Consider the following 58,690-nt stretch of genomic DNA (forward strand, 5'->3'; position numbering starts at 1 on the left):
ATATATATTTATGCCATATATATGACACTAACGATATGTGCAAATATATACAGTTTAAATCCAGGTTTTGGCTTTGATGGATTGACGATCCATACTTTTTCGCTTGCTACTCTATATTCTTGTGGAGATTCCTGTTGTAGCTGATATTGTACCTCACTGGTTCAAATGTCTGACGGATATAGACACGAGTTAAATGATGTAAAACTACATTTGCAGTTTTGGATCCTGGTTCTGTGCAGTTAATCCAGATGTAACTGTTTTATTTTGAAAGTTCTTACCGGAAACCATGCTCATAGCTCCTGGAAGGTGAAAGCCGCTATTCAGTTAATTTAGTGAAAACGTAAATGTGGACGTTTCAACGCAGTTTCTTGGTACTAAGTCATGTTGTGACGCGTGTCGACCGAAGCGGAAGAGCTCGAAATGTAGAATCATCCTTCGGGGACCAGCGACGACAATCCCCGCTTCCTCCCCACGGCTGCTTTTGTTTTGGTAACGGGCAGGTTGAGGGACGGACCCCGGCGTTTTCAACTTCACGCTAGCTCCGCAGCTAACTAGCTCACACGGGCTGTGGCGCAGTCAGTCGACGGGTCGAGCCCCTAGCATGGCCGGTGGAAGTTAGCAATTATATGTGGAGGAGAACAACACGAGGTTGAGCTAGTTAGCAAACACGCTGCTTTTATTTATTTGTATCCATCTGTTGCCAGTCGTGGCGGAGTCTTGAGCGTGATTTGAGGCGTAGCCAGCGGGACGCCGTCAGAGCCGGAACAGCCTATCCCGGAGGATCAGCCGTCACACACTCGAAATGCTTCCTCCGCGGAACTTGTAGCTAACGACTGGCTGTGAGAAAAAACAGACCCACGATGGGTTATGTGGGCAGCTAGCTTGTTCTGCCTCAACCCACCATGCGAGCCGAGTTGTCAAGGAAAGCGGTTGACTCGTGACTGATCGTTGGAGGACGGCACGGGAGGAGCCCGCGAGTGCCCTCCGGACAACGACCGGAGCAGACACACCGACTACCAGGGTACAGCCGAGCACCTCCCCTCTTCCCTCCGTGCTCCCACTCCTGCTGCCTGGAGCTTCTTTTTATTTTATTTTATTCAAAACCCATTTGACGCCCCCATATGTCCGAGCCCTCGCCCGTGTCAACATCCTCAGGGCGCTGAGAGGTTGGAGGGAGGGAGGCGACACCAGCTCCGGGGGTCCCCGACACTCAGCCGAGGAGAGGCATCGCTGAAATGAGATGAGGCTCAGAAATGGAACTGTGGCCACTGCGATTATTTTCTTCACGTCTTTCCTCAGCCTGTCCTGGTACACAGCGTGGCAGAATGGCAAAGGTACATGGAGGGTCACCCACGCAAACACACACACACACACACACACACACACACACACACACACACACACACACACACACATATACGCAAAGATGTGGGGTTAGATGAGGGTCTGGTTAACGCATATGAAGCATGACGTGGGTCCAACACATCAGCAGCATGTCGCAGGACAGCAGGTGTTGCCTGTTGTTCACCGATCACCCATTCCGGGTTGTGTTGGCTAATGTTGCATTCCTCACATAGTAGTGCTGCAAGGGATTACATGTTGTAATATTTGGCTTCGCTGATCTTTATTTACTACCTTTTATTTGTGCTCGAAAATCATTGAGGGTTGATCCTCATTTATGATATGGAATTAAGGTACAGAGACAGAATGGAGAAGAAATTTATCAAAAAGAACAACCAAACAATAAATACATTTAGAGATAATCCTTTATTAGTCCCACAATGGGGACATTTGCAGTATTACAGCAGCAGGAGTCAAAAAGGCATCAGCAATACTTAAGTGAGAGGAATATATGAAAAAGAAAAGTAAACTATTTTGATGTGGGGTATCTGCTTGTTTGTATCGGGTGTTTGTCCTTATACAGTTACTTTGGATGTTATGTACAATGCACATGAATAGATTATTAATATACAGTTGTGTTTACATAAGATAAGTAATTGTATTTGATTTCAGGGTGCCCTGTAAAACTGGGTAGGGACAACAAAAGAAGGAGCACTGCCCAAATCAAATGAATAAACAAATTAAAGTGAAAAAACACGACTTTGCAACCTTAAAATGCAAATAAAAATACAGTCATATTAACCACATTAGAGCTAAAATAACTAGAACCAAATTGATCACATAAATATTTAGTTATATAAAAAAATGTATATCGTATTGTTTTATTTAACATGTTACTCCAAGCTCTGGCTTTTTCATGTCGTTACTTATTTTTGAGTTTATCAGCTTGTGAAGTGTGTTCCTCTATATATATTGTCCACTGAGTGCCACAACTAGAGCAAGAAGCAAACATAGGCTGGTCCACTGTGTGATAAGCAAAGGTCAAGAGAAAATGCCCTCTGCTCTGACTGTGAACCCGTTGATACAATCTGGTACATTAAATGATAATCTATTAACCATATTTACAGCACACATTTTGACATGTCATAACAGGAAAACCACAGGTGAAGCCATCACAGTTAGAGATGTCTTCTTTGTGTGACAGTGGGCCGTCACACACAAAACCAGAACCTTGAAACCTTGACAAAAATCATGAGGATCTCAAAAATAAATATATGCAAAACACAATCATATTTATTTTGCTTGAAGGCCAATTTTCCAGCATGACCACATATGCACGGAATAAAGTGTTGATGCAAAACGTCAGTATTACAGTATTAGCCAAATATCTCCCAAAATCAATCATTTTGAACAAATTGACAAGTGGTATTTGTCTATTTCTTGTGTTTACCACACATTTTTTGTGTTGTGATAGTGTTGCAATATTTTTTGTATTTGCTCGTGAATAACCCCAAGGAGGTTATGTTAACATTACTGTTTGTCTGAAGGCAGGATTACACAAGAACTACTGAACCAGTTTTCTTGAAACTTGGTAGAAGGATGCAGTATGAGTAACTTTTGGAGTGGATTTAATTAAGGGGGCGGACCTAGGATTTGTTCTAATTCTCTCTAACAGATATAGCATTAGCCTTGGTGGAGTAGTGCCCTTCTCGTTACTGTTATGCAACTAGTTTCTTTGATGAATGGATTTTGTGTGGAAATAATGGTCACTATGCTTCTTAATGTGTTACTCTTTTTTTCAGCATTGCTCTATAATGCTGCTTTGTATTTTAAATATTCTTTAATCTGTTTATTGTTTGTATATTTACTATAGTTTGTTTTATTAAGCTGCAGTGCATTGGGCAACATATTATTGAAAACCGAAATACTATTTGTTCAATCGAAGGTTGACTTCAGTTCACAGAGTGTGACAAATATTTATTTTCTTGGGGCAAACCAGGTGTGAGCTGTAACAAAGAGCTCTCCTTGTTTTATATAAAGCTGGAGTATTGACTGGTGCCACATCCTCTGGGCTGCATTAATTACATTGGACTGTCTTATTTTGTATTTGTTATCCTTGATGGGGTAAGGGGGGGACACAAAACAGATACAGTGAGATAATACTGAACTAAAATCTGTTCTGTCTCCTTTCATTTTTTGTTGCAAATGCTTTCGAAGAATTTCTTAAATTTCCCTTCAGCCGAATATTTATTACAGTATCAGTTAAATCCTCAGCATGTATTTTCATGCATTATTCTTAGTGAACATAAAACTGTAATCGTTGTATTGCCTTCATCTGTGGGGCTTTAAATGCATCAAAACATTACAAGTTTTATTCATATAATTCAGCGTTTACTGCACCAACTCTCTGGCTCCCTGCCTCTGGCTTGTGTTGTTTCTTGTCCTAACTTGAGATGTTTTTATGCACTTTTCTAATTTTTTATAACATATGAGGCTGTTTTACATCCTCTAAAGTTTCTCCCTGCAGTTGTAGATGGCTTCTCCTGTCTATGCTGCCTAGTGTGGGTGTTTGGTGTTTACTTGGCCTCCGGCATTGAGACTTCCAGGATAAGGAAACATTTAATTCAAGTTTGAGTAGTTGTACACAGGAAATTAATTTGCATTAAAGGAATAGTTTACCCCAACATTTTAATTCCCCATTATCTACTCACCACTATGCCGATGGAAGGTGGGTGAAGTATTTGAGTCCACAAAACGCTTTTGGATTTCCAGCGTTAAACAGCGTTGCAGCCAAATTCAAAACAATTGAAGTAACTGGGGACTACTTTCTCAAATGTAAAAATATTTAAAATGCCTCCATACTGCTTCTGTGGCGTGATCCGAGTGTCCATAATCCCTCGACATTCAAATCGAACTCGAAACGGTGTAATTTATATGATGTTTTTAGCCTAAATATCCACTGTTATCCTAAGCCCGGAGCTGTGTTCAAGGGGCACATGACAACATAAGCGACAAGTTGCGAACATATTGCGAGATCAGAGAGAACTCGCTTTAGGGTGAACTATCCCTTTAAGATCATGACTATGTTAGGACACCATTGCTTTTAGGTTTTCATGGGGTAGAGAGGTAATCCTGAGCAAAGTTATTTTTTATGTTTTTTCAACTCATTGCTTTCGATAGTCTGTCTTGTCCCCAGTCACTTGACTGCTGTGAATGAGAGCTGTGCCAGTCAGCTGTCTAAACACTCAATGTTGAATGACTCTCCAGAGTGTGTACTTCTCTGTCAGAGTCTGCCCTATCCCCAAGCATGAGGCTTCTCTCTGGTATCTCCCTCGTTGTGACTCAAGTAGACCCCAACAATGCTAACATAATATCAATAATAACGCTGGGGCTTTAGTTTAGAATGGGACAAAATATTGATGTAGCAATATTTTTGGAATATATTATCAATACACTTAGCCTTAACTGAGCATTGCTTCTTGATGAAGTTCTGTGTTTGTATTTGTGATATTAATGATTGTAGAGTAGGTGGAAAGAAGTGCATGTGGTTCACAATAGGAACTGATTAGTTACATTACACAGACACACATTTAAAACATAAGATGGATGCAAAACTGAAAAAAGAAAACAAAAAGAATACAAATATCTGGTGCCACACATTTAAAAGACTCCAAAGATGTGATGCGATTCAATTCTATATGTCTCTGAATTCCCAGCAACACTAGCACTGACTTCAATCACACAATATGGAACGACATCGTCTTTTTCAAGTGTTGCTGCTGCCTTTGCAAAGATTGTCAACTCCACAGGCCAATTGCTGCTTTGCTTTGGCATTGATACTTGAAAATATTCAATCTTCTTTGCAGACTATTCAGGACACAAGCCGTAATTATTTGCCTGGTTGGTCTTGTTGGTTAACAATCTAGTGCCCAGCATAAGTGGTTCCTTGTTCTAGAGTCAGCGATTTGTTGGTGCCAGAGTCAAACCAGTTTTTTGTGGAAGAAAGGCAGTTCTATGGCTGTTGAAATACAAAGAACTGGTTCTAGATCAAGCACTGGCTTGCACTTGTGGAAGAAGGGTAAGAGTTAACAGTTACAGAGCGCAAAAAAATCCCACTCTTCCCTTTTGCAAATGTGGCTTCCTCATTGCCTTCCTTGAGCCCATGCATCTCCCTTCCGCTGGTTTTAAGGCTGTGGTTTTCTTCCATGATGACATAATTTCCAACACAAAGGACTAAAAATAGCAAAAGTGATTTCAGTGAAGGGGATAAATAGGCAGACAGACAGATAGATGCTGGTAGGCCACATATACGGTTTATTAGTAAGAATGTAGCTCGGACATTCTGTGTGTGTGTGTGCGCGCCCATTCATTTAGTTTGTGTGTACTGCGAGGTAGGGCAGTCTGCCAAACAAATCCTAAGTGGTTTGTAAAGAAGAAGTGAGTAGAAAGGCCAAATCTGTAGAACCGAGGCTGAGAAGAGCCTGAGGTAAGCTGTATGATATGAGAGAAAAGAGTGCTGACACACACACACACCCCTTTATCCCAGACAGTCCTTGCTTTGCCGAACAGGCGTCCTCATCTGTTAACGAGTTAGCAATCATCGTAGGTCCCTTTCTCGTGCTTCTGTGAACTTCCTTAATCCCAGGGCACCATTTATTCCTTCATTCATTCAATCATTCATTCATCGATCTATTCAGTCATCTATTCACTCATATGCAATTGTTGCCTCTTTACTTCTGGACAAAATTCCCAGATAGCTCACAATTCCTCCTCAGTGTCAGGGAGGAGAGATGGTGATTGTTTGGCTCTAATGGTTCCCTGTTGATTAATCTGTGGCATACGCTCCCTGAATATACTGGGACATCTCTGTACCCATTAGTTTGTCTCTGCGAAAGTGGACATGCATACTTATAAGCATTGTCACAGTTTACAAATTCAGGGCCAGATATTATCGACCGGAATTTGTGAATACTTTGGCAGTTGACACAAACCCGTGCTGATATGGGGAGATGATGTTTTCATTAGGGATGGGCATAATTAATCGACGATCGATTAATTGATCATTAAGAATTTCGTCGATGAAATAATTTTTTCATCGAGAAATTCGCTAATTACACATTTGACCACGGGGGGCAGTGTTTGAAAAAAATGCCACAGTCCTACTCAGTTACCTGCGACTGGCTGCGAGTTACCGTGTAGTTCCATTTCCAAAGTAAACATGAAGAGGTCACGGCGAAGTGTTGCGTGGGACCATTTTGAGTTAAAAAATGACTTGGTTCACTTCCAACACTGCGAAGCTATCCCAGAGACTGGAGGAGACAAGGAGCCTGCGTTGTCTGACACGGACGAGGGGTAGTGCAAACACCGGAGCCGCGGCCAGGCTAGCCAAGTTAGCACGGAGCTACCTGTGTATCACGGCGACGTCAGTCCCCTCAGAGCGGGTTTTTCGGCGGCTGGACTGACGGTCACCAGGCTGCGTTCGCGTTCGCGTCTGACCCCAGAGCAGTTTAACATGCTCATCTGTCTCAACACAAATCCGTAGGCTGGTGCTGAAGTTGTATGTGAGTTACTGGTTATTTTTATGAAGCTTTCTCGACTCGGTACCTTGTTTGATAGTTTTGAATTACATTTGGCAAAACCTGTCAGACCTAAGTATTATATATTTGCAGTTGTTGTTAACATTATGTTTTTTTAAATTATTATTATTTTATTTTGGAGAGAAAAAAAACGAGGGTCAGTTGTGTTTAGTAGCACCGGCTTCTAGCTGTCGGCTCCGCTGCTTAAGATTACGGCAGCGCATATTTTGTTCATCTTGTAATAAAGATCTCAATGAGGAAACACACATTGTTTTTCACTGCATTTTAATGTAGCTTATAAATAGTGAATTTTTTAACTTGAAAATATTAATGATTAATCGAAAATTCGTCATTAACTCTCCCGACGATCGACGAAGACAATTTAATCGAACGCCCATCCCTAGTTTTCATTATGTTAATCTTTTGGGCAATGTAGATTTGTGGGGTTTAGAATTTAGTTTAAAGGCAGATTGAATAATTAATTTTATACTGAAACCAGTGCCAAGTAACCTTATTGGGCAGCTGGATGTTTCACAAGTGAGAATCCATCTTGCTAGGCTCCTGTCTATTCACTTGTGGCCCAACCACATGGTTTTGGACCAATCAGCGTCTTATGAAGGAGGAATAACTAGCAGTTATGGATGTGCCTTAAGCGTACCAACAGCAGGACATGATTATTTGGCAACAATGGTGGCTCCTAAAGAGGATAGCATAGGGGCTGCTATGGCATCAGCTATATCAGAAGCAGAGAGTATGTATTCTTCAAAAGAAGAGCAAAGAATGGTACTGCAGGCTTTCATCGATGAACATATGTTTTTTTGTTTTACTACTCTCACAACTGGCATGAGCGACCTTGACAGACAGAACCTTGTCAGCTTCATCCAATCACCTGACATGTATTTTTTCAAAGCACCTGCCTCTTTCCAAACAGTTTCCAACAAAGCTTTCTCAGAAGTTTCTGTGTTATAAACCCTCACGTCTGTGGATTATCTGGAAGGAAACAGAACAATACTCTGTCTGGGTGGACATCTGCCTTGACCGGTTGGGGTGAGCTGACAAAAATGAGGATGAGAGGAGAGATGGGTGGCAAAGACGGGAGAAGAGAGAGAGAGAGATGGACCCAGAGTGTCAGACCCCATTGGATATCTTAAACAATTGATGGTGACATTCCTCAAAGTGGAGAATTCCAAACAAAGAGTGATAGTTCTGGCTAATCAAAGCCTTTCAGTAGCCAAGTGAAGGCAGATGAGTGGAAGTGAGCAGAGTGGGGCCATGCCTTCAGCTGATTGCTGTCAGACAGCAGGCTGCAGGATTTTTTCAGGACTTACAGCCAAAGTATAGGAAGAAGAGTAGGTGGAAGGCAGGGGAAAAACAAAGCACCCATAGTGATGAAGCTAAATTAAGAAACTGGGTTGGATCTCTGCGAAGGGTGCAAAGGTGCAAAAAGGGTAAGTCTGGAGGATTTTGATACAGTTAAACTGCAACTATTTTAAAGGTGAAGAGAAAGGGTTGGGGGGTGTTTCAAAGAGAAAAAAGGACAGTATAGGATAAAGGTGTATATTTTCTCTTTTTGCAAACTACAGAAAACTCTTCAGGGAGTATCACTATCCTACTCTTAGATCGACTTGCTCTGCTCTTTATGGAAAAAAAACAAAAAATCAATACTACTACTAAGTTTGTGTGTGCAGTGATATTTTGTTATTTACGTGTGTTATGCTTTCTTTGTTTTCACAAGTGGTTATGCCTACCGTTGAACCAGAAATGTTTAACTTTTGTGAACGCGATTGATCTCTTTTGTCCAGTGGATATCGAGTGAAACAGCACAGTGTTGTTGACCTCGGTAACTTGCAGTTTGTAATTTTAACGTGACTGATGGACCTAATGTCGTATGTGAACTTTTGAATCCCCCACCACCACTGCCAAAACACAAACGTACTATATCCATTTCTGGGTTTTGTCCTATTAATGTCAAGTTCATGTGTTGCACCATTTGTCCTACTTAAGAGATAACAGCCTGGTTAAATTCGTTGGGTTGCACACAGCAGCTGCAGTGTAGATCCATGAATGAAGCAGGTGCACTGCTTGAGGGCATCATACATGCATAATACATAATATGGACATGTTTTGCATGCATGTGCATCTTCTTTCTAGGTCTCAAAAGTGGAAATCTGTCCACTAGAAAAGGTAAAATGATGATGCACCTTTTTTAGGAACTCAAACTGGTCAAAGGACTTTCGAATCTGATAAGGTTTTAACACTTTTTTCAAAGTCTATAAATGACTCGCTGAGAAATGCTCAAAAAATTCGAAAAACGTCCATGTTTAAGAAATTGAGAAAAATACCTAATCTGGATTCCTCGCAAAAATGTAATGGGTTCTTTCCTGACTCATACCACGTCCTTCCACCTAGTTTCATGGTAATCCGCCCTGTAGATTTTGCATAATTTGCAAACTGACAAACCTCCAAAAACAACTAACACGGACAAAGACATGACCTTATTGAGGTAATAATGGTATATGTGCTTTTGAGATACATTGCTGCATTGTAATGTAGACATTATGGAGAGATTGAAATTTATAAAATTTTACTTATTGTTAAATTCTTGATTCCCAGTTTAAATAAAGAGCATTTAATAATAGACTGGAATTTTAAGTTAACTTGGGCCAAAATAGTTTATCACATAAATAGAAAATTCATTTAGCTGTTTTCAAAGAAAAATTGTAAAATCTAAATGTTCAAGAAAACTGAATATGATAGATTATAGTCACAGTTACAAGCTTCACAAATGCAAGGCTTGTGGTTGGAAGGTCACATGACAAACCTCAGCTATTCTGAAATTCTTTGTTCTGCTTTGACAGTTTTATACAGTTCATGTCAGGGTTTGTACCCTGATGAGCAGAATAGTAGTTGATCTAGTTTGAATTCTGCTTCCTAGAAACTGGATGATTTGAAATAATGTCGACCAGGGAATGGGGGATTTACGTGTGCTGGTAAAAGTAGAACTTTCTTCCAAAAAGCACATCTTCATATTATGTTGTGTTGTTTTCTCACTCATGCGAACATAAACTGCACCAGCCCCTCATCAGCACTCATGAAGCCACAGTCAGCATCCTGCATCAGCGAACTAGAGTGAGGTCAAGGACAAGATCCCAACGAGGGCTTTAATGAGCGGATGGATTGACTGATACAAATCTTTAAAAAATCTGAATTTTTAAGCACCAATATCATCCTTGTCCTCTCTTAAACTGTGTGAGAGTTTGGAGAGGTACATGTCCAAGCCAGAATTTTCTGTCAGCCCCAGATCGAGTCTTGAGATATTTACGTTTTACGACTGAGGTCAAAGTGAATAAGCACAATGACAGAACAAATACGTAGACTGTATATAAAGATTGACATATAACTGCTTGTCATAAGTGAAGCCAAAGTGTCTTGATTTCCATCTATGGCTGCCTGTTTCATGTCAATGAATGGGCCATGCACCAAACTAAAAAGTCAAAAGAGAAGTCACAAATATTTTTCTCACACACAATGTACCAAAAACTGTGCTGATACCACATAAGGAAAAAATTTTTGACCAGTTGGGTGAGACGTTTTGAAGAATATGCAGAAGGCAGGACATGACGTATATATTTCCCTGAGGAAATCACAGCATTTAGTTCTCATCACCAAAAGCTCTTCAATCTTGTTGTCTTTTCAATTTTGTCATCGTCTTTTGCATACATATAACACCACTTTTTCATCCTGAGATATTTGTATTCTTCAAGCTCACAGCAGTTGCGTGTTGCAAACATCAACACTTGTTTGCTGTGAATTTAGTGGACATTTTCCTGCTGGATTCTCACATTGGCATTCTCACTCAGGCATTCTCTGGACATTATACTAGGGGGCTGGCACAAAAAAAAGAATCTCAGGAGCAACTGGCTCAGGCATTTAAATTTTTACCAGCAGCTCCTCACGAAACTTTTAGGAAAATGTCCAGATGTCTGAAAGCAGTTTAAGCGAATGTGTGCTATTTATTGAGTGTCCAATATATATTCAACTCCTCAGCCCTCCTATGTACCTCCATTACTAATCAAATTAAATGAGATGAGGAATCAAGGATGGCACGTCAAGGCAAAATATCACAGGAGAGTGGGAGGATATGGGTGTATGGAAACCAGGGGACAAGCAGAGAAAGGCAAATGCCAGAATGGAAGAGCAGAAAGTTATACACATATAAGACACAAAAAATATTTTAAATGGTATGAAATAAGAAAGGAAGAATAAGACAATGTTAAAAAAAAAAAGCGAGTGGATGCAGATGGAAGGAGAGGAGAGGTTTTCAAGCCCAGAGGAAGAGGATAACCACTTAGCCCTTCCCCCATTACTCATGGTTCTCGAGAGCAGAGAAGAATAATGACATTGAATGGATGTACACCAGACCTCAGGTAGGTTTAATTGTTTAATGCATTCGTGCAACCATGCAGTCGAGTAGCTTGTACACCAGCAGAGTAAATTCACCATATAAACCTGTCTGGAAATTGAGCATTCATGTGAGGTCATGGTTCTATTGTTTTGAACGGTTATGAAAAATTGTGACAGAGAGTAAAGTTACATTTACCTTTAAATGCTAAGAGACTTATGGATACACTGACCAACACGCATGAGCTTTTACACAGTGCTCAGGTCACGGGAGTGGAACTTCCCTGGAAGACAATGTGTCACGCAATGTGACATACAAGTTTCATCACCTAATGTTCATGCATCTTAGAAACTGAGCTAACCAGAAACCTTATCTATTTCCTGTTTCTCTTCTCTGGTGCTCTGTGTCTCTAGTTTCTTTTACACAGTAGGATTACAGGCTTGGTTTCATCTCAACAGGACTGGAGTTTCAACAATCAAAGTGACTGTCATGATAATGAAAGTCTTGGTTTTGGTTTAAGTTGCCCTATTTTCAAGGTTTGAACCAAAGGACAGCATCTGTCTGTGTGTCTCAGGGATCAGCATTCATGAAGGACAACATGGTTCTGGGAAAAAGGGGAGCAGGGGCAGGGGTTGATGGACAATAAGCTCAGTCAGAGGAAGTGATGGAAGGGGAAGATAAAGGGGAGTCTGGGATTTGTTATCGTTAACAGCTCTCTGTAAGGGCACAATACATCTACCAGAAGTGGAAGATCAGACACTGGCCAAACCCACAACCCCATCTAACTCATTCTCGCTCTCTCTCTCACACACACATTTGTACAGCTATTTTAGTAAGGACCCTCATTGGCATATTAAACTAAATGCCTAACCCTCACCCTAAAGGTCATGTCTTTGTTACAGGATCTACAGTTGATCCGGTTAGTCTTGTTTTCACATTGCAGACTAGGAGGCATACAAAATAACTTAGTATGACATGTTTGTCCTGTTGTCATCACCGACAAGGGCTTAGTCAACCTTCTCTTGACATTGATTCTTGCTTGATTGGTTTGTAGACGGTTGTGCTTGGCGTTGGTGCTTTGTCAATTTGACCAAAGGAAGGTCGGTGAGAAAGATCAAAGACATTAATCAATGCCTCATTTTTTCTTGGCTTTAGTTAACTATCATCTCCATGTCTCATCATCTCCAAAAATATTACTGTCCGTAAACTTTATTCAAACAGCACTTTTCAAAAGCTTTCACAAAGCACCAAAACAGTCAGGCAGGGGACATTCCTTTAAAATAAGAGAAAACCGACACAAGGAGAATGTAGCGTAAAAGCCTCAGCAAATTAGATAGTGAGTAAGATTGACTCAGTGTGACGTTTATAGCTTATGTAGAACATCTGATCTTGGCCCTCCAACAAACCACAGCTACTCTCCTTTTCAAAGAATTTCCCGGCCACTACTTTCAAACTCATACATCAACCGCTCAACTTCTGTTTCCTGATAAAGATCTTCTCAACCTCAAAAGTTTTCGTGTAGAATCCCGGAAATCCTTTTTGGGGCGATTTAAAAAGTATCTGTCTCTGTTTCCTTTGCAGCTTCACTTGCTCTATACATCCAGACTACTTCATTTCAAACTGTAGTACACGTTTTACTGTCTTTACAGCTCGCATGTGTGAATGTGTGCTTATTCAACATTACTACAACACTGACTTCCAAAAGACTAACTCAATAATAACAATAAAAAAGTGTTCAACCAAAGTCATGCTTCTGTTTCGAATCTACGCTGTAACTCCAACGTAGCAGAACCCTACGCTGTACCCTAATGTGTGCCTCCCCAGAAATGTAACCACGCATCGAGGCGACGCAGACCGCAAGAGCTATGGTTGGTCCGCTTGGTAGAATCACATTTCTGGCAGTATTTCCGGAATCTCCTGCTTAGCCTCTTTCGGTTTAATGGTCATACAGACAATCTCCTCCGACGTCCTTCTTTTATTCTTTGCAGTTCTTTCAGAAAAAGTAATTGCTCTTGTACATCTATCTGCTTCAACTCAAACACGATAACGCTTGCCATTGTTCTGAAGTAACTTGAGAAGCCAGAGAAACTCAACACAGTGACATAGAAACTCTATGGTCACGAGCGTTTTGGCTCCACGGCCACTAGCATTTCGGTGGTGTAATTGAAGAGCGATGCACAAACACCAATGCACAACTACGAATGCTCACAACGGCGTAGGCCCCATGCGTAGGCTACGTGCGTACCTATGAGGTAGCTTTCACGCAGAACCATGAATCTGCCTTTTAAGGTGCAAAATTGTGCAAATTTGATCCAACAGAACGGATAACTAGGCCGTTGTCCAGGCACAAAGTGATTCGTTTTTGGATAGGTTGCAAAAAAGATCATTGTGAAATTGAGCACTTTGTAACCTAACTTCTCCTGCTAATGCTACCAACTTTCCTTTTATTCCTCTTACAGAAAAGCTGACAGCATATCAGCGGGAGTTCCATGCTCTGAAAGAGCGCCTTCGTGTGGCAGAGCACAGGACGCTGCAGCGCTCGTCTGAGCTCAACAACATTCTTGAGCAGTTCAGACGCGCAATCGCCGAGACTAACAGCAGCAAAGATGCTCTCACAAACTTTTCAGGTAACAAACACATACAAAAACATCTGACTCATTAACTCTAACCAAGGTTTTACACTGTTGAGTTAACATCAGAGCTGATTCAGTAATTTGTGTCCATCATATACTGAAGCGGAATTGGTCCTTGGATGACCTGTTGTAAAATCCAAAACATATACAGTACATGTATACCGTTATATCGGAACTAATGAAGAAATAACAAAAATAACTCTTCTACGAGTCCCTCAGTGAATAATAAATATTGGATTCATTCTGTAGTTATAGCATCAATGTCCTACCTGTGCACATTAGTGTCAACAGGTGGTAATTTAAAAACTCAGCAGCACCGCTGAACTCATGTTTCTGTGACCTATTTCTGGGTGGATTTGGTTGACGGGTAGAGTGGTCGTCCTCCAACCTGAAGGTCGGCAGTTCGATCCCCAGTCCGACCCATCTGCATGCCGAAGTGTCCTTGGGCAAGATGCTGAACCCTGAATGTCCCCCTATAGAATAACAAAGTGCTGCGAATAGATGCACTGTATGAATGTGTTTGTGAATGGGTGAATGTAGAACTGTACTGTAAAACGCTTTGAGTGGTCATCAAGACTAGAAAAGCGCTATATAAATACAAAGCCATTTACCATTTCAGATGAGACGCAGAAACTACTGAAGGAGCTCTCAAATAGGAAACAGCTCCAGGTGCCAAATATCTACCACCACATGCCTCACCTTCTCAACAATGAGGGGAGCCTGCACCCAGCCGTGCAGGTTGGTCTTGGCCGCACGGGAGGTGAGAAGCTTATACATACACTGCAAGTTGTGTAGAACAGGAAGGCCCCTGGTTTATGAGAGGCCTTCTTTCCTGAATATGCATGCTCTTCCTACACAAACGCACTCAGACCCCCAGAGATCCTTATTACTCATTAAGGATAAGAATCTAGTCTCAACAAGTTTGCACTCAGGGAACTAGTTAACAGCATTCATCCCCCCTGGACTGAGGTTTCCAACACTATCTTACTGATGAACACTGGCAGAGTTGAAGATGAACTGTAGTGCATGTACAGTATGATCCCCTATTTAATTAGCAAATTATTTATTAAATAATGTTTATATCTTGTATCTGTTTCTCTATCCTACTATATTTTTGCTTACATGGTCTTGCTCTTGTTTTAAATGCCTTTCTCTTGTTTTTTCTTCTCTTTTAATTTGATTGAAAATACTCTTTAAAAACAAAAAAACAGTCACACAAAGTTTACTAAAGTAAAACCAGAAATTCCCCATGATAACTTCACAGCAACCACATTTTTAATAAGTGCAATGCGTCCTGTCGAAGTTGTTTTATATGGATTATTTCACTCCTGTTTCCCTCTTCTCTATTCGCCCCCATTTTTAAGAGGATTATTTATCTGGCATTGTTGGTGTGATACATGGAGTGGATCTGGGACGTGAGGGAGGTGACTTTAATGGTGGCAACGGCTCGAATGGTGTATCCAGCTCATTCCTAATGACAGCGACAGAGGGGGGAAACCGTCTAGACAAGTTGGAGGAAAAAACTGAGGGACAAGTTGGGCACAAATAGGAGTTTTTTGTCCCTGGCCCGTGGCCTGTTTGACTAATGAGTGCAAGGTATTCCCACGGGAAACCAGAAAAATGCAGGGGCCATTGTTGCCTTCTTTCCAAGTCACTGCTGTCGAGCTTTCAGGAGACTTTTTGGCTTCCTTTTAGAAATCAAAGAAAAAAAGTCTAGCCACTGATAAAAGTCTGTTGTTCTCACCTACTTACCGCCCTTGGGTTCTGTAAGTTGTGCTGATTGCATTCACAGTTATACTGGGTGTACAAGCAGGAAGTGGTAGCACAACCAGCACAGAGGCTATTTTAGCCCTGTCATCCGTGTGGATGCCACATGACATACTTGACAGGCCACTGGCAACTTTCGGCTCGAGGCCCAAACAGTGACTTTAATCTTTCCCTGTTTTCCGCTGCTAATTGTTTTTCATAGTCTCTTGTTTTTTTCCTCTGCTGGTCTAAGCATATCTGACATTCTCCTGATTTTATAGCTGAGCAAATTAGGCCATGATCCAACTTTAAAAATTAACAAGTATTATGAGGAAAAACAGCTCAGACACTCTACTTTCAAACTGTAGTACCGCGTGCTCAAAAATCATCAGAGAGACTGTTTTACTGACATGGTTGGAGTTGGGCCTGGATAAATCCCAAGTCAATACGAGTATAATTGCGAGCGCAGCCCTGCTAGTTTCAATCAGACAGTCTTCAGGAAGTCGTCTATCTACCAACTTATGCCCCTTTGCACTGTCAATACTCTGGTTACTAAATAACTTCAATTACACACAAGCATTTGTTTGTTTTGACCAGCATGCCACAAGCTTTAATATATCTCTACTCATGCCCTTCTCTCTCCAGTTTCGAATTCCCTTTAACAGTCATGATTGACTCTTCTGTTGGCCTAAGTGTGGAGAGTGTTGTTTCTGCTCAAGTGGTGCAAGCAGCTTCTTTTTCTTCTTATTGCAAAGGCCTGACACGTGAAGTTTCATGAAATCCCTCAGGTTTCTCTGCTCTCCAGTAGATGTGGCCTGTGCAGTGACAAGAATATCATCCCTCAGGAGCGTCCCACTCACTGCTGTTAATCACGCTGCCAACATTTTCTTTATAAGCAATACGGATTTACAGAGAGAAATATTTTGTGCATCTGTGTGAGATTATGTCTGTAAATCAGTATTGCTTAACAGATACACTATCAATTGAAAGTACTTAAACCTTATATCTGCTTTGTTATTGTTCTTTGAGCGAAGTGTTCAACATGGCAACCTTTTGATTCTACTGAAAACTTAGTCAGTTCGAATGGCCGATGTTGTGATCTCATTCAACAAGATCAGTCTAGCACTTGATTTGCTTTTATTTTTATGAAATTGTTAAATGTATAAAGAAAGAAAGAGAAAGAAAATTGTTGTATTTGCCCCTTTATCCACATCTGCACCAACATTTGATAGGGTCTTCCCAGGCGCAGGCTTCAACCCTCACCCAAGTTTGGTAGGAATTAGTTTTGTAGTGTTTGTGTAATCCTGTTAATAGACATGATGAGAATTGGCTAATGACAGCGAGGAATCATCTGAATGCTCTAAAAAGATTTTCTATGTCATTGAATTAATTATGTTTATTGAATTTAATTCAACCTTGTTTAGATTGTAATTTACAAAAATGTATCTAGTGATGTCAGTTCCTGTCTTGACACTAGATTAGATTAGATTAGATTAGAAAACTTTATTTATCCCAAAATGGGCAATTTCGTTCACAGTTTCCAGTCTCACATAATAGATTACTTAATAAATACAATAAATAGCAATAGGAGGTAGACAAAAACATATATCAAAGGCAGTCCAACACACACATTTAACTCACAATTCATTTCAGCGCGTCAGTAACAACCACCCTGCCCCCGGAAACCCCCAGCAACACTGGTGTGCTCTCCACCTACTCCTTACTTTTGTCATCATTTAGTAACCTGATGGTTGCAGGGATAAAAGAGTGGGAGTACCTCATTGTTCTTGTCCTGATTGAACAGTAGCGCCGCCCTGAAGGCATTAGTTTAAATTCTTTACTGAGGACATGGTCAGGCTGACTGATAATGCATTTGGCTTTCTGGACTGCTTGTTTGTTCCACAATGAACTTATGCTCTTGAGCTGGATGCCAGTGATCTTAGAGCAGATCTTCACAATTTTATTTAAACTATTCATGTCTTTAACTGACAGACTGTTAGTCCAGCATATAAAGGAAAAAGTTAAAAGACTCTCAATGAAAGATTGGTAAAAAATTCTCAAAATAACTTTAGAGACACTGAAAGAGTTCAGCATTCTCAACAGGTGAACTCTTTGTTGTCCCTTTTTAACAATTACCTCTGTATTTGTATGGAATTTAAGCTGGTTATCAAATACTGTGCCTAGATATTTGTAGGTGTCCACAAGTTGGACTTCCTCCCCATGGATGATACTTGGTTTGAGCGCTCCCTTCACTTTCCTAAAATCTATGACTAGCTCCTTTGTTTTTTCTATATTTAGATCTAAGAAGTTGTTATCACACCAATTAACAAACGATGTCAAAGCAAGGCCATGGCTGCAATGTGGACCTTGGAAAAGGGACAGCAACGCAGTGTCGTCCGAGAATTTAGCTAGATAACTTCCCTGTTGAGAGGACCTACAGCTATCTGTGTACAAAATGAACAACAGGGGTGAGAGTACGCACCCTTGAGGTGAACCAGTATTCGAGGTAATGGCCTGGGACAAGTGTCCATTCACAGAGACCCTCTGAGTTCTGTCTGTTAAGAAGTTTAAAAGCAACAACAGTATCTGATGGGGTAACTCAAACTCAGCAGCTAGTCTCTCAATTAAAATATGTGGCTGCATCTTATTGAAAGCAGAAGAAAAGTCTGCAAATAACAATCTAGCATGAGATCCAGGCTTTTCTAAATGTTTATACATTGTGTCTAAAAGGAAGAGTTTTGCATCATCTACACCTTTCCCAGTTTGATAAGCAAACTGCAATGGGTCAAGTTTACCACTGACCAGGGACATGATGTCATCCTTAATAATTTTCTCAAAATCTTCATCGCTAAGGATGTAAGTGCTACTGGTCTGAAGTCTTTTAGCTCTTGGGGATTTTTTGATTTCGCTAGTGGTATTATAGTGGACCTCTTCCATATCTGAGGTATCTGTCCTTGCTTAGCACACATATTAAAGAGTGGAGTGAATACCACACTGAGCTGGTCAGCACAGTAACGCAGTGTGCGTCCGCAAACAGCATCAGGGCCTGCAGCTTTCATAATATTAACTCTCTTAAACAGAGTTGTTACTACTTCCTGGGCTATCACAATGTCATTGTGAGGGACAAGAGAGTCCCTCCACATAGAAATGTTCTCAGAGAAATCAGATGATTCAAAACGTGAGTAAAACATATTAAAAGCATTTGACAAATCAGGGACATCAATACCTTTAACAGTTATTGGCTGCCAGGATTCACTAGAACACTGATTTATGGATGCCATTGACTTAATTCCCCTCCATGCAGCTCTAAGATCCCCCCCACTATACCGTTCTTCAACCTTCTCTCTATATTTCATTTTGGCCTTCCTAATCTCTTTTTTCACTTCCTTGGAGACAGCTTTTTTCTCCCAAGGGTCCCCAGTGTAAAATGTCCTCTTTTTCTTATTTATCACTGATTTAAGTTCTTTAGTAACCCATGGTTTATTATTTGGGTAATGGACAGAGATCCTGGTTGGGATGACTGAGTCGACACAGAATGTAATATATGATGAAACAGTATCTGCTAGTTCGTCAATATTATCTGTGCTATCCTGGAAACAGTCCCAGTCAGTGCACTCAAAACATGCTTGGAGAGAGGAAATACTGTCCTCCGACCACATTTTCACCGTTCTCTCCTTGTGTTCTAAGCGCAAGAAGGACGGTTTATACACTGGCATGAGGTAAAAACTGTTGTGATAAGAGGCCCCTAGGGCAGGCATGGGTATGGAACGGTAAGCTCCACCTATTGACCCATAGCAAAGGTCAATAGTGGTGTTTTTCTGTGTTGTGCTGCAAGTTACATATTGTTCATATGTTCTCAAAGTTCTACCCAAGTCACATTTATTAAAATCCCCCAGGATGAATTTGGGTGCGTCGGGGCAAATTTCGTCCAGTTTGTGTGTTGTGTCAGCGATCAGCTGGGCAGCAGCTGACGCGTTGGCTCGCGGGTGAATGTAGACAACCGTGTAGAATAGTTGTTGAAACTCCCGAGGGAGATAGAACGGGCGGAGTGAGATCGAAAGCAGTACTAAGTCAGCGGTACATATCCTCTCCCTGATTTTAACGGTGTTGCAGTACCTCTTGTTGACGTAGAAACACACTCCTCCTCCACGGCTTTTCCCAGTTGTCTCCGGTGACCTGTCTAGACGAATTGGGCTTCCAAACCCAGTTAGTGTCAAGTCCTCGTCCCGGTCTGAGTCGTTGAGCCATGTTTCCGTGAAAGCAAGTAGACACGATTCTCCAATTTCCCGTTCGAACTTTGCCCATGATTCCAGTTCGTCTATTTTGTTACGGATAGATTGTGCGTTTGAGAGCAGTATGGTAGGGAGCGGTGACCTAGACCTAATCTTAAATAATGCAACAAGTCGAGCTGGAAATATTCGGCTGCCCATTGAAAGCATAAAGACCCAGTCGAACACTTGCTTCTTTTATATGGAATGCCATGCCAAATCACTTCTTTCATTGATTGAGCGAAGCGGGCAGACTGATCTATGGACACGGGGAGGGGCAGTCCGGCTCCAGCTGCGCATACATGCGTTATCACTCACTCACTGTCTTGCACCGTCCCTTACTCTGTCACTCTCGGTCTCTTTTCCTTCCTCCGACATTCTCCTTTCATCCTCGACCTACTTTCTTGGTGGTGGTGGTGGTGGGTGTCGCTATACAACACGGAGCTCAGTGTGAGAAACACAAAGCAAAACTGGGACGGATTCTCCACGCTGCACAGATCACTCCGGAGGATTGCACCCTTTTCTCATGTCCACTGCACAGCACCCTCATTCTGCACCTCAAGTTTTTGTTTTGTGCCTTTGTTGAGGCCCCTTGCACCCTCGCAACCCCCTCAATTAGCAGCTTTTCCCTTTTTAAACCGTACACACACACCAACACGCACACATTAGCCTCGGTTTGTGTGTTTCATAATCATAACAATCCCCCATAGAGCCAAATATAAGCTGCTTCCATTAGACAAAACTTGAACTTGCTTTAATTTCTCTGGTATGAAAACAAGCATTACCCAAAGCTTCCTTCTGTAGATTTTGGCACAAGGATATGAATTCAGTTAAGAGCAAATGTATAGCAGAGAAAGCTCAATATGAAAAATACAGTACACAAATTATTAAGCAATTGCATGCTGCTGTCTTGACTTATTTTCTTTTAAACGCTGACGGATGGTCAAACAAGTTGCTCCTTGTCACATTTGCATCTCCACCCCTGTTTATGCTGTCTGTTATCTCATCCTCTCACTCTCTCTTTACCCTGGTGAAAGTGATCCTTGTAGTCTTCTGAGCACAATGAACTGGATTTGTGTTGGTAACAGTCCATTGTACTTCTCCTAGTCTCGTGTAGCTTCGGGGGAAGTCTCTCCATCATAAAGAAGAGGCCGTCTGTGTTGCCGCTCCAAGCCTCACACAATAGGGGCAATAAGAAGATGACAATAGACTCTCTTTTCCTCTTTCCATGTCTCGCCGCTGTGTCACCCGACTAGTCTGCTCTCTGCTCCGTCTCTCTCCTTTAGCTCAGACGTGGGGATTACTTCCTTGGTGGACGTTATACATTTTCATATACAGTTTGTTGGCTGATTTATTTGCAAGCAAGATGCTGCAAAAACTACAGTTTTTCACATAGGTTGTTGGAAGGATGCAGTATAGGTTAGGGAAGAACCAATTAATTATTGGGGGGGGATCTTGATCAACTTTCTCTGACATTGCGCGATTGGGTGTTTTCAATTTCGATTTATGCATTTGTCAGGTGCTAAAATTGGTGAACAAACTGTACCTTTGGGAGTTGGTACAACATTTAACCAGTTTTGGTTCTGGACACTTTTATATATATTTTTTTAATCAATAATATCGTATCGTTTTCAAATTATAGGGGTCTGATGTTCTCTGTTCATCGCTCTCTGTTGCTTTAGTCTGTCCAACTTCCTTTAGCTCACACACATTTAACAACATGTCGCTGATCTCAGAGTAAAGGATAATCTTCTGTTAATGCCTGTTATTAAACAATAACCCTATAATAAAAATTGTTGATTCTTTTATTAATTACAATTATAAGATTGTGTAAGATTCAACTAAAGAACATGCAGCATATTAGTGCAGCTGCGTTACAGACTAATGGCCAAAACTTCTGCTCTTGATCTAGGCTGGTGTAATCTGTTGGTGTCCGACAAAAAGATAATTTGGTTTCGGATCCACTTGATTAAAATAGCCATCCATTCCTGATTCTCATCACATGCTTATCTCTCTTTTTCTCAGTTACCATGGTGATGGGGATTCCCACAGTGAAGCGGAAGGTGAAGTCTTATCTGTCAGAGACGCTGCGTTCGCTAATAGACAAGCTGTCACCAGAGGAGAAACTTGACTGTGTTATTATTGTCTTTGTTGGGGAGGTGAGATCCCATAATCCAAACTGTATGTGTCATTACATGATTCTTTTACACAGTGAACTAAATTGATAATAAGGGGTCAACGTGTCTAAACTACTCCTGGTTGATCTCTGCAGACTGACGTGGACTACGTTCACAGCGTAGTTGCTGTCCTGGAGAAAGAGTGAGTACATTTCTCTGCCTTCTGCCAGACCCACAAAAAGATGGAATTGTTTTGAATGAGTGAAAAAGACCCTGATTTAGAGAAAAGTGTGTATCTCTGTTCGACATGTTGAAATCACCAGTGACTCTCTTTCCTCAGGTTTTCTACAGAGCTGAGTTCAGGCTTGCTGGAGGTGATTTCCCCTCCGGCCACCTATTACCCTGAGCTTACCAACCTCAAGGAGACATTTGGAGACTCCAGAGAGAGAGTCAAGTAAGCAGTTCACTTCGCCAAGACGTCTGTGTTATCAGTGTGTTCAGTGCTGACATTTAATTATGCTAAATGTGATAGAAATCATTATCGAAATCTAGAGCAACCAGCCCTGGGAGAAATGAAATGCAGGAGAGCTGTAGAAAAATAAGTAGAAGATGAGTCAGGGGGATGTGGGAGTGAACGAGCGAGCGAGAGATTTTTACAGAGGCTGCTCGGGTACTTGGTATTCCACAGGCATTTTTCAAAGTCGGATCAAGGTCATCAGCAGCAGCACCCTCTATCTCTTTCTCTCTGTAGTGCTCGCTCTCGTTATCTTCTGCGCTTACCTTCTCTTTATAGTGTGCTAACTGCGGGCTTCATTAGGAGTCTGCTTATGGTGCAGTTTGTGCTGCCTACTTACAGTATGTACTAGGGTAATAGCATTTAGGACTATTTGTGTGTGTGGGTGTTTGTGAGCACAGATGCTAATCTGAGCTGTATCTTGTTCAACATTGGCCCATGGGACACACTAATGTTGTGTGTGTGTGTGGGGGCACTCGTGCATGGACTCAGGTCAGTAATATATGAAAGGTTTTAAAAGATGTCCTCTTTGCTGAAACTGCAGCAACACTGAACCACCTGGTAGAGGTGAAGTGCATGTGCATCACCTGCCCTCAAATTCAAATTAGTGGTGTCTGGTCACCTGACTGGAGTGTGTGTGTTTTTGTTTCCCCTTAAGGACTTTTTCCAGCATAAGCACTGACCTTGTCAGGATCAGTAGGCCTCATGGGAACCGAAGAGTCATAATTAGATCCTGGTTACGGTTAGGGTTAAGCATGAATTGGTAATCAATACGGTTAGGTTTCAGGCTGTCCACAATGAATGGAAGTCAATGTGAAGTCCTAATAAGGATAGCGGTACAAACGTGTGTGTGTACCACCTCTCACACCTGTTCTCTGGAGGCATCTCGAACACCTGCAGCTCTCAGCCAACAGCAGCTGGTTCATCTGCAGCGAGGGCAGATCCTTCAGCTCAAACCGTTACTGTGACAGCATCGGCTTATAAATGATTCAAATAGTGTCTGCTGTCGTAACATGCAGGAAACCTTGGAGCACCAGATTTGCACAGTCTAGCTTTTCGTATGTGAAGCAGGGACTTTGACATGCTTTTCAATGGTATAATATTTCACCTTACAGTGACTCAGCTTTCATGTTTGTCGATTTGTATCTGCTTTGTTTAGATGGAGAACCAAGCAGAATCTGGACTATTCCTTCCTCATGATGTACGCTGTGAGCAAAGGGGTTTATTATGTCCAGGTATGTCCTTACAATAATACATTTTCCCATAGCAACTTATTGAGTGTATTTTAAGAAAGGTTCTGTAGACAATTACTCAAGTATCAGAGTGAAAACCTTTTCTCTGCAAACTTTGATGTGCCCTTAGACTGAAGCTCGTCCTTCCAAATTAAAACACAGCGAGTACTTTAAGCAAATGTGTGTTGTTACAGCCTTCTCCAGAGCCAGTGTTGTTGTTGTTTGTTTTCAGACCGGAGTCGGTTTCACTTATTCTCAGCCTAATCCTCTTAGACATCTATAACTCTTATCCGTCTTCTTAGATTAAGTAGACGTTCAATTGGGGAATGTTTACGTAAACATTGAAATTCTAGGAGCAGCTATTAGAGGTTGAATTTAACTGTGTTGTCAATCTTGCATCTCTGTGTCAATTCCATCATCTGCTCTCAGCTGGAGAGAAGAGGTATTGCCCCTCTAACATCTATTACTGCTTTAGAATAGTGTAAGCACTCAGCAGTGTCCTTTAGATCAGCTCGGAGTCATGTCCCCACGTGAACATAGAGGAGTATCCCTCCTGCTTTTCACCCTTTCCATCAACAATAAACCCAACTATTCAATGTGGTTATTTCCATCTTACATTTCTTTTGTGTGACCCTCGGTTTGTTCAGCTGGAGGACGACATTGTGGCCAAGCCCAACTACTTTGCTACAATGAAGAACTTTGCCCTGCAGCTGTCGTCAGAGGACTGGATGATCCTGGAGTTCTCTCAGCTGGGCTTCATTGGTATGATCCATTAAGCAGATGATCGTTGCTCAGCATCCACACAGGCTGTCAACTGAAAATCTGTGCGAAGCTAATTCCTAGGCTATAAATTGGTTTTCAACTCATTCTTTTAAATCAGTATTACAATTACAAGTACTATTGAATAAAGACAGAGATCTTAGCAGCCAGTAAAGAAAATATGGACATTTTATTAATCTCTATGGAAATCGGGTTATTGCAAAGTAATGTTAACTGGTCCGGATAAAGCAAATCCAAATGTATCCATATCTATTCTTTTACGGCCAAAATGGCAATGATTAACAAAAACCTATCTTGCATGATATATATATATACATATACCTTTAGGGTATACTTGTACCTGTATATGGATCTGTGTTTAAATGTAAGTACTAAAATGTAATTGTATCATTAAAATGAAAAGAGTTAACATCCACAAAGCTGGATTCAGGTTCCGAGATGAGTTCATTACAGTCAATATAATGAATGATTTGATATGAAAAGTGTTCTGCTTATCTTAATGCAGCTGTTCGTGGTCTGTTGTTCCTGAACATTTTGTATTTTATCAGTATCATCCTTCATCTGAATGGAACGTTTACAGTTTTGTAAATGGATTTTTGTCACTAATCGTGATCAATGGGAGTGTTGAGGGGAGTTGATAACCCTGGGTTTGTCCTCAGTTTTGCGGATTTTGTCCTAACTCAACAAAATATTTATCTTGCCAAATTTTGACCCTTACTTTTCTGCTAAACAATGTACACCTTATATCCAATAAAAGTATCTTCTGGTAAAATAGGAACATTCAATAAGCTTCTAGCATCTACTCTTTTCTGGACTTAAGTATCTAAAGCGTGAAACCTAGATTGTGATACAGCTGCTGCCCACAAGTCCTATTTATTTTGCTATACAGACTATTAAAAATCCAGCCTTGAAGGCAAATTTTAATAAGGTATTTTAAAGTGCTCGTTTGTAATATGAATTACGGTTGATAATTGGATATTAATGTGTAGTTTTTTCTGTACTTTGTTTCTCCTTCAGGAAAAATGTTCCAGGCTCCAGACCTAAACCTCATTGTTGAGTTCATCTTCATGTTCTATAAGGAGAAACCCATCGACTGGCTACTGGACCATATTCTCTGGGTCAAAGTCTGCAACCCTGAAAAAGATGCGGTGTGTACTGTGATCGATTAATGCATTACTAAGGTTCTCCATCATTTTTTATGGTTTGTGTCAGTTGAATTCTGAAAAGGCTGGGTATGAGATCCCTGTACATACAAAGGGGGAGTATGGTGAGGTGGGTGTGACGCTGCAAAGCCAGCAGCAAACAGACAGTGAAAGTGAAAGGTAAACAGACAGTTAAGGACTTTGACGTTAATATTGCTGAAGGGTTGATTTATTTCTCCAACTGCCTCCACCCTTCTTACATAAAAACGGCACAGACGAACAAAGCAGCTAATTTATAAAGCCAACATCTCCCTCTTCTCTTCTAAGGAAAATAAAACCAGACAGTGTTTACACACCTATACGTTTGTTGCACAAGTAGGAGGATAGGAGGGGGTTGTTGAATGACTGACTGTGTGTCAAAGACAAATAATTAACATGGCTCAAAGGTAAAGTACGTGTGGGTCTCTGAGCAGAACTTTGCTTAACGATAAGTACACGCACACAGCAGAAAGAAGAACATGTATGACAATTGGGTCTTATTCCCACTTTTCTTCTTTCCAGAAACATTGCGAGCGTCAGAAGTCCGGCCTACGTGTGCGGTTCAGACCCTCCCTATTTCAACACGTAGGACTTCATTCGTCTCTCGCAGGAAAGATTCAAAAACTCACAGTGAGTCTCGCACCCTCTGAGTCATTTATTTTCAACAGCAGTTAATGCTACTTCCTGTGTAACGCCGGCGTCTGCTCTCCATCTGCAGGACAAGGATTTCCTGAAGCCGCTGCTCCACAAGATGCATGTCAACCCACCAGCTGAGGTTTCCACATCAATGAAGGTCTCACTCCAGAGAATGTATTGTACATCATAATGTGAAAAGAAAAACATAAAAGTGAAAGCAGTGATAGTGACATTTGTGTTGTGTCACGCAGGTGTATCAGGGTCACACACTGGAGAAGACATACCTAGGAGAGGACTTCTTCTGGGCCATTACTCCGACTACAGGAGACTACGTCCTCTTCAAGTTTGACAGACCCGTTAGCATAGAGAGGTAGAGGAGCTTTTGCCTGTGTGGAATATGCTTGTGTGCACCGCTTCTTATCATTTCCTTTCAAACAAAATGATGACCATGCACATTACAGCCTATTTGCTCACACAGGCATATACAAAATCTTTTTTTTACTCTTATTTCCTCCTGCTGCCTTGCACTGATCAGGTTTAGATTTAGATAGTGTGTGTGCTGTGTGTGTCATGTGCTGTGTGTCTCCGGGGATCGGGTTGAGTTAATGAGAGTGCTCTAAAATAAGCATTCACAGACCAGCCTCCTACTCTCTGTGGAGCCGGGGTAGAAAGGGAGCAAGACAGTGAATGTGAAGGGAGCAGTAAGCGAGACTGACGGCTCAGAGCCCAGCTGAAAAGGTTGTCAGCTGACATTGGGACGAGAGGTGGAGTACATACGGGACACCCGCCAGCATATTGTAGGGGCAATAAACAGAGAGACATATAACCATTCATACTTGCATTCACACCTAAGTTCAATTGAGTGTCTACCATCAACCTACTTTCAATCTACCCTCTTGTAACGATTTTATTTGGGCGGTGACTAAGTTTACATGGACTCCAATAATCTGACTATTGACCATCAATCCATCAAATTTTATTCGTAGAGCCCTACTTATAAATCACAATTCGTCTCATAGGGCCTAACCCCTAAACCTAACCTTTATTCAGATTATTTTCTTAATCCGGTTAAAATCCAAATATCGGTTCCATGTAGAGGGGGCAGTGAGTGGGAAAGGGGCCGTCTTGTGTTCCACCGTGTTTGTAGAGTTGAGGCTGTTTTTGAGTGACGCCAGTTACACTGGCTCAAACTGTATTGTAACGGACGTCGCTAATCGTTTCTTTTTTTCAGGCAGAACTGAACCTTCATAATTATGTTAATCAGGTAGTGAAATGGTGCCTTTCCATATTTTAGGTTTCATGAAATTTTACATTTTTTCCTGTATTTCCATGGCAACGAGCTTGACTTTGCCAAATTGAGAATACGCTCTCAACTCAGACCTTTTCACCAGTAAGCAACACGGTGTGGATATGAAGGGATTAACATGTTATCACTGACACTAAGTAACGGGATCACTTAATACTCAACACCTGCACACTAAATAAACACTATATTAAGACAAACAGGAGGGACCATGCTATCCTGTTGGCAGCTCTCAGGTTGTAGTTAGGAAAAAAATTCTCACTGTATGTTTCTTACGTGATTATTATCATCTAAAATTATATATAAACAATATTACATGCATTTCTTTTGTACCTTTATGATTGTGTGGTTTTTATATAACAGTCCTTGGTCACTGAGTGAAATATTATGACTGTTATAGCAACGAATGATCTGCTCTTTGAAGTATTCTGGGCGCCACAGGGAAATGTCCCATACCGACGACTTTTGTTTATGATCTGGCACTGCTTCACAAATGCACTGCATTCACAAAAACTGCTAAATGATGGCAAGCATCAAAACTTAATCCCTCTTTGAATGTTGCCAACCTAAAACCCCAAATCCAAAGCTTCCAGTGTAGCTAATAATTCTTCACTCTGGTCACGTCTTTTGAATTCAAAGCATCCTGTTAAAACTGCTCTTGGATTTCTATGTCTCTCCTGGTTAGATTGGCAGAAATACTGGAATTTTTGTCAGAAACCTGTAGCTGTGACCTGAATATGAGATCTAAGAAGCACAAGCTTTGAAATGTTGATCAGGAATATCCTACTTAAGACCTGATGACACAACGGGTGTAGATGCGTCTACAAAACCCTGTTTCATTTCATGGACATAACTTGATGTCCACAGGTGATTTGATATTCTGTTTGTGTTTGTTTGTGGTGCAAGAATGACTACCTGCTGGTGTAAATATTAAAAGAAATGCGTTTTATTTTAATTGCAGGTTCCTGTTTCGCAGTGGTAACCAGGAGCACCCAGGGGACAAAATCGAGAACACCACAGTGGAAATACTGCCCGTCTTGGTAGGGATACAAATACACACACATGCAAACACACACACACTCACAGTCCGTCCACCTTCTGTGGTGTGATGTGGAAACGGCTCTGATTAGATTACATCGAGTGGTTGCTCCTAGGAACGAAGCGCTTTGATTATTGACAGGAATGTGAGCGTGACAGAATCGTTCGCTCTGCCAGAGTCTATGCATTCTGACATTGTGATCCACACCTCCGGTGTAGACAATCTAGTACCTGTTCTGCTAAGTGCTGCTCAAATGACAAAATCATTTAGATCTGAATTTGTGTCTAACATTTTTTATTTTTCTGACCATCTTCTGCTGTGTTGGCATGACAGGAGAGTCGACTACAGACCAAAGAGAAGTACAAACGAACAGAGGACCGCTTTTACAGAATCGGTATGTGAGTCTTTTATCACCATGTGTGTTAGTGCATTTTTTCAATCTGAACTTTCCTGCTCTCTCTTTTGTCACTTTGGCCTCTTTATTGATCCGATTTTATGTGGATCTGCACCAAATTACAACACTCATAAATATCAGTCCTTTAAAGACTTTTTCTCTGAATAATCAGGGACAATGTTAAAAAAAGCACCAACAATTTCTTTGATCCATCATCTGATCCGAATCTGCACCAAAATATATTGGGTTCCTGACCCATACCACATCCTTGCAGCACATTTTATGGAAATCGGTTGAGTATTTTTTGTCGTAATCTTGCTAACTAACTATCAAACTAACGCAGATAAAAAAAATAACCTCTTGTTGTGGGTAAAAACAAACCAAAACAGATAAAGATCATGTGCTAAAATGTATTTGTTGAATAAATTCCAGTAAATCAGTGAAGATTTTTTTCCCCACTAAGTTCTGTGAAGTATTGGCCATCTGCTCGCTGTGAATGATTTTTAGTTTCTCATATTTGCTTTTCTGTCGGTTTTCTTTAAACACACAGGTCAGTTTGAGAGGGGTGTGGCAGAAGGGGCTGTAGATCCTTCCTTCAATCCTATCCTGGCACTTCGGCTCTCAGTTATCAAAGACTCTGCTGTGTGGGCCATCCTCAGTGAAGTAAGCCAATCAAACACCACACCTGTTGGCCTCTTGTCCAACCACTTGATAAGTAATGCCACTTGCTCCAGATGCACTGCTTACTTGTTTGGTCTCACTAACAAGTGTGACTCTCCTCTCTCCTCCTGCAGATACATATAAAGAGGATAACTGGCTGAATCTTCTGGAGGGGGAACATGAATCATGGCCCCTGGGGGACCAAAATCTCCTAGACTGCGTACGCAGGGCCTTTGGCACCTAGCAACCAGCAGTGAACTCATTACAGCACACTAGAGTTGCTCGTCTGAGGAAATCCACCTCTCTGTCCCATCCCCCGCTCCTCCTAATGTACCTTGTTATTTTGCCTGTCATCGATCGATTTCCCCTTTCTTTCGTTCTGTCTGCATATCTCCCTCACTCTTGTGCTCTTAATTAGTGTGTGAGATTGTGAAAACTACTGTCTGAAGAACAACAGCAGAGTGCGTGAAGACGTCGGCCTCCAGCTCTGGCTCTGAAAGATACTGTGTTGCTCGGAAGCTTTGAATACAATCAGAGAACGCCTGAACAAACAAGGAGAAATGATCACACGTGTGGAGAACCAGTCAGCTGGCCACCGTGAAGATGCTGCCAAATCCCTTCAACGTTACTCAATGCTGCCACCTTTGGGCGAGCTCGGGCATTGCACTGTCACTAGCGCCCCAGCAAAGCCCAATGTGATGAAAAATGTTGTCATCACTAGTGGCCAGTTGTTCTCGGCGCTCTAGATCAACACCAGCCCAGACAAAATAATTTTCCTCGCTCCTTGAGTATTGTAAGTGTCACCCAAACGCTTCACTGGTCCTGAAACACAAACTCAGGAAGAGCTTTTCAAAACTATTCCGAAATCCTGCCTGCAGCCATTTGGGGACAACTTTGACCTTCGGCTAGATTCATGGTAATAACCCAGGTAATCGAGGAAATAAGATCATGACATCACATCTCTCTCACCTACTGTCTGGTGGGCTGTTAACGATCTCAGTGTCCACTTTTAGTATACCATCAGACATTGCCTTGGTGTCATTTTCCGATGGAATATATTGATATATTATTACAGCTTTGACGATCTATGAAGGGGACTTAATTTATTTGAAATAAATCTTTAATTTGTACAAGAGGTAAAATATATTTTTATTCTATTGAGAAATGTTTATCCAAGATCGGAATCAGTTTCATTTTAGTATTGTTGTTTATTTCTAAATTGTTATGTAGATTTTATTTTCATGGTTATAGCTTCTTGTGAAATTACTGTGTCGGCAAGTTGCAAGTTGGTCAGTTCAGTTTAATCAATTTTTTTTCACTTTTCACACTGAAATGTCACAGGTGGGATCATTCATTTTCTCGAGAAGAGTTGTGAAAAGAGGCTTTTGAAGTGGTCGTTGGTCAAAATTAGAAAAATGTGCCTTTATCCAGCTTCGTTAAAATTGTCTTAGCAACATGATTCCAGTCTGTATCTCTGAGTTTTGTGTCCACTTTGCTGGATATACTAATATTTTAAAAGTGAAATACAGTCCAATTAGTGATTGTCAATAATAATATCTGTGTTATGCTCAGTGGAAAAATTGATGTTTTTTTCTACCAGGTTACCATCTGAAACAGCATGATTTGCACTGCTTTTTCACTCTTATGTTCCCATCCCACCCCTCACCATTGTACTCAAAAGTCCCATTTTCACACGTGAGATACTTGTTGCTCTGAATCCTCTGAAATCCTCTTCACAATTTATTTAGTCCAATCCCGCATCTTGGTTTTTGATTGGACAGAATATCATGACTACTGATCATGGAGTGCGTCTTTGTGGTTTGATTTGGCTGAGGTGTCGTTCTTTGGACTGATTGTAAATCTATAAGAACGGCAACTCTTTCTCTCTCACTCACGCTCTCTTGCTTCACTTAATAGTTTATTTAAATTCACTTAACAAGTTTTGTGATTGTGTGTGGCCAATGTTCTCAGTATAAGCTATTTTTTTAGGTAAAACTTAGCTCATTTTACTCTTGGGTGGTTTACTCAAGGGGTTGTGAAGTGCCTTTGGTGGAAATTGATATGACGGTTGCGATTAAAAGTGCTTGTTCACATGCATGGTCATTATTTGTAATTTATAAACTGTTTTTTTTTCTTTTTGTTTGTTTTGGGGGTCGTTGTTTTTTGTGGGGGGATCAGAGCAGGCTCCCAACCTTCTGATCAAAATACCTAACCTAAAGCTGGACTCACTTCCTGATTAGATTCTGTTCCTTGGGAGTGGATGGGGATTACTCCATGTAAATGTGTTGTTTTGAAAGGGTTAAGACTTTCAGTACTGCTAACAGATTAGGCTTCTGTCCCTTTACACTGCATCCACATACAGTCTGACACTGAAAGCATGAAGACAGCATGAACGGTTATGTGACCCTCTACTGTATTTGTGGAAAGTGGATAGGAGGCCAAACTCTTCCCATACACAACAACCCCACGCCCATCAGTTCATGTGCCTTTATCATGAACAGTACATGTGAATGCCTACATGTGATGATTTCACCTCATTTTTCATGGACATCTTTGAAATAAATGATAAAAGTTCTTAGAAGTCATGACCATTTTTTTTTGTGTGTCAAGATTTGGTTTCTTCTTGCATCACTCATACCATCTGCATCACCAGGTCCGAAGTAAAAGAAATGCTTTTTTTCATGGTTATGAATTAATTTGACAACATTGCAATATGACTGCAAATTTCAGCCGACAGTTTTTACTCACTGGGACGGAGGATTAGTGCCAATTAAAGAGGACAAAATGGTGTTTTCAAGATGAGAAATAATTCTTAACCCTCATTTCTCTCATCAAATTATTACAACTTTGTCTTAATGACTTTTTTCTCAAATAATTCCAACTTTATTCTTGTAAAATTACAATCTCTCTTTTTAAATTATGACTTTATTCTTATATTACTAATTTCATTGGATTACAACTTTATTGTTCTCGAAATCACATTTTGTTCTTCAATGTGACCCTAGTACTCCAGAGTACATATCGAAAAACTCCCAGCATGCCTTTCTTCACACCACCTACTTCCGTGTACCCATCATGCCGTTTCAGAAACATGGCGGCTGAATTTTCATAACATCGATGCCTTTGCGGTCAGTCGTTCGCCCATTGCACCAAATAAACAAGACAAGAGTTGTGTTGCAGTGGATTTCACACGATGCCGAAGTATTACGAAGATAAAGAGACGGATGACAGAGCCTGTGCTGGAGTCAGAGAAGACTTTAGAGAATGTCTCCTTCGACACGACTGCGTTGTAAAGGTACGTAGTTGATGTCCTCTGCTCATATACAGGTGAGCAATACAGCTGCAGATTAACTGGTTAAATACGAGGCTACATTAATGTTGAGTTACTGAACCACACATCAGGATTTATATGACGGTAAAGACCCAGTCATCACTAACACCACAACACACCACATCCACCTCACTGTCAGCCAACCCAAGGAGTTGAGCTAACAAGCTAAGCTAGCCCCACATCTTTCCATTCCCTTAGCTTCTTTACCACCAAAGTCCATTCAGAAAATTAGCAATTAAACATGTCGTAACTTGTATAGCTCATAGTCATCGGGTTGGCTAACTACAGCTAACGCTAGCTTTAGGTAGCAGCAGTTAGAGGTTAGCTAAGATGCCGCTCTGTCACCATGGTTGACGGTGGCATTAACTAATGTAGAAATTCAAACTACTGTCCCCCTGGTGGTGAATAAATTTACATTTCCTTGCTGACGTTCTATACAGTTCTATGTAATTATTATGGAGTTCATTTTACGTATGGAAGATGATGCATTGCAGGACCTAAATAGTTTCTTCCAGTTTATGGTTAATTTATAAGAGACAAACCACGAGTATTTCATTTTATTTTTCATCAAGCAAACAAGAAAAACAGTTAAATTAAAGGCCTGTTAGTTGGCCTCCATATTCCTACACTGCACAGTTCAGCTCCCAAAAATTAAGCCTAAGTGTCTTGATCGCTGCCTGGTGGCTGGCTAATTATCTGTACTAAGTACTTACTTAGATCCTTCTCCTACAAGTTATGACGTTTTTTCTTTTGGAGGAGAAGCTACGTCAGAAGGAAACGAGTAGAAGCTGCAAGTCGATATGCCCCAGTCTCTTTAACTTTTGATAAAAATCTGTCTATAATGAAGAGTTGTTTGGGTCCTATGCTGACCCAGATTTTGATTGGATTAAAAAAATTGACATTGGTGAAAACAATTATAAGGACTCCGAATTGATAAAGATAAAATGTCTGACTTGTTGGTTATTTTGTCAGGAGGGGAAACTGCCCAGCGAGTGTCTGAAGGAAGGCCACTGCAAAGCCCTGCAGACTTCATTCTTTGAGTGCAAGAGGTCGATGGTAAGTCTGCGCTATCCACCATGTTCTGCTTCCTGCATGTTCAGCCCAGATGTCACCTCTCACCTGAATGTTACGGACATTTACATCTGTCCCAGACTATCTCCTGCTGTGGGCTTCATATGTGAAAGACAAACTCTGGACCCTTTTCCAGAGTTCCTGTCTGAAAATGGCTACACAGAGATAATATGGGATTCATGTTTTAAGCAAATACTGACCAGTCTCTGTCCTCTATTTCCAGCTGGACACGAGGTCACGATTCAGAGGAAGGAAAGGATATTGAAGCACCAATGAAAGGCTGATGTCGCTGTGTCGTTGAGGTTCCTGGTTGAGCAGCTGTAAATACTTCTCTTGTTCACGGGTCAGTGTACGTGCAGAAACCACATCCAGAAGACATTTGTTTCAAAAGCAGATCTCAAATGACCACGAAACATGAAAGAACAATGGTCATTGACGCTCAAAAGATTCATCAACTCGTCAGTAAAACGCACTGACTGGAGCCTCAAGCACTTCCATTTCTTCTCTTAATTTATGTGTTATTTTGGATGAATGAGCGTTTAATGATATGATTAAAATAAATAAAACAGACTTTCAACAAAACTTTTAATGTCATGTCATTGTATAAAAACACCAGAATGAATTATACAATTTCCTGTGAATTAAGAACCTGTTAATCATGGTGTCATCATACAGTTGAATTAGCAAATTAGTCTTTACAGTTTTAAGCAGCGCAAAGTTACAATATACAGTTATAGATAAATAACCCTACAGTTGGTTCCTTTCATTATTAAAGATAAAAATAGCTGCTGGTTTGTGAGAGCACACTGAGTTTTAACGTGGACTAAAGAACAGACATGGTGAGTCGTCACTTCAAAGCAGCCATCATCATCTTCTCGAACTTCTTCATATCCACCTTCTTAATAATGAAAGCCTTGTTCGTCGACTTCAGGAGGCCCAAGGTATCGACCACCATCATGCCTCGGGTGTGCGTGCCCGTCAGCTCCACGCTAACTGCATAGCGGTCGCTCTCTGTGATGAACGAGTCGTCTACGGCAGCCGCCATCGCGTATGAGTCGCAGGAGACGAACCCTGAGCCGGCGACAAACTCTTTCTCGAATCTCTCGCTTTTCGACACCTCGATGCTGTAGCGGAAAATCCGCGCCATGAAGCGAGCTTTGTCGGTGTCCTGGGCCAACCAGGCGTCGCAAAACTCCTGTAAATACCATCAGAGACGTCAACACTGAGATCTGCTGCATTCCTCTAAAAAGAAATGTTCAACATTGTTGATGTATTACATTCTTATGAAGTAAATTCTCTATGAGCTGTGATGTTTTCAGTTATATTTGTTAGAGGTATAAATCTTATTGTAGTTACTAGCCGGTATCAGTCATCTGTGTAAAAGACTGAGCCTTACCCAGGACAGTTTGCTGTAGCAGGTAAACTCCCAGCAGGCCAAGTAAGTGGGACACTTGAACTCGTTGAGTACGATGTAAGCAGCTTCTGGATCAGCAACAAAATTAAACTCTCCACAAACTGTGATGTTTCCCCGAGCTGTGAAAACGTACCACAGAACAACCACAGATCAAAACACTATTACAGCAAAACGTCGGGGAAACAGAAGATGTGGATTTGAATCCTGAAGTAATTTGCTAAATTACAAACACTGGATGGAGAAATGTTTAAAATGGGATATTTACAAATATGTTATTCACTCTTCTATACGAAGAAAATATCTGTAGTAAAAGGTACCCACATATTCTGTTTTGTATTTATTTAGTAATTTCTATTCTATTGCCTTTTTTTCATTTCTCTGGTCTACCTCATTTTGTCAGCTGCTGTAAGAAGTGAATGTCCCCCATGTGTGATTCATTAAGTTTGATCTTATCTTAGAAAAGAATAGTTGTAATACAGGAAGTTGCAACCAGACACTATTGAGCTGTTTGGATTTTAAAAAAGTTATTTAGATTATATTACTGACATTCAGTGTTTCCTCCCATGATGTAGAGCCCTCGCAGTTTACTGGGTAGAGACGGATCCAACTTCACAGCCAGAGCCAGGTTGGTGAGCGGCGCCGTGGCAACCAGAGACACCTGGGGAGTAAACACAGATGTAACACGTGAAGGAAATGTTTTATTTTGTTAATTGAGCGTTGTCTCTTTCACACCTCTCACCTCTCCTGGGTTTTCATTGACGATCCTGATCATCGCTGACACGGCGCCCTCCTTCTGAATCAGATCCAGACCGGGGGGGTTGGGGTCAGGTGCGTCTCCGAGCCCGTCCTGTCCATGGAAGTGTCCCGCATCAATGGTGTTCCCCAGAATCGGCTTAGCAGCACCTTTAAACACTGGAATCTGGCTCACAGGAGAAAAGTCAATTAATGCTTTACTGCTGCTCTTAGTTTTCGTAACAAAGTATTAGAATTTGGGAAATATGTATATATATATACAGTCAATTCCATGAGATGATATAAATATGGAGACATTTACGTATATATTTCAATTCTTTATAATTGAATACTAAATACGCTTTTTTTTAATATTTTATTGCCATCATACTGTTACTTTAACATGAGGAAGACACTATAATCATTAGTCATTTGACTGTTCCTATTATTTTGTCTATGGAGACTTGAAATGAGATTTCCAGAAAGTTCCTTATTTCCTCATATCATGTGTTAATTTGTCTAAATAACATAATGTATGACTTGGCTAAAGCCCAAACAATTCTACTACTACAAGATCAAATGTGGACTTGATTTATGTGTAAATGACAAATTCTATGGGTTATAAAAACTTGTAGTAAACAAAATTAATAAAATACACTCGCAAAGGAGCACAATTGTTCTTCAGCAATAATTTGAATATTTTCTTTCCAAATGTACTTCCTGGTGTTTTCTTAATCTAATGTTACTCTCAGTTCCTATAGCACGACTAGAGGGTTTTTACTGTCGGACTCCACAACTGTGTAATAAACTCCCTTTGTCGACCAGACAAGCTACCTCAGTGTACTTGATTAAAACTCTTTATAAAAGACATTATTTGTATTATTATCATGAAATATCCGGGTTAGGGTTAGGAGATTATAGTGGTGACATTCACCAGCTGGATTGAACCGACAACGCCGCAGCTCATGTTCGATGCTCTAAACCTCTGGATCACCTGATGCTCCGCTCATCTACTGAATCTAACTGAGCTCTCAGTGTTTGTCTGGTTCCTGCAGTCACGAGGCTCGAAAAACAACAACTCACTGTTGAGCAGTTTTATGATCAGAAGCTTTACTTGACACGTGGCCAGAAAGTTCACGTCAGACAGAACCTCGAGCGAACACACTGATGTGAGACAATGATAAAACTATTTACATCTGCACTGGAGAGAAAATGCACCCACCTCCAGTTTATTACAGGCTTGCAGAACACGCAGAACGTTCTTGCACACGTTGTCCACCGCGGTGTTTCCGTGCACACAGGTGACGCCCAGCAGCTCCACGTTGGGGGCGGCCAGCGCCAACATGATGGCCTGAGCATCGTCCACCCCGCAGTCCACGTCTACCAGCAGCTTTTTACTCATCATGGACCCCGAGGAGCACAAACCTTAGTGCAATAAGACTTTATCCTATCAGTAAATGATTAAACTCAGAATAACATTCTAATTCTAGAACACCACTGACCAGCGACTGAGTGTAAAGCAGAGAGACGTTGGTGTCTGCAGCCTGGAGCTCCTCCTCTCACACCTGAAGGATGATCAGCTGCACACAACCTTTGTTACCGTTACACAACAGATAGGAAGCTAAAGTTAATAATACATCTGGCTGAAGGTTTTCCATAAATGAATGAAAGACGTATCCACAGTAAACACATGACAGCAAAATAGATACCAGACATAGTAGAATGTTCGTGAGGCAGAAATGCTCCTTAACTTGAGGAATATGTAGAAAAATAAATGTTTTTGTAACTGGCATTTTCATGTGGGTTAGTCATGGGTCTCTGTAAGCTAGTGTGGATGGTGAACCTCATGCATATTTATTTATATAGATAATTGGGATTATAAACCATGGATCATTTCCTTTTATTTCAGTTTTTTGAATTTGCCTTGTAAGAACTGGCTGAATGGGATTACATACAAAACAGAGGAATCTCCAACTATCAGTAGTTTACCTTTCACACACTAACACAACACACAGACCAATGAGACACGTGAATGAGCAGCAGGTCTACGGTCATGAGTCTGTCTCTCTAGTGTGTGTGTGTGTGTGTGTGTGTGTGTGTGTGTGTGTGTGTGTGTGTGTGTGTGTGTGTGCGTGTGTGTGAGAGTCTGTCTCTCTAACGTGTGTGAGTCTGTCCTACAAGTGTGTGTGTGAGTCTGTCTCTTGTGTGTGTGTGTGTGTGTGTGTGAGAGAGAGAGAGACTGTCTCTCTAATGTGTGTGAGTTTGAGTCTGTCCCACTAGTGTGTGTGTGAGTCTGTCCTACTAGTGTATGTGTGTGTGAGTCTGTCCTACTAGTGTGTGTGTGTGTTTGCGTGTGCGCGCGCGTGCGTGCGCGTGTGTGTGTGGGTGTACCTCACCTCCCCACTGAGCAGGTGAAGGTTGCAGCATTAACTCTTCTGAGGACAAACAGTCTCTGTCTGAAAATCACCGCCATGCAGAACAACACCGATCTGAGAGGAGGGGAAGACAAGATGTCTCTCTCTGCAGGGATTTCTGTGCACCACAAAAAGCAGCGAGCCGCACAGTGTAGTACTCTGTCTAAACTAAACAGTTAATTTAGTTTGATAACGTCATCATCCGATTTACTTTGGCTGCTCCTTAATCCCTTTAATTTATTATTTTTATTCTGTAAATCTAACGACCTGAGATGACTCACTTCAGGCTGCCGAAGTGAGTCATCTTTATTGCTAGACGATTTATGTTAAATACGTAAGTACCGGAAGTAAATTAAGAGGAAACGCGTTGGTTAAAGTGCGACTTTTTATTAAATCTTCTTTTCTTTATACTCCATTTTTCTGAATCCAATTGTAAATAAGTTTTTTATCTTTTTGTTTAAATCGACGCACTTCAGTATTTCAACATTCCCTCTCTCGGGAGTCATGGAGCAAAATGAAGCCAGAGAGGTTCACTCTGGGAAATTTGGTGCAGCTTAATTGAATTTAGCGAGAAGGTGGGGTCTTGTGCTCTAGTTTTATTATAGTTCCTTGTTGAAACTGTGAAAATGTCAAAAAGCATCATTCTTTTTTTTTATAATGACAAACAAACAAACAAACAAACCCTCTTGAAGGAGGAAAAACGAGGATAATGATTTGACTCATGATGCCTCTTTTAATTCACTGGGACAGTAAATTAGCATCAACAAGCATTTATTCATTATCCAGTTTCAGTTCTCACGTCTGAGAGGGTGCAGGCGTCTCCTGGCCTCCCCCGTCCAGCCCCTGTGCATGTACAGCTCATCATAACTCACTCTGTAACAATGGATGAAACTATGACACCAGCCATATAGACATAAATACCTGTAAGCAAAATAACATCTGAAAAATAAAATTCACTGTCTCTGTCTGGTTTTGTACAATAAGGTATATTAGAGTCCGCAGCAGGTAAACGGACAACAGAGGAGGTGTTGCTGATGATAAACTGCAGTTTTAATTTTCATGCAGGTTGAATTAAAAAAGATTACAATTTTTAAGACTGAAATACAGCCTGATGTTTATTATTTTTTCTGCATATAGCCGGCTGGAATGTCTTTAATATATTGATATTATTATTTTTAGATTAGAATAATAAAATAATGTGATGCACAAAACTCAGAAATCACATAAGAAATCATTGTTTTACAAACACTGGTGGGTGAAGTGTCACATGTGTTTACTTTTCTGAAAGATCTGTGCTTGTTATAGTGTTGAGTATTTGTGTGACTGAAGAGGAAAGGTGAGAGGGAGAGACAGTGGGAGGAAGATGAACGACGGCAAATAAATCCGATAAACGAATTCAACAGCATCCTGTTAAAGTTCCGGTTAGGTCCAGACAAACATCTTAACAGGCAGAGAGTTTGAATGAAGCTGATGGATCTAAAGAACATTTAAAACATGTGGACGGCTCCAAATGGCAGAAGGTTTTATTTCCCTCATCACCTGCTCGAGATTTCACGAATAAAGTCTTAATATTACAAGAATGAGGCAACGTCCTCTAAGTCTGTGTGGTTGTTTCTTCTGAATAGACAGTTTCTTACACATTATTCTACAAGACCTGATGCCTGCTGGTTCCCCAAAGGATGAAGTATTTGGTGCTTTATGAAACATATAGTGAAGTATAAATTAACAGGCTCCTTCACATTCCTGATTCAAAACAGACAAAAGGCTGATTTAGCAATATTCTTCCTCTAAAATGACACGTAGCATAACATTTTACAACTTTATTCTTGTAATATTATGACTTGACAAATACCATGAATTGTTGATGACCTCAGCAGAGGTGCACGAGGTTGAAAATTAGTGAATTCTGCCGAGAGGTTGTGCCTAATGTCTCCTTAAAGTATGAAACCGTCATTCTAATTTATATTGTCAACATATCCCATGAAAAGTCTGAAAATAAACTGTGCTGGTCCTTTTCTCAATGTTCTCCAGCGTCTGTGCCGTCTCTGCAGCATCAGGCCGAATACTTCCAAATGAATATTAGAAATTAGCCTCAAATACATATTTTTTTCTGGTAATTGTACTCAAATGTGTTGTTTTGGGGACGATTTTCACGGGTGTGTTGCTGGATGTTTGGTCTGCTGGTGAGTTTTTATGGCAGAAGGGTGGTTTACACGGGTTTGACTCACAACTACAGTACCCATGTTCCCCATAGTGAGGGAGGGATGTTATCCTGTGCAACAGTGTGGGTCACTGGTGTGTTTTTAATGCGCTGTGGAGCCACACTGAAATAAAATTTTACGACAGAATGGGCAAAATCTGGCTTTGGAAACAGAAAATCACTCTCGGCTGAATAAGTTTATTGCTCTTCACGGGATATGTCGACAGTGATAACAGCTATAGAGGATTCCCAGCTTTATTCTGTATCTGACAAACTGGTAACATCAAATAAAAGCAGTGTGGTCACGTATGGACACCTTCAAACCAACATCGTCTTTCTACAGACTGGGATATTTGCAAGTCTTATTTCTATTTACGTTAAAATCGCAAAGCGGCAGTTCGCTTCCTGATGCTACGACTGGTCCTGCAGCTGGAGTCTGGACAATGGCTACAATGAAACACAGAAAGTATCTTCTGTCTGCGGCTGTGACGAGGCCGTGTGTCGTTCTAGTACTGTTGAGAAGAGAGAGAGGAAACTGCTATAAAACGATCTACAGTAGCACTGGCACTTGGACATGAATCATCTTAACAGTGACTAAGCACAAAACAAAGGGGCTGTTTTTCCAGTCCGTGTTTTTTTTCTTTTCTTTGTGTGGTGCCATCAGCATTATCCCCTCCCCCCCTTCAGTCTTTTTGGTTCAGTGTCCACTTAGGTCTCAACCTTCCCGTACGTCCCCTCTGGGGGGCGGTATTGTTTGGGGAAGGCCTTGAGCTGGAGAGAGTTAAAGGCGTATTTACGACATCCCACGTTCTTCATGGTGTTCTCTCTCCTGCAGCCCTCACTGTGGACACACACAACAGAGGCATTATATACATTCCCATTCAAATAGAGCCTGACCATAGACTTTAAATATAGCACATCATAGCCGGAGCAATCACCACCTGGTGGTTGGCGGCGGTACAAGTCACAAACCTCGCCTCCTCAGTGATATTGGCTGGGACAGGGACCAAATAATTTTTCTCAAAAAGATGATATTTGAGTAAAGAAATACATTTATGTTTTAATTTTCAATTGAAAAAAATGTTTAATTTACTTAATTCAAGCTTTATATATATATATATATATATATATATATATATATATATATATATAATTTTGTTTTAAATAATCATTTATAATAAACTATTACAGTTAAGCTGTATGATGTTATTCCTCAGTAACATATCGTTGTGATAATGGTTTGTTAATAAATCGCTGCCAGTTTTTTTTCTTATATATCAGCTGCTATATCTGTATCTCTGATATACTCTGTATTTTTACTCTTGAATATTGGAGTCAGTATAGACCCCGAAAAAAATCCACATCACTTGGGCTCTATTTTTTCAAATGAGTGTGGGTGCTGGGACTGACCTGCGCATACAGTCCAGAGCCTGGTAGAAGACCTGCGGGGCCAGGGCGTGCTCCTGCTGCAGGATCTGACACTGCTCTAGGGTCAGAGACATAGCCGTGCGGTCCTTGGCACTCTTACAGCTGGTGAAACGCACTCCGTTCAGGCGGCGACATGCCTTCAGGGTTTAGAGAAAGATGTTAGAGGAGGAAAAGATGGAGCTTTTCAAATTTCAGGGGCCGAACACATGAATGCATGAAAAGCACGTCTACCTCGGCCGCCTGCCACAGAATCTCCACGTTCTTGCTTTTCTTGGCGCTCACGTTCTGGCTCAGCAGCTTGAGCAGCTCAGGAAGACTGCTGGTGCTGTGGGAGCGGGGGAGGCCTGAGGAGATGACAGAGGGGGTAAATGAAAACCCACTCACTGATGATGGTTTGATGAACGTGTGAAGACTCACTCTCTTCAGGCAGGACTTCTTTAAACTGGTCGTAGTATGAGCTGAGGCGAGTCATGCTCTCCGTGTTGATCACCTCCTGCAGTGACGTATCACCAAACCTGGAAACATTCACGATATTAGAAGAGAGACTTGGGGACAGTTTCTTGCCGGTCACCTTTCCCTTTGCTCCGCTTTCAGTGACTCACTTCTCAGCCAGCGTCTGCTGCTCGTTGATCCCCACGTTGAAGAGGATGGGCTGCACGCGCAGCAGCATTCCGTTCTGGATCTCTCTCGGCAGCGAGTCAAACATCGCTCCGGGCATCGGAACCCTGACGTTGAAGCCGTTCCTGTTCCCTGTGATCACTGGCATCATGTCGGGGGCAAAACCCGAAGTAGCTTGTGTGACTTTGAAGGTGACGTTTCTCAGGTCCATCACTCCGACACTCATGTCCTCCAGCATTGCCAGCTCCTCACCTTTAAGACAGTGGGGGGTGAAGACGTTAATTCACAGATATGATGTATGATAATGTCAACCCAATATTCACAAACTAAATGATATAATATAGAAACACAAACAACACTGGCGTCTAAACATCCATTCTGCAGGTTTGTGTGCTTGTCTTTAATTTGGCACAATATGTCAAAAACCGATTTTAATGAAATATGATGGAAACAAAAATCTTGTAACGTTTTTTAATGAAGTTTGTACCAATTTATAACCATTTAAACAACACTTTGGTTAACGACCTTTGAACTGTCAAGCCAAAAACTTTAAATCTGGTTTTGGAACCTTTGCCGACGCCTTTTGGACTTCTGATGTGTTTGGAACTTCTTGATTTCCTTGTGGCTCACAAACAAGAGCAAACAGAGAGATATTCTCACAGTCGACCTACCATAGGTGCTGAGCAGACCCTCATACTGCACCAGTAAGCCGATGGTGTGCAGCTGCCTGAGGAAGCCTGAGTCACACAGACAGTTCCTCAGCTTGAGAATGAAGCCACAGATCATAGCCGTCAGCTGTAAGCAGCACAAGACGTATCAGTACAGTGACGAGCAGTCAGGTTATTGTTTTGTTCTTCCACGTGTCATGAACATGTTGTTTATCTGGAGCTAAACATGCATTAAAAGACAGAACAGGTGGGGGAGGGGGAGGCTGACGGACCGTCTGGCAGAAGACGACGTCGCGGCGGTACTGCATGGTGAGGCTCATGGCGATGGTGGGGGCGCTGTCCTGCATCAGTAGAAACACCATGGCCTTCTTTGCTTTGTCGCTCATCAGAGAGACGCAGTCGGTGTGTGTGGTGAGGAGAGGATAGAGGGCGTCGCTCCACTCGCCTGCAGACACCACGCACAAGTTAAACTCTCACACACACACACACAGGGTACATGCAGACACTGGACCTGTACAGTTCATATAATATAAGTAATATAAGTTCATCTGCATAACTGAAATCCAAGAAAATAAAATTTCTTAACAACATTAGCCTTTTCTAAAATTGACTATGTGTCTTAATTCAATTTCTTTGTTTGAAATCTTCTTATTCCCTAAGCTTTAATAAAATATTCTAAAATAGAAAACTATTTTCTTTACTTAAAATTCATTAAATTAAATTTTGTATATAGTTACACAACAATAATACAGTAGTTGGTCTTCTTTTTATTTTTATTTGATCTTAAATCTGATTTGTAGAGGACATATTGCTCTCACCTGGGGACTTCTTCTCTACTTCTGGACTCTTGTCTTCAAGTGAAATACAGAGAAATAAAAACATGAAATTAATTAAAAAAAAATGGTCTAGTTTTACTTTAAATTCTGCATTGTTTAATATCAACATTCAGCAACACTGGAGCAGCTTGAGGTGATGAATCTGCAGATGTCTGGCTGGGAGCTCGCTCCAGTCTGGTGTGAGGATGACGAAGATGAAGGCTGACAGGTTGAGGGTGACGAGGTGGATGCGCCGACATTGAGGATAATGGAGGATGATGTGATGGTTGAAGTAATGATGATGATGGTGAATCAATTATTTTATGGTCAGGGTGTGATTACTATGGATAACTCTTAAAGGCCATTCGTTCATATGAAGCCTCTGGTCTTTGAGGACTGAGGTGAGATCAATTAGTACATGAATGACTGATTGAACCTCATTCACAGACTATTCAGCAAATGTGTGTGTGTGTGTGTGTGTGTGTGTGTGTTTGTGTGTGTTTGTGTGTGTGTGTGTGTGTGTGTGTGAGTGGGTGCACCTTTCTTGGTGTTACTAGGCTCCTCGTCGGCGAGCAGGAAGACGTCCTCAGAGCTACTGTCACTCTGGAGTTTGTCCCGCTGCAGCAGCCGGTCCACCCTCTGGATCACACACTCCAGACTCTTATTAACATTTAACCAGTCCTTCTCCTGCATCAACACACATCATAAATGTTTAGTGCACTTTGTTCAGATAGAATAAAAACCACACCCGAACAGGGACCTCCAGACTCTGTCTTACCCACTCCTCCTTGTGGACATCTGCGTGCACGGAGCACCGCTTGTTTTTGCTCCCTTCGCTGCCCTCTGGAAGAGCCATGTGGCGAGAGGGGGAGGTGGCAGCTCGAGACGGGGAGGTGGGGTTACGAGAGGGGGAGCGGGCTGGAGAACGAGAGGAGGGCGAGAGGGAGGAAGAGGACGGCGAAGGGGTGCGTTGCTGGATGAACTCTGGGCGGGCGGCTGCCAGGGCGAGGATGGCTGATGACAGGAGCTTGGAGTCGCACGCGGTCACTAACTGACGAGTCTGCAGGAGGAGAGGAAGAGGAGGAGGACAGAGAGATGAAATGTGCTTACACAGGCAACATTAGGTGAATGTAAATCAACTGTGTCTCCAAATAACTCTGGAATTACAGCTCTGCAGTTTTAGGCCTCTGTCAATCAGTCTAAATGCATTTTTTTTTGCCAGGTGACCTTTGACCTTTGAACACTGAAATCTCACAAGTTCACCTATGAGTTCAATTGACAACATGGTCAAAAGAAATTCTCTAAAGGCAGTCTTGAGATAAGTTGATCTGTGAGTCCACATGAAGATTTGGACAAATTTGAAGATATTCCCTCACGGGGTTCCTGAGATATCGTGTTCACAAGATTGGCACGGACAGCGAGAAAACTAAATACAGGGGGGTGACGTATCTCTGCTTCAGATTTTCCCTGATTCCTCTGAGTGTTGCGAGATCAAACTGAGAAGAAACACTTGATCGTCTGACCTTCTCTGTCAGGATGGCCAGGGTTCTCTCCAGAGCGTTGGCCGAGCGGTCCTTGGCAGCTCGCGACAGGCGTTCGGTGTAGTAACACACTTGCGTCTTCAGAGTGTTGATTTGACCAATCAGCTCCTTCGCTTTCACCACATCCTGAGGCTGGTATGTCTTTGCTGTAGAGCCAGCAGAGCTTGGAATGTGCATTGACAGAAAAAAACGGAAATTAACGAAAGTGTTGGATACAGAGCAACAACAACAAACAATCTGTAATCGATTTATACACATAATCTCACCTCTCCTCCTCATAAGTGCTGATTTACGAGAAGCAGGTAAACAAGAAAATCAAAGAGTGAGATTAATTCATAACTTACTCACTAAAATCAAACACCACCAAGAACCACGTGTTTTTTGTTTTCCTCCACTCACTGTTTTCTGGCGTCCTCGAGCTTGTGCAGCAGTTTTCGGAGGCCGCAGCCTTTAAAGCCTTGGTGATGTGCTGCAGGAGCTCCGATGGTCACGACATCATACGTGTGGTCTGATTGAAGGGCAGAGTGTGAAATAAGATATTGAATCATCGGTATCATCAAAAGTCTGGACTCACGTCATCGTGTGTGCGCAGATACCCACCATAACCGGACTCTCCCTGTACTCTCATCCTCTGGATATGAAGGTTAGTGGGTATGAACTCCAGCTTCCTCTCAGCTTTCAAGGTGCTCGCCTTAAAGGACGGACCTGAGAGGAAGGAGGAGGTCACAGAGAGGTCACTTGTGGCTGTATGTCATGCAGGTGAAGATAAAGGTTTAGTTTGGACTGATATCAACATTGATTTTTTATTTGTTTTTCACGTAAAGACCCTTTCACCTATTTATTAGGTGATTAGAATCATTAGAGATGGATTTAAAGGTTCAGTGTATACAATTTAGTGACATCTAGTGGTGAAGTTGCATGTTGCAGCTGAATATCTCCCACCTCACCCTCCCCTCCCCTTCCAAACCAGAACCAATGGTAGCATACAGCTGTCATAAAAACTGAAAAGGTTTTTCGTTTGTCCAGTCTGAGCTTCTATAAAAAACATGGATACCTCCGGATAGAGTTTGTTTGTTCGTTTTTTTGTTGTTGTTTCGAGATCTTTGTTTCAGATTTGACATGTGAAATCTGTGGCATCTGTTTTTATCACAAAACAGTTTGTGGTTCTCACCTTTATACTCGTGCAGGTCACTTATGGTCTCCTGGTAGGTGAGGATGATGGTCTGGTACTGAGTGATGATCTGCCTCCTGAGGTTTTCCCAACACGGAGACAGCTCGCCCAGTTCCTCCAGCTCACACACCCTGTGAAGCACAAAGGCATTAATGATTCAGACATCCAGCTAATGCACTGATGAGCTCTCAGCGTGAAGCTGGTGCAGCTGCTTCCGTTTATGTCTCTGGAATAAACACAAAAGGTTGCACGTCTCCATTTCCTCACATTATTAACATCACAGCAACCATTAAGATGGTAATGAGGATGTTGTTTTTTATTGGAAGTTTCCTGGAAGCTGGTGAAAGGAGAACTCAGGCAGCTGCTGATGTCTTATGCGGAAGAGTTTAATGTGCACTTGACGCATCATGGAGACCAGAAGGTGGAACAATATACAAACGCTAACAGAGTAACATGAGCAACCGTCACCCCCAAGTCTCAAGATGTCTCCCACAGCATACCAGTATATCTACTTGCGTTACCCATTCTAACAGCACATCCATGAATATCTAGAATTGCTGTCACTCTCTATGTTACAGGTAGGAGTTCGCAAACTATTGGATGCTAAGCCTAAATATGCATTCCTAGATCGCACTGTGTCCTTACATCTTGATACTGGTGGAATATGCAAAAGAGTTGAAGTAGGTGAAAGTTGAAGTGGGTGCCTTTCTAACAGGCTCATCTGAGTTAGATATGAAAGTCCCTAAGCGTAAACGTACTGTTGGTTGGCCCTTTATCTATAACCTGACCTTGGGTTAAGCTTAGAGAGAGACGGGAGTATCTGTAGAATTAGGCGTTATTCTCCTGTACAGATATAATGCTATATACACTCTAAACATAATTAACTGTATCGCACAATGTGTGAGGATGGTTAAAAAGAACATCATCCTCTGGGGTAACAAAGATATAATGTCCCCAAGGAGACAAGAAAAATATCTTCTCTTGATACAAACACACACTTAAAGACAATTATCATAAAAATGATGCCAAACCAAGTCAACATTTTCCTGAATTTATCCAGAGGGTCTAAGCGTGAGAATGAAATTGTTCGAGCCAGTTACTCCGAACATATTCCTTTTCCTGCCACACCCCCAATTAAAATGTCAGAATGAGCCCATGTGAGAAAACAGCAAAACATGAGTGGATGTAGACGGAAACTGAAACCCCTCAAAAAGAATACAAATAGCTCAGGATGAAAAAAAGGTGCCATAAATGTCAATTTTTTTTCGAGGAATAAGGGCCGTCGCCAGTGTCAATGTGCTGAGAACAAAACCCCTGATTTCTGCAGCACACAGCACACTTTATATGTCATGTCCAAGTCTCCTGCTTTACTCAGTTAGAACCTGTCTAAAGACCCGACTGGAGCCTGACACCAGCATGACAACACTGCTGTGTGTTAAATCGTCACCACCTCCCTACAACACCATGCTGCTCCCACAGTGAGAAATTCTCCCTCTGCTCATTCACACCAAGACAATGATCAGACGTTACCTGACGGCATCTTCCTCCAGCAGCAGCTTGACAAACTGTCGAGGGATGTGCAGGGAGAGGACGCTCTCTGCCATCTGCTCCAGGATCCGCAGGTGGTTTCCATCCGTGGTGGGGAAACGGTACGTCCGAGACATGACGCCTCCGAACACTGGACAGAGCATGCAACATTACAGCTGTGAATCGAATTGAGGCGAACCGGAGGTCACCTGTTAATATTCATATGGAAACACTCACCAGCCTTCAGCTGTGGATCTTTACACAGGGACGAAGACTTGGATTTTATACCCCCGGATTCAGTCAGGCTCTCATCAACAGGGAGGACCATCTGACACAAACACACACACAAACAGACACACACACACAAACAAATCCATCAGAACTTCACATCTAACTTCCCTGATCTGTAACAACTGGACTCATCTAAACCGTATCACCAGAGTACAATATGGTCTCAGAAATATTTTCTTGTTGTGCAATTGTTATTTATTATAAGCTGATTATTTTGAGTTTCTCATTGATTGTGTGTTTTCCCCCCGAAAATCCCCCTTAAACTATTTTTCGTGTCCACAACCAACTAAAATCCTTAAGATAACAAGTGTGTTATGAAATAAGACGTAAACATAGAACATGAGCTTGGAAAACAGATGAAGTAATGCTCTGGTGGATTGATTTGAATGCTGATGGTCTTAATTGACAAAGCACTTTACTCAGTTTTTCACTCACTCTTCCATTGACGGTGTCTCCTCTCTGTAACCTCGCGACAGGAGCCCTCTGCTCGCGCTTCTCCTCTATCTGCCAGGCGATGACGGTGATGTTGCCCACACGCTCGCTCTCCGCTGACCTGACACACAGCGACATCAAGTGAATCAAACCCCCCCGAACTCGAAATTCAGCAGGTCATTAAATTCTTGTGGTCATTTACAGAGGAAATTGGCTCTGTGCGTTACTTGAGAGTCAGGTGCAGTCGGTGGTGTTTGTCCTGCAGCAGCTCCTTCACGGAAAACATGGACGAACCAAGCATGTACATCTGTCGACACAAGCGCCAGAAGGTTTAGAATGAAGGTTTTAAAGGAGACATATCCTGCTCATATTCATGTAGATATCAATGGTCTTGTAGTCCATTGCTGCAGCTCCTTTTTTCAGACTCTCTCTGAAACACTTTCAGGGGTTTAAGGACTTTAGGCTTTGTAACTTTGTAGAACAAAAAGCCTTTACAACACTCTTGAGTAAAGGCAAAAACAAAAAATGAGCACCATATGTCTCCTTTAATAAATGAGAATGTTCTTCATTTCCTAACATGGGATTTATAGGTCAGTGCTTTTGTAAAAAAATGATTCAAAGTCTGGGGCTCACCGTGCCCTGTGTGCGATCCTTCACATCATAGACGGAGAGCTTGACCTGAGTCTGCTGATTGATCAGAGAGTCCTGAAAGAATGCTACACTGCTCAGGAAGATGGGGTTACTGGTCCCCTGCAGAAAGAGAGACAGTGGGAGAGAGAACAATGGATGAAGGGGTTTGGAAGTTTCCAAGATCCGACAGGAAAGAAGAAGGGCAAGCGAGCAATAGGTCACCTCAATGATTTCAGTTTGAGCGTGCTTGGTCCAGAAGGCCTGGGGCGGCGTGGTGCAGCTGATGGCGACAAAGCTGGTTGGCTTACGATCCAGAGACGGAGTAACCAGTTCACTGCAGGCTGCCACATAAAAAAAAACACAGGAGGAGATTACAAACTGCAGGATTTAGTAGCTGCATGGTCACTAATCCTTGGCCACGGGAGGAATGTACTTAAATACTGCATCTCTGCGTTGTTAGCACTTGTTGAGCAGCAGTTGCATTAAAAGTTTCAGGCTGAGCGAGACGGTCAACAACATTTTCCACAAGTTTTAGAAGCAGCCTTCTCCTGTATTCAGCTCTGGACAGTTCACAGACGTAAACCAGGTTTATTCTTCATCAGAAGTCGCGCCTGACTTTATCTCACCCGCTTCATGTTATACATTTAGGCATCAGATATAAAATTCATTGAATGTTCTAAAAGTTTTATAGAATATTATTAAAAAAATACTAACACGTTGATGAAATTAAACGTTTATTCATTGATTTGTTGGGGAAAATTTTTTCGATTTGCAGGTACACCCCTCGCCAGTAGGGGCTGCTGCAGCCCCCTCATCACTTCCAGAATGTAGAGTAGAAATATTGATTATTTCATGGCTACAAATGGTAATTTACTACTTAGGATGATAGATTAAAGATGGACGACATGACAGCTCCCTAATAGTGAACCCAAATCATCTTGATCACTACCTGATGGGACATGGACCAAACTAAAATGTCAAAGTACACCTCAAATAAACTTTTCCTTTGAGGTATATCACAACGATCAAATGTTATTTGTTTTCTTTAAGTGTAGTTACCATCACCAGGCTTTTTGCTACTATGATAATTGCCTAGAAGTGTCCCAAGTATTGCACTTCCGTAACCACTAGTGTGGGACATTTCTAGAAATTTGGCTTTAATGTTAAGTGCCTACAAGTGTCCCATGTATCGCAAGAAATTTTGCCTCAATGATAAATGCCTAGAAGTGTCCGGCTCATTCTGATGAGGACCGAGGTGGCAGCTGATGATGGATCTTAATTGGCTGACTCTTCATTGGTTGAATGTGCATATGGGCGGGACCGTGAGACCACGGCTCCACTCGTGATCATAACTGAGCAGACTAAAAACTTTAGCTTCTTCAAGTGGAGATGCATTGTCCAACCTAATGTATAGTCTGGTTTGGGCCTTTTCATGTAATTTGTTAAGTGTACAAGTAAGTATAAATAATTTAGTATATCTAATAGATAGAAGAACAAACACTGATAGATGTGATATGTAAAATATACAGTGTACATACCAACACTGAACTCCAGCACAGGCTCGTCTGGATCCTGGCTTTTGCCTGTAGGTCGGAGTAAACAGCGGGGGGGGGGGGGGGGAGCACTCATTACGTGCCCTGGTATTTCATCATCAATGAAGTGAACATGTTACCATGGCAGCAGTTACTTAGTTACCTGAGAGCGCCAGTCCCATCATCTCAGCAGAGAGATCAAACGTGTTGGCCCGGTAGACTGACCATGGCCGATGGCGGGGGCTGCGCTCCCTTCCGGACATGGTTTCACGTCAGGGGATTGATTTTTGTATTAGAGGGACCGCGGAGCAGAACAGCTTGGAGCAGGACACAAATCTAATCGTCTTGTCACGTCAGTTCTTTGAGATGTACGTCAGACGGTTTCCCTTGTGTGTTGATCCGAGCGGTCACACGTTCGTCAATGATAAACCTGCAAGAAAACGAGAAGAAAACTCAAAACAGATCATCATCTGTCCTCAAAGACACTATTGAGAGACACTGCTCTGATCCACCTGTGGATAGGGATGTCATCCTTTCATCAATGAGGCAGAAAAAAAAGATAAAATTAGAAAACCGCTCGTAATTAGTCATTTAAAGGACGCAACTGGCTGCACATGTCCACAGCATCACATCACCGCCTTCTTCTATTCACAAGGTTAAAGTGATAAAGATCACTGATGTAATTTGGCTGTTTGAAGTCTGAACGTTCCACTCTGAGATGAACATCGTAAGAGAGGCACTGCAGTTTTCTGTTTGAACCTCTATTTGTTAATATTCTAATTTAAACAGTGGGAAAAAGCTTCTGTGCGGAGAAGTGAGAGTTTTCACACCACATGTAGGAAATGAGACACAGCAGCAGCAGACTGATTCTGTCTCCTGATGCTATTTTTGCTCATGTGATGTTTTTCTTAATTTGAAAACAAAGTTCTGCTCTGCTCACAATGACAGGCATCAGGCCGACAGGAAACTGAAAACATCGTGATAAGAAAGCAGCAAGAACCTCCTGTTATTTTACAACCAGCTTCTCACCCAGATTTGTGACTGAACATAACTTTAAATTAATAATTTCATGACCTTCTCATACAGTATATAAGAAGAATTCAAACATGGTAAATGGACTGTATTTGTATTGTGTTTTAGTCTTATCGACAACTCAAAGCGCTTCACAGTATCTTGCCAAAGGACACTCAGGCAAGTGGACTGGAGGAGCAAGGATCGAACTACCAACCTTCTGGTTAGTGGACAACCTGCTGTAAAGTATTTGGTCCTATGTCTAAACAGTGTCAATAATAATTAAAGGCCTTCTAGAAGTTTTTGGACAAACAGCAAATTACTGTATGTGTAGGAATGAAAATTATATCGAGGATAAGCAGTATAGATAATGGAGGTTTGCTCCTGAGTGAAGGTTGTGGTTTTAAACTCTTCTTTATGGTCAGAAAATAACAAAGACTTGGTAAACAATACAACTTTCTACAATTCTAAAGTACATCAATTACCTATTATACCTCCTCACTGTGCTGCACAATGCCAAAGCAATATATCAATATATATTGGACCCTTTTTATATTGATGAAAATTATATTGCGATAATTTTGTCTCTCATGTTTGATCCAATCTTTTAAAGTAAAAGGTTTTCTAATGCAAAATCCTTCATGTAAAAGGCTGCTCATGTTTCTACCTGGCTTACAGTGCACCTCCAACAAATGACCTGTAGCAGTGAGACACAGGAAACTGAGTGTGCCAGCACCGGAGATTTGGCTGCTCTGAAATATTTATATCCTCTGCTGATTCATTTCCTCGGTCTGTTTCTCTCTTTGATTCACTTTGGCTTCATAATTTCTCTTAATTGAACTGATAGCAGACAAAAGACGTTCGGAACCACTGCCGGGCCTTCACCTCTCCATACTTGTATATGTTTATAAGCTCCAGAGATGCCTTCACGTGTCTTTCTCTCTCTCAAAGAAATTGATCCGATCTATATTTTTGTCCTGTCTGGTCTTTGTCCTTGTTTGAATTTTTCTCCCTACAGTTTCTCGGCTGGTATCAGTGGAAACCAGGAAGTTTATTTCAACAAACAAATAGAAGAAGAAATAAGAAAGAGTCCCACAGTGCCTGTCAGTTTCAGTCTTATCGGCCAAGTCGATAGTCAGTAGACTAGAAGTTTACTTTCGTCCATTCGCACAGCACCTATACTCTCACACACCATTCACACATTTAATCCGTTATTTATGATGATTTTCATTCATTGGTTTTAATGATAAACGATTGTACTATTACTACACCCTCAAATTTATATAACAGAGCCCTGTCCTCACTTCAGCGTTTTGCTATACGCTCCTGCTTATGTTCAAATCTATACATGCTGTACTGGTGGGTCTCTGAGGTTTTGTTGAATTTAAAGGCTGCCTATAGCCTCCGAAGATAAGTTCAGCTCCTGTTAAGTACAACAAAGCATTGATATAAAGCACAGAGCAGTGAGTGAAGGAGAGAAACATGGAAGAAAGGAAAGAAAATGTAAAAGGTTAAGAGGGGGAGAAAGGAAGGAAGGGACCCAGCGGGTGGTCTGATGACTAACGTGAGCTGAAAACCCAAATGGCCCCAGAGAGGTGAATCTTTACTTTTCCTGTGGCATGTCAGAGTCAGTTAACATTTCCATTTCACCTCTGTGTGTGTGTTGTTTTTGCTTAGCGTGATCAACTGGAATAAATGTCACTTCCCCTTCCCCCCGTAATATAAACAGACCTGCTCGACCGAGGTGATATCATGAACTGTGTGTTTGTTTATCTGTTTTGTGTGTGTTGCCATTTGTCCGATGACAAAGGGTGAACGAGTCTGTGTCTGTGATACTGTGCATCCATGTGCAATGACTTCAGTTAGGATGTCTATTTTTACACTTGAGCGTGGTTTGACGTCACAAAGCCCACGCAAGAAAACACCATCTCCCGGTGACACACACACACACACACACACACACACACACACACATACGCAATTGTGACAGCTAAAAGTGTGATGATCTTTGCCACTTTAATCTCTGTTCTGGCAGCTTCATGCGAGACCAACAACAGATGACGATTACAGCGGGGATCCTCGGCCTCATTAGGCTGAGGGGTATTAATTGTTGGTGGGAGCTGTCTTTTAACTTCCTGTGATCTCCGCTGCCTGTGGCACTGTGGGAAACTCTCTGGGAAACCCGGAGTGGACCCACTGCTCAACCACAGGAGGTCACAGATCTTATGACTCAGTCATCAGATACATGTGGTTTGCTTGACGGGAGACCAAACAGCCAGGAGTGGAGCTCAAACTATCTGTTAACAGATCAAACAATGGGCAGGTTTTGTTAATTAAATCATCAGACAAGAATTTTTCCTACTGGCTCCAAAATGTAGACTTGGTGTTTTTCTTTCTTTTACACTGAATACGTTTCGACCAGAAGTGCTGCAACTGGGAATTATCTTCACTATCGTTAAGTCTGATTATTATTTTCCTGATTAATCAATTAAAGAATTGGTCTATAAACTCAAATCAAAAGCCACACTGTGATCAATCTGGACCTAGGCCCACATCTACTGAAGACAAATGGAGGATTAAATGATTAGTCAATGGTCAGACATTATCATTATTAATATTAATAAAACTTTAATGTTTAAAACCAAATGTCCAATCAGCAGCCCACGGCATTTGAGAGACATTCAGGTATCGATATAGGCATTGATACTGCTGATAATACCAGGTTGGCCCTTGGAAACTATCCAAATCTGTGTGATTGTATTCCTACATTTATTTATTAGAGTTATTTTTCTTTTATGACTGTTGAACTAGAAAATAAAAGTAATTCTATGACAAACAGATAATGTTTGTCATAGAATTACTTTTATTTTCTTACAAATTACTTTGTTCTTTAAAGGGTTTAATCTGAGTCAGGCCATACAACAACGAAAGCAACCATCACTACTATACAGGGTTAGTATCATACAGCAATTAAAATATGTTATATAAGTTTTTTTTTTTAATCCACTGGTATCTGATCAGTACTTGTTATCGGCCGATACACAAAGTCCAGGCTTCAGAATTTAGTACCGTGAAAGAAAAACGATATAAGAACATCGGAAAGAATTTATGATGTGATACATTGAAGAAGAGAAAATCCACCAGATGAAGAAGCTAGAATCAGTGAATGTTTTGTTATTCTAGCTTCCAACGCAAGTAATCCACTACAAACATATTTAATAATAATAATGTCTGACTAATCAATCATCCATTAGTTTTCAGCACCTCCTGGGAGAGTAGATGTGGGCCTCAGCTCATATTGGTCACAGTGTGGCACATTATTCTGGGTTGAGGCCCTGTGACAGCAAACAACCCCACTGACGAAGTGCCACTGAGCAAGAGGCTGAAACCCATCCAGCTCCACAGCGGCTGCACCTACTGTAGCCGTGACCTCTAACCTCAACCAAACCAGGTAAGGGCGGAGACATGTTTTGGATTCTCAATCTTTAAAGCAAGGTTTAAGATGGTGAAAGCGGAGAAGATGCAAGATAACAAAAGGCCAAAAGATTCAGGCGGTCCTCCCTGCAGACGATCCTCTGGGACGGTACGGAAGCCCAGATGACCCAGTTAGTGCGGCTGGCGGCACACAGCTGGCCCCCTTGCAGCTGCTGTCAGAACCGGGTGCACTGCAGTACCTCTCTCTCTCTCTCTCTCTGTCAGACCTGCCCTCCTTTAACTCATCTCTCCCAAATGTCTCACTTCCTTCCTACTCATTCTGCTCGGTCATCAACCCTGTCCCCTCTGTAAACCTGCTCCTCTTCTCCACATCCAGCGATTGATTGAGTCCAGAGCTGAGCTGTGCCAAACGGACGTCCCCGGAGTCTGATCTACAGTCGTCTACTTGATGAAGAAATGTCACTCGGGAGCGCTGTTAGCAGAACTAAATGTTTTTTTGATCCGAGGAAGAGGAGGAGAATATACAGATGAGTTTACTCCCAAGTGGAAATAAAACATTTATCCACAACGGCAACTGGAAGGGACACCATGTGAAAAGAAGCTATGGGATAAGTGAACATCCGAATATGACACCATGGAGGATGATGACGATGATGATGATGCTGATGCTGATGATGACGATGATGATGCTGATGATAATGCTTAGCTATCAGGAGGAACATTCAATGAACAAACCACAGTGCAGATGAGCAGCTTCAGAAGTCTCTCAACATGCTTTGTTCAATTGCTCTATCAAAAATCTTCATCCGAAACACATCGGCACAGACAGATGAAAAAAATAATAATTATACAGCTGGAAGTTGACAAAATAAGAGCTTGGTTTAATTTAGCTCCCCCTCTCTCTCTCTTATAAATAGAGTGAAAACGGTGATTCAACAGATCAAATCTAATCCTTTACGCTCGGCTGTGAGCATCTGGGGAGGCCTGCAGGGGAATGACACTCAACATCCGGCATTAGACCTTATGTGCTTTAAAAAATATACATACATATATACATGTGATAAGCAACATGCTCCTGACACGTCAGCTCTAATGTTTTTCTACGCACGACAGTGGGTGTCATCCAGGGCAGGGGCTTAGAAATAAACAGAGCAGAGCTGTCCAGTGTAAATCTATTTATGGCAGGAGCATATTATCCACTTTCTCATTCACTGACACTGGGACAATAACAAATATTGCGTCATGATATGAGCTGATGCTGAGGCTGTGTGCTGCTGCAGGGTTTTACACACCGTCCTGCACACTCCCATACAGGCCACAGTACATAGAGATATATATAAAAAACACACACACTCGACATTAGACATGAAGCTATAGCTGTGGAAATGTCTGATTGGGATGCTGTTTATCATCGACAGTATCACAGAGAACAGACGCCCTCGAACAAACCGTGACGCGGTGACACGCACAGCGAGAATGAAAAAATAATAAATGATAAATGATAAAGAATCAACGTGTCTTACCGTTGAGAGCAAGGCGATGGTTTCTTCTCATATTGATGCGCATCCTGGTTCCACACTCGACGACGTCTGCAGCTAGGACTCGCCCTGACTCCCTGTGACACAGCCCAGCGTAATGCCTACACTGGCTGCAGCTCTCCACTGTGTCCACACGGAGGCGCTGTCCACCCAAGCTGCAGGGACGACTGTGCTTTTGTTAATGGGTGGAGTAATAGTATCCCAAAATAAATACATTAGAAATATCTAATGTAGAGGCACATGTCCTCCAGGAAACAGGATACAAGACGCAAATTATAAACTCTCAACAATCTTTGGATTTAGCTGCTCTTGTTTATATTGTAAATAATGTGCAATTAGTCAATACTAGATATTATTATTGCAGATTTTTGTAGTTCAAGAGGATCAAAATGATGATGTAAGACACTAACTATTATAAGACACTGCTTGTACTAATATTAACAATATACTAATTCATCACTTTGAGGCAGGTCAAAATTGTAAAGGAGATAGATTTTAGAAACTATACAAATAATTGCAAGTCAAATGTGTGATTCTATAGGGACAGAAGTGAAAGTGTGTAAAACAGAACTTGTCAGATAAAAACACACAAGGACATACACACATGATCCCTGTGTAGAATACTCACAGCTATAAACCAAGTTTGTAATATCAATTATGTTTTGAAGGAAAAAAGTATTATTTTCTCATTTTGATGAAAAGTAAAATTTTAGATGTTAATTATTTTTTGGGGCAGATGAATGTTCACGTTTGATGGAGGCCAAGCACCTCAAACCTTTATTTACACCTCCACCTCAGAGAATTAGTTTCTGACTTACTATCCCATTATAAATACTTTTTTTGTGGGTATTTGGGAAATGCTACCACGTCAAGTAGCCTAATCAAACATCACAATAAAACATTAGAAATTATCCAGCTTCAGTCCCTGTCACCTCTCAGGTCCATGATACTGTGGTGGTCAAGAGGAATTTTGAGTTTTTGTGAGATTAATGAATTATTTTCCCTTACCAAAATTAAAGGATGAAATCTGTTGATAAGCAGTGTCCTGGCATGTATGTGTATTATTTAT

General features: G+C 41.5%; 4 protein-coding genes across 5 annotated transcripts; 2 read left to right on the plus strand and 2 right to left on the minus strand.

Moving 5' to 3' along the window:
• The first annotated feature begins 354 nt into the window (after positions 1–354).
• On the plus strand, positions 355–32,403 carry mgat4a (alpha-1,3-mannosyl-glycoprotein 4-beta-N-acetylglucosaminyltransferase A). The gene is made up of 16 exons (XM_053439502.1): positions 355–1,334; positions 13,779–13,946; positions 14,572–14,712; positions 21,992–22,125; positions 22,239–22,285; positions 22,424–22,537; positions 23,757–23,832; positions 24,477–24,591; positions 25,627–25,757; positions 26,313–26,420; positions 26,509–26,583; positions 26,678–26,796; positions 28,691–28,769; positions 29,102–29,162; positions 29,713–29,825; positions 29,957–32,403. Exons 1-16 carry the CDS (start codon positions 1,241–1,243, stop codon positions 29,981–29,983), a joined length of 1,602 nt encoding a protein of 533 aa, XP_053295477.1. The 5' UTR covers positions 355–1,240; the 3' UTR covers positions 29,984–32,403.
• A 463-nt stretch (positions 32,404–32,866) lies between these two features.
• LOC128456368 (cytochrome c oxidase assembly factor 5) lies at positions 32,867–36,678 on the plus strand. Of its 2 annotated transcripts, XR_008341830.1 has the most exons (5): positions 32,867–33,117; positions 34,126–34,209; positions 34,448–34,567; positions 36,211–36,263; positions 36,441–36,678. XR_008341830.1 is itself a non-coding variant. In XM_053440514.1 (3 exons), exons 1-3 carry the CDS (start codon positions 33,016–33,018, stop codon positions 34,487–34,489), a joined length of 228 nt encoding a protein of 75 aa, XP_053296489.1. In that variant the 5' UTR covers positions 32,867–33,015; the 3' UTR covers positions 34,490–34,806. The 2 variants fall into 2 exon arrangements, 1 of the variants encoding a protein (XP_053296489.1); XM_053440514.1 differs by lacking the exons at positions 36,211–36,263; positions 36,441–36,678 and having other exon boundaries at positions 34,448–34,806.
• Positions 34,796–38,952, minus strand: si:dkey-4e7.3 (uncharacterized protein LOC402865 homolog). Its single transcript, XM_053440513.1, has 7 exons — positions 38,767–38,952; positions 37,873–37,961; positions 37,593–37,795; positions 36,378–36,557; positions 36,185–36,296; positions 35,621–35,757; positions 34,796–35,419 (listed from the first exon to the last, which is right to left on the minus strand). The coding sequence occupies exons 1-7, from the start codon at positions 38,841–38,843 to the stop codon at positions 35,072–35,074; spliced, it is 1,146 nt and encodes a 381-aa protein (XP_053296488.1). The 5' UTR covers positions 38,844–38,952; the 3' UTR covers positions 34,796–35,071.
• A 1,337-nt stretch (positions 38,953–40,289) lies between these two features.
• On the minus strand, positions 40,290–57,715 carry inpp4aa (inositol polyphosphate-4-phosphatase type I Aa). The gene is made up of 24 exons (XM_053440656.1): positions 57,607–57,715; positions 51,801–52,067; positions 51,644–51,688; positions 50,328–50,446; positions 50,109–50,225; positions 49,703–49,782; positions 49,479–49,596; positions 48,990–49,080; positions 48,756–48,903; positions 47,226–47,356; positions 46,655–46,759; positions 46,454–46,562; positions 46,321–46,338; positions 46,037–46,217; positions 45,292–45,573; positions 45,053–45,200; positions 44,517–44,549; positions 43,971–44,143; positions 43,702–43,825; positions 43,015–43,282; positions 42,830–42,927; positions 42,644–42,756; positions 42,395–42,549; positions 40,290–41,825 (listed from the first exon to the last, which is right to left on the minus strand). The coding sequence occupies exons 2-24, from the start codon at positions 51,898–51,900 to the stop codon at positions 41,693–41,695; spliced, it is 2,889 nt and encodes a 962-aa protein (XP_053296631.1). The 5' UTR covers positions 51,901–52,067; positions 57,607–57,715; the 3' UTR covers positions 40,290–41,692.
• Positions 57,716–58,690: the final 975 nt, after the last annotated feature.

Source organism: Pleuronectes platessa, chromosome 14, assembly GCF_947347685.1.
Source record: "Pleuronectes platessa chromosome 14, fPlePla1.1, whole genome shotgun sequence".
Lineage (NCBI taxonomy): Eukaryota > Metazoa > Chordata > Actinopteri > Pleuronectiformes > Pleuronectidae > Pleuronectes > Pleuronectes platessa.

What these genes read in the sequence shown, in the direction of transcription:
- inpp4aa (XM_053440656.1), bottom strand. Translation starts at nt 51,900, where the DNA reads ATGTCCGGAAGGGAGCGCAGCCCCCGCCATCGGCCATGGTCAGTCTAC. An exon ending in CGACTGCACCTGACTCTCAA is followed by an intron (nt 49,597 to 49,702) that starts GTAACGCACAGA and finishes GCTGTGTGTCAG; the next exon opens with GTCAGCGGAGAGCGAGCGTG. An exon ending in AGATCCACAGCTGAAGGCTG is followed by an intron (nt 48,904 to 48,989) that starts GTGAGTGTTTCC and finishes TGCTCTGTCCAG; the next exon opens with TGTTCGGAGGCGTCATGTCT.
- si:dkey-4e7.3 (XM_053440513.1), bottom strand. Translation starts at nt 38,843, where the DNA reads ATGGCGGTGATTTTCAGACAGAGACTGTTTGTCCTCAGAAGAGTTAAT. An exon ending in TGCTTTACACTCAGTCGCTG is followed by an intron (nt 37,796 to 37,872) that starts GTCAGTGGTGTT and finishes TATTGCACTAAG; the next exon opens with GTTTGTGCTCCTCGGGGTCC. An exon ending in CATGGGAGGAAACACTGAAT is followed by an intron (nt 35,758 to 36,184) that starts GTCAGTAATATA and finishes ACGTTTTCACAG; the next exon opens with CTCGGGGAAACATCACAGTT.
- LOC128456368 (XM_053440514.1), top strand. Translation starts at nt 33,016, where the DNA reads ATGCCGAAGTATTACGAAGATAAAGAGACGGATGACAGAGCCTGTGCT. An exon ending in GACACGACTGCGTTGTAAAG is followed by an intron (nt 33,118 to 34,125) that starts GTACGTAGTTGA and finishes TTATTTTGTCAG; the next exon opens with GAGGGGAAACTGCCCAGCGA. An exon ending in TTGAGTGCAAGAGGTCGATG is followed by an intron (nt 34,210 to 34,447) that starts GTAAGTCTGCGC and finishes CTCTATTTCCAG; the next exon opens with CTGGACACGAGGTCACGATT.
- mgat4a (XM_053439502.1), top strand. Translation starts at nt 1,241, where the DNA reads ATGAGGCTCAGAAATGGAACTGTGGCCACTGCGATTATTTTCTTCACG. An exon ending in GTTGCTGTCCTGGAGAAAGA is followed by an intron (nt 22,286 to 22,423) that starts GTGAGTACATTT and finishes CTCTTTCCTCAG; the next exon opens with GTTTTCTACAGAGCTGAGTT. An exon ending in TGGAAATACTGCCCGTCTTG is followed by an intron (nt 28,770 to 29,101) that starts GTAGGGATACAA and finishes TTGGCATGACAG; the next exon opens with GAGAGTCGACTACAGACCAA.